Source organism: Apium graveolens, chromosome 5 (assembly GCF_009905375.1).
Source record: "Apium graveolens cultivar Ventura chromosome 5, ASM990537v1, whole genome shotgun sequence".
NCBI lineage: Eukaryota > Viridiplantae > Streptophyta > Magnoliopsida > Apiales > Apiaceae > Apium > Apium graveolens.
Window position 1 is genome coordinate 303,613,804 of NC_133651.1, and position 70,600 is coordinate 303,684,403.

General features: G+C 36.1%; 2 protein-coding genes across 2 annotated transcripts; both read left to right on the forward strand.

Annotated features, from left to right (window-relative positions):
* The first annotated feature begins 32,307 nt into the window (after positions 1-32,307).
* Positions 32,308-36,142, forward strand: LOC141662004 (E3 ubiquitin protein ligase DRIP2-like). Its single transcript, XM_074469050.1, has 8 exons — positions 32,308-32,436; positions 32,608-32,800; positions 33,289-33,388; positions 33,726-34,089; positions 34,339-34,754; positions 34,873-34,923; positions 35,456-35,528; positions 35,699-36,142. Exons 2-8 carry the CDS (start codon positions 32,659-32,661, stop codon positions 35,891-35,893), a joined length of 1,341 nt encoding a protein of 446 aa, XP_074325151.1. The 5' UTR covers positions 32,308-32,436; positions 32,608-32,658; the 3' UTR covers positions 35,894-36,142.
* Positions 36,143-38,715: 2,573 nt separating this feature from the next.
* On the forward strand, positions 38,716-39,539 carry LOC141723959 (uncharacterized). Its single transcript, XM_074525931.1, has 2 exons — positions 38,716-38,908; positions 39,003-39,539. The coding sequence occupies exon 2, from the start codon at positions 39,018-39,020 to the stop codon at positions 39,495-39,497; it is 480 nt and encodes a 159-aa protein (XP_074382032.1). The 5' UTR covers positions 38,716-38,908; positions 39,003-39,017; the 3' UTR covers positions 39,498-39,539.
* The last annotated feature ends 31,061 nt before the right edge of the window (positions 39,540-70,600 follow it).

Here is a 70,600-nt window from a genome sequence, read left to right on the forward strand (position 1 = left end):
TATGAGATTTTAAAAAAACTTTCAACCCCCTCCCCTAAAAAACCTCCCCCTTTCAAAAGGTATAAAATCTAATTTTCATATTTATACTTGTAAAATAATATTTTCTTTACTAAACATCGTACTTCCCCCTATGACAGTTTGACACACATATTCTATCAAATGTCAAAATTCATAAAAAATTCTAATTTAATCCTTCATAATATTTAGGGGAGGTACGAGTTATCTTATAGCATATGATAAGAATATTGTGTTTCAATGTGTTTAAAATATTAATTTGATTATTTGTCACTCTTTTATGATTTATAGCACATACTATTTAAATATTTTTACTTCAAACAGTACGTAATTTGATTATGCAAATTCATATGACAAGTAACAACAATAATCATAAATACTTAGATGTGTTCCATATGCTAAAACACATCGTAAATATATATTGCAATATTAATATTTATGTAGGTATTTGGAATTATTTTTTTATTGCATGTGTGTATCAATATTTGATTATACAACATATTTTTATAGATTTTTTTGAATCTTCTGATTTATGGTTGAGTTGGGATTTCGTCTTTATCTTATTCCCAACCTAATCTTTTATTATAAAAATATTTTTAAATGAAATGTTCTTCCATTATGAATATTTTATTTTCATGCATTCTAACACTGTTTGCTATTATTTTTAAAAATTGGAAGACAGTATTTTAAGTTATCTTACAGTTGTATAATAACTATTAGTGTTAAAAAGTTGTTTTTGTTATTTTTGAAAAAAAATTATTAAATTCTTTGATATTATATAAATATTATAATACAATATATATGATAATTTCAATATATGATATATTAATTTATTTTTTAAAATACGAAGTTAATCATGTCATGTATCATAGTGAAAAAATGTGTAAAGTTCAAGATTTTGCTCAAAAATATTTAAATAAAAATGCAGTATTAACTATATAAGATAATATATAACATATATAATTTCTATGAGAATGATGTTCAAATTTTTTGAATATATATACATTTACCAAGTCGTGTAAAAATCATTTTTAATTTTTTATAAGAACTATTTTTTCCGAGTTATGCATAAAATGATAAATTACGTCTCAGTTATCAACTCATTGACAATTCATCATCATAAAAATTATATGCAAAATTATATCTTAAATAGTCATATTATCTCAAAAGTGATTGACCAACTGGTTAGAAGATGCCTAAATCAGCAATATTAAAAGAAATAGCACAATGATAAATTTGTCATGACATTTTTATTTAAGCAACACTCACACATACATATAATGTGAATAATTTAAAATATATACGGTGATTGACCTAGTGGTATTGAGATGACAATTTAACGTGTAAATTCAAGTTCGAATCCGTTAACACCAATTTTTTAATAAAAAGACTGATATTTAAAAATATGTAAGTTGACTCATATAGGTTACGAATTTATAATATATAATAATACAATATAAAGTATCAAATATAAAAAGAAAAAAGTAATTAAAAATTATTAGTTATAGGACTCTATAAATATAATATCAAATATTTATGTCTTTAAAGATACACAATCACAACAATGGTAAGACCTACGTTCAATTTCCAAGAAAAGTATTTTTTTTTTGTGTTATAATATTGTTTAGATATTTTAAACTGAATAAATTGTGTCATCATTTAAATTGAATAAAATTTCTCGTCAAGGTCTATTATTTTTTGTGTTATAATATCTATATAGTAATTTAGACATTTTAAACTGTATAAATTATGTATAAATTGTCTCACCATTTAAATTGAATAAAATATCTTATTAATTTAAATTGAATAAAATATCTCATCAAGCGGCTGTTATATATATCCTAAATCAATATATTTTAATTCTTAATATATGAACATAACTTAAGAAATTATTTTTGATATATGAACATATAAAGCACTTTTGGTGAATTTTAATATATTATGTATTGCTCATTATCATTTTAAGTTGAGGTAGTTTGTTAGGACACTACTTGGCTCCCATTTATATTCTTGTTTCACTTGTTATAGCACAAATGTTATATAATTTGTACTTCCTTCATATAGGAGTACAAGTCATATAGGAGTACAAGAGAGTTCTTTTTTTAAAGCTATAACAAATGATGTTTGCTTTCCCTGTTATTAGTTTTTAATTATGCTTAATCATAAGAAGTAAAGGCATGATGTTTTATCCCAATAAGATATTTAACATCGTACTGTTGATATTTAACAACCATTTGTTCACTTCACTTTCTGTACATAATTCAATTTCTACTACTTTGTTGTTATTAGTCATGTGTGGGTATTAGTCATGTATTGCAGCTAATACATGTCTTTTATATGCTACTATAAGCTAAAACTCTTTTTAAGTTTAGGTACCTTTTAGTCAATATATTCTTTGGTGGCTGCAATATTTGGCATGAATATTCCATATACTTGGAAAGACGATCATGTTCAAATGGGTAAGTCTAGAAGTTGCAATATGTGCAGAACCTTAACGAAGTTTTTTGATAAGTCAGTATAAATAAAATATTGCTTCTTTTTTTTCACAGGTCGTTAGTGTATCAGGGATCTCTTCAGCTGTAATTTTTCTTCTGATTATATCATATGCCCGCCTCAAAGGTTTAGTCGGATCTTGAACTACACAATCTAGTAGAGGATACAACAGTGAACAGAATTCTAGTAGCAAAATTCCACTCCTAGCTTTCAACAGAATGAAGATACTACTAAAATGTAATTAAATTGGTCAAGTATTAAAAATAGATTACCTAATGAAGGTTCAAGATAAAAGTGAAAAGTTGACATGCAAGAAAGATATTTTTAAATTATTGAAGCTTTTCAAACAGAGTAGCAATTTTGTCTTTGATGACATACCTGAGGTTCACTTTTATATACTATGCCCATTTGAAAATTTTTTAAATAAATAATTTATTCCTTAAACAGAATAAGTCGTGATAAGTTGATAAATATTTATAAGTTATACAAGTGTTTGGATAATTTAACATATAAGTTAGATTTTTTTATTTAAATGAACTAAAATAAATAATTTTTAAATATAATTATCTTAAATCCTATATTTTAAATTAGATTAACATTTAAAAATATATATTTCAAAACTAAAATTGATAAAAAATAAAAAAATGAAAATAAGTTGAGAAAAAATATGTCGTTACTAACATTTAACTTATCAGTTTATAAGTTGTAAATTTAACTTATAAGTTGAACCAACAAATACTCATCAATAAGATGGTGCAGACTTATAAGCCAATAAACTGGCTTATAAGACTTGCCACTATTTGACTTGGTTAAAGTGTTATTATAAAGTATTTATTTTATTGGAAATTGATAGGGAGTAAAATAAACCCTGAATGTGTAATTAATATCGCATTAATTATACCAGAATTGGGCTGACAGTTAAGCCCATTAGAAAGTGCCCAAAACCCTGATATTATTATTATGAAATTAAATAATAAGGGATAAATCAGCTGATAAATAAAGTCCAGATAAGGGCACAATTTCTTGGAGATTGGCCTCCAAGTGCTCTTATAAGATAAGGAATCAGTTTCCTACTTCCTAGGACTCCAAAGTCCATTCTCATTCAGAGACTTGCCCACCAAGTCTCCTAATTCTAGTCCAATTCAAGGACTCCCAACACCTATATAAGGGGTCTCACCCCCACCAAATCAGAACTATATTTTTTGACTTGATCTTTGGCAATCAGCAAGGTACGTAGGACTCTTGTTAAGGCAGATCGAGTCATAAAATACAAGAGCAGTCAAATCAAGTCTCGAAGCTTATGAATACTAGTAATAAATACAGTAGTTAATACACCCTAGTTTTCAATCCATAACATTTGGCGCCGTCTATGGGAAGGCATAACAATAACCATGAAGAGAACACGAAGTGGAAACAGCGCCCCTGAAGGAACATCAGCTGGGACAACTCAAATGATTTCATCAACGGTGGAGATACACCCACACTCGTCCTATGCCTCTACCCAAGGAGGAACCCCGATAGGGGCAACTGAGCCTCAGCCATAAGGGACGAATCCCCCGACTCCTCAAGGGACGAATCCCCAACTTCAGCAGGTACATGCACCTGTGAACTCTCAACCTATTAGGTATGAATATTCAACTATTGTAACCACTAATTCCCCCTATGGGATTCCCCTATATCCCGAAATTGGAGGAAGTGGACATGTTAATCGGAGTGAAGCACGAGGACAGACATCCCCTACATACGAGGTTTGGCTCCTATTCTGGGGGACCAAGAATACTCTGGACCATATACTGAAAGAGACCCGGAATCTTCCGATGACGATGTGGCTCCTAGGAGGAGGAGTGCTGGTAAAGAGCCAATGACTGATGCTAATCAACTCCCCAGAACCACACAAGGGACTAATACCCAGGAAGTACAGGAGAGGATCAGGGCTCATGAGATCCAAAGGCTGAAGCACGATTTGGAAGCGCACCTAAGGCCCCCACTACCCCCAAGGAGGAGAAATCCCCCTCCAGTTATAGACTTGGATGGTCCAATACCAAGAAGGGCTGTTGTCCCAAGGGCTGACCCGGATGATCTTCTGCCCTTAAGAGATCCTGATGATCCAACTCCACCCTTCACTGAAGAGATAATGAATGCCCATATTTCAAGGAAGTTTAAGATGCCCACCATCAAAGCCTATGATGGCACTGGAGATCCCGCAAATCATGTCAAGACATTCTCCAATGCACTATTGTTGTAGCCCATGCATGATGCTATTAAGTGTCGGGTATTTCCTCAAACCCTGTTAGGAATGGCTCAAAGATGGTATAGTCGTTTGCCACCAAATTCGATTGGATCCTTTAGAGACTTGAGACAAGCTTTCATTAAGCAATTCATCAATGGAAGAGTGCATGAGAAAAGTTCAGCATCTCTCATGAGCATTGTGCAAGGAGCAAAAGAGTCCTTGAGAGACTATCTAAATCGTTTCACCAAGGAAGATTTGAAGGTCCCAGACCTTGATGACAAGGTAGCTATGATGGCACTGCAGCAGGGAAGTCGGGATGAGTTCTTCAAGACATCCTTGGCCAAGCGCCCCCCCTAAAAGCATGTTACAGCTCCAAGATAGGGTCGAGAAGTATATCAAAGTAGAGGAAAGTATGAGGAAAACAGTAGTGAATAACGAGCCTGCTGGTGGCAAGAAGCGAAAGACTGATCTAGAATATAATGCTAAGGACAAGTATCCTAGAACTGAGCAAAACACTGATTCAACCCCAAAGAAGGGAGGACTTGGGCAAAATTTCACCGAATATGCTGAACTGAATGCTCCCAGAAGTTAGATCTTAATGGAAATTTAAAGAGATAGGGAATTCCGTTGGCCTAAACACCTAAAAACTGATCCTACTCAGCTAGATAAAAGCAAGTATTATGGATTTCATAAGGACGCTTGTCATGACACCGATGAGTGTAGGCAACTGAAAGATGAAATAGAATTCCTTATTCAAAAGGGAAGGCTAAGCAAGTATACTGGAGATGGAGGAGATATGAGTAATAATGGAAGAAGGAACTTTGATGATTGCAGAAGGGATCAGGATGATCAGGGGCGAAATCCCCAACCAAGGGGACCAGTGATTAACACAATCTTTGGAGGACCATGACCCTGAGGGCCAGTGATAAATAGAATCTTCGGAGGGCAAATTATTGTTGGTTCATCTAAAAATTCAAGGAAAACATACACTAGAGAAGTTATGCATATTGTTGGAGAAGCCCCGAAAAGGGCTAGGACAGGAGTAATAATGACATTTGATGATTCTGACTTGGAGGGAGTGAAATTTCCTCATGATGATCCACTGATCATAACACCGATAATAGGAAACAGCCCAGTGAAGAGAGTTCTTGTAGACAATGGTGCCTCGGTGGACATTTTGCTTCATGATACCTTTATAAGGATGGGTTACAATGATTCTCAATTAACCCCAACTGATATGCCGATATATGGATTTGCTGGAGTGGAATGCCCCGTGGAAGGGATAATTAAGTTACCAATGACCATAGGTCAGGAACCAAGATAGGAAACACAGATGTTAGACTTCGTAGTGGTAAAGGCTGGATCAACTTACAATACAATCATGGGAAGAACGGGAATACATGCTTTCAAGGCAGTCCCTTCTTCTTACCATTCAGTGATGAAGTTTCTCACCCGGAATGGGATTGGAGAAGAGAGAGGAGATCAAAAGATGGCCAGAAGTTGTTATGTGGCCTCTCTTAGGGAAGATGGAGTTGGGGGGCAGGTTCTGCCTATCGAAGATCTGGATATCCGTGAGAACGACGAGAAAAGAGGGAAGCCAGCACAAGATTTGGTTCCAATTCCTTTGGCTCCCGAGGATCTTGAGAAAGTAACCTTCATTGGAGCATTACTAGAGGAGCCTCTTAGAGGGAAGTTGGTGAGCTTTTTATAAGAGAATAGTGATGGATTTGTATGGTCAACAGCTGATATGCCTGGCATAGACCCGGAACTGATCACTCACAAGCTGAACGTGGATCGAAATCGAAAGACTGTGAAGCAAAAGAAAAGAAGTTTTGCTCTGGAGAGGTAGGAAGCTATTAATAAAGAAGTAGAGAAGCTCTTAGAGACTGGTTTCATTGAGGAGATACAGTTTCCGGAATGGTTAGCAAACCCTGTGATGGTAAAGAAGGATAATGGAAAATGGAGAATGTGCGTAAATTTCACCAATCTGAATTACGCATGCCCAAAGGATTGTTTCCCGTTGCCTAGGATAGACACATTGATAGATGTTATTGCTGGTCAGCTGGTCATGAGATGCTGAGTTTCATGGATGGATTCAGTGGATACAATCAGATCAAAATGCAAAAGGATGACATCCCTAAGGTATCATTCATCACTGACTTTGGTGTATTTTGTTATCTTCTTATGGCATTTGGTCTCAAGAATTCAGGAGTTGTCTATCAAAGGTTGGTAAATAAGATTTTCAAGGATCTTATTGGCAAAACTATGGAAGTTCATATTGACGATATGTTAGTCAAGAGTTTGGTAAAGACTGATCATATAACCCATTTGAGGGAAGCCTTTGAGGTGCTAAGATATCATAAAATGATGTTAAATCTTGCAAAGTGTGCTTTCAGAGTAGGATCTGGAAAGTTTTTGAGTCTGATGGTCTCCAAGAGGGGAATCGAGGCCAATCCCGATAAAATAAAAGCTATCCTGGATATAGAACCACCACATTCCATAAAGGACGTTCAGAAACTCACTGGAGGAGTTGTAGTTCTAGGAAGATTCATCTCTAAATATGGAGATAAGTGCTTATCATTCTTCAAATCCATGAAGAAGGTGAAAGATTTCATATGGACTGAGGAAAGTCAGGAAGCGTTTGAGGGATTAAAGAAGTATATGGCTCAAGCCCCAATCTTGGCCAAGCCAGCTTTGAATGAGATTTTGTACCTATATTTGGTTGTTTTAGAGAATGCCTTGAGCGCTGTATTGGTGAAGGAGGAACTTAAAGTCTAGAATCTCATATATTATGTCAATAAGATCCTGCACAGAGCTGAGTTGAATTATTCGACTATTGAAAGGTTTGCTCTAGACCTAGTAATGGCTTCGAGGAAGTTGCGTCCTTACTTTCAAGCTCATAAAATTGAAATGTTAACAAATCAGCCCTTGAGGAACATCATTCACAGCCCCAAATTTAGCGGGAGGCTGATTAAGTGGGCAATAGAATTGGGAGAGTTTGATATTAAGTACAAGCCACGAACGGAAATAAAAGCTCAGGCATTGGCTGACTTTGTGGTGGAATTTACCATACCCAACCAAGAAGTCAGGGGCAGGAAGATACCGAACCTCAAGACACAGAAGGTGATAAAGGAGGCAAAGAAAAGGGCGTTAAAGAGAAGGAATATTGGGTTCTCTATTTTAATAGAGCATTAAAAACAAATTTGAGTGGAGCAGGGCTTATTTTACAAATCCCAGATGGGTTCTTGATTGAATACGCCATGAAGTTAGACTCCCCAACCACAAATAATGAAGTTAAGTACCTCAAGACACAGAAGGTGATAAAGGAGGCAAAGAAAAGGGCGTTAAAGAGGAGGAATATTGGGTTCTCTATTTTGATGGAGCATCAAAAATAAATTCGAGTGGAGCAGGGCTTGTTTTACAAAGCCCAGATGGGTTCTTGATTGAATATGCCATGAAGTTAGACTTCCCAACCACAAATAATGAAGCAGAGTATAAAGCTCGGATAGCTGGCCTCGATCTAGCAGGAATATTGAGGGTTAAGAATTTGAAAGTCTGTAGGGATTCGAAGCTTGTCATATCCCAGGTCAAGGGAGAGTTTGAGGCAAGAGATGAAATTATGGCTAGGTATGTACGCCTAGTGAGGGCTGTGATGACCCAATTCGATGAATGCCATGTTGAGCACATTCCAAGGGAGGAAAATGCTAAGGCAGATGCGTTGTCTAAGTTCACTTCATCAGAGATAGAGAAGAGTTCAGTAAGTGTGTACTTTCGCGTTTTAAAAACACGGAACATTGATGTTAAGATTGTAGCACTTATAGGGATGGGGACATCATGGATAGATCACATTAAGGCCCATTTTCAAACTGGTTGGCTGCCAAATGATGTGACTGAAGCACGAAATTTGACTGTTCGAGCGTTGAGATATTCCTTAATCGATGGAATTATGTATAAAAGATCTTATGTAGTTTCTTATTTGAGATGTCTCAGGCTTGATGAGGCACGTTTGGATCTTGAAGAAGTACACGAAGGAATCTACGTGCAACACTTGGGGGCAGAGCACTGGCACATAAGATAACCCATTTAGGCTTTTATTGGCCAGAAATGATGGCTGATGCCAAAGACTATGTGAAGAAGTGTAAACATTGTCAGAAACATGCACCAGTAGTTCGACAACCTCCTGAGATGCTGACTTCCATCAATTCTCCCATCCCTTTTGCTACATGGGGAATGGATATACTTGGGCCTTTCCCCATGGCCACTGCGCAAAAGAAATTTCCGATTGCAGCTATAGATTATTTTACTAAATGGATTGAAGCTAAATCTTTAGCCAAGATCACAACTAAACAGGTTGCACAATTCCTGTGGGAAAACATTATGTGCAGATATGGAATTTTGCGTATCCTAGTCACCGATAATGGAACACAGTTCAACAATGAAGAGCTTAGAAGGTACTGCGAGGAGGACGAGATTGAGTTATGATTTACCTCTGTAGCTCATCCGCAAGCCAATGGGCAAGCGGAAGTGGCAAATCGTATAATTCTAGATGGTTTAAAGAAGAGGATTGAAAAATCCAGAAGTAATTAGGTGGATGAGGTACTCCTAATACTGTGGGCTTACAGGACTACTTGTAGAGTCATTACTAGAGCAACACCCTTTATGTTGGCATATGGAGCAGAGGCGGTTGTTCCTGTGGAAATATCACACTCGTATCCCAGGATCCAAGCATACAATGCTGAAGAAAATGAGGAAGGACAAAGGCTAGCCCTGGATCTAATTGATGAAGTACAGGATAAGGTACATGCCTAGATAGTGGAATATCAGAAAAAGGCTTCTTTTTACTACAACTTAAGGGTGAAAGAAAGGTTTTTCAAGCAAGGAGACTTGGTTCTGAGGAAGGTGGAAGCTTCTGGTGTAGGGCAGAAGGGAAAAATCACCCCAAATTGGGAAGGGCCATACAAGATCAAAAGTGTTCAAGGACAAGGATCCTACAAGCTGGAGACTATGGAGGGTTTTGAAGTCCCAAGAACCTGGCACGCACAGAACCTGAAAATTTTCTATGTGTAAGATAGATGAGCATGATTCTCACTTGTCAAAATGACAAGTAGGTTGAAAAGCACCTTTAAGCTTTGTTTGCTTAGGATTCCATGTTTTAGTTTTATAAGACTAATCTTTCAAGTTTGAGGTTTATTAAGACTTGTGTAAGGGATAAATCCCGAAAGTTTATGAAATTATAAAATTTCCAAAATATGGCTAAAGTTCCTATGACACACAAGTTATGGTAGAGAAACTAAATGCAATAAGAGCATAAAGTTTGATAAGCAAAAGTATGAATAAAAAGGTACAAAGTTAGATAAATAATATGTAGATAAATAAGCCACGCAGGGCCAATAAAAAACTCTAAGGAGCAGAGGTGCCCTCGGCATCCATGTCTTCATCCCCTTCGCTCTCACTAGATGTCTCAGCAGTGCCAGACTCGGAGGAAGAAGAGCTGTGATTTGCTGTTGTAGGCCTGGAAGACGACACCGGAGGAGGGAGAAGTTGGTCCTAAGGGATGTCATCCGAGACAACTACATGAGTACAAAACATCTGCAGTAGAGTCTCATCATCTGGACACACGTAGTCCGCCGGGTTAATGTCGGGACAAGCCTCGTTCACGGTCCCAAGAGCCGTGTCCCAGCCAGTCCTAAAAAACCCAAGGAACACCGTGTCATCCCTGACCCTCATAGATTGAGTAAACTCCTCTGAGTCCAGATAAGAATCAATCGCTCTATCCTTCTCGGCCTTCAGAGTGATCAGCTCAGCGTTTGCCTCTCCTAGCTCCTCCTCCTTGCACTTCATCTTTCTCTCTAGCGAAGCATACTTCCTCTGCTGCCTCTTGAGGGCATTGTCTGTATTGTCCGAGGCCTTCTTCCACGACTCGGCTTGCCTCATAGCCGCTTGGAAATAAGCGTTAGTGTTAGGTCACACTTTCACTGTAGAGGGGGTGAATACAGTGTTTATTACAATCAAATCAAACTTCAAGAACTTATGTAACAGAAAACAAACTTTATTGAAACAATAAACTCTGTTACAATCTGGAACTGTTATCTCTCAGTGATGAACAAAATATCACGAGAGCTGCTAGGGTTACAGTAAATAATATTCTCGATAATGATAACACTTATAGTGTAAACCCTATGTCTGTGTTTATATACTACACAGTTACAAGATAATCGCTAATTAATATGGAATATAATTCTGCTTCCTAAAATATATCAATCAGATATCTTCTATTCTGAGTATTCCATTCTTCACGGAATTCCTTCTTCATGCATATCTCTTCTTATGTTTATCTTGATCTTCTTAACTTTAATCAGCTACTGTCCTTATCTGATCGTCCTTCAGCACTTAAGTTCCGATATCTATCTCCTGATGACATAAGTACTGATATCCCTTAAGTTCTGACTTCCAGTATAAGTACTGATCAGTTAAGTACTGATTTGTTCTGTTCAAATAAGATCTGAAATCTAAACATAAAATATATTAGCCATGACATTATCAAATATATCTAACAATCTCCCCCAACTTGTAAATTAGCAAAATATACAAGTTTAACAGATATTTGATGATGTCAAAAACATTAAGTACAAATGCATGAGAAATAGACAAGATAACTACAACTTACAGTCCTTAAAGCTTTTACCAATTCAACTTCTGATAACAACTTTGGTCTGTATACACATCAGAATTTAAGTAGTTGTAGATCTTTGACTTGGCTTCATCATTTTCTGATCTCTCTGATGTCAGGAGTTGTTCTGAGATAATTCTTCAAAAAACATTTCTCAGCATATCTGAGTTCATCAATCATTCTCCGTTTGACATCTTTAAGCTCTGCAGTATCTTCACCAGTTTGAAATATTGCAGCTCTGAGATCATTAATCTTTGCTTTTCTCAACTCCCGATCTAGTCTTATGACATAAGCTTTGTTAGACTCTAGATTAAATTCAAGCCCCTTAATACCAAGATATGTTCTGATCTGTGCAATATTAGGCTTCATATCAACAATATCACCATTGTGATTTCTGTACTTTGGAACATATCTGCTGTCAGACTTAACAGAATAAAGCCTTTTCTGTCTCTGAATCTGTTTCTTTAAGTAGTTTGCAGCAGTCTCTGTTATTCTGTCATCCACTTGAAGTAAGAAAAGTACATGCTCCAATTCTTCAAAATACTTCAAAGGAATGGCATTTTGTCTTATATGATAAACCCTACCATCTGTCATGAAATACAACATGATGTATTCTTTCAAGTAGGTATGGTAAACCATCTGTACAGATTCTAGTTGATTCAATCTCTCAGGAGTTGCTCCAATACCTGGTTCACTCAAGGAAGTTGGATCATCGGTAGTGTTGTGTACTCTTCTTTCATCAGCACTTCCCAATCCAGTTTTATCTCTAGCTTCCTTTCCAGTAACTACTCTTGCTTCAAAACCACTTGGAGTAGTCTTCAAAGATTGAGTCTGTTTTGCTTTAGTGAATCCTGGTAAGAGTGTTTTAGATTTATTTTCTGATATCAAGTTAACTTGAGCACTGTCAGAGATTACTTGCTTCTTCTGAATATCAGAACTTACAATTTCTTGACTCTGAACAACTTGAGCCATGTCAGAGGTTGTTTTAAGAACTTTTCTTGAAGTCAGAGCAAGATCATCTTTTCCATCAGTAATTTCTTCTTCCTCAGGAGGTACATAAGGCTTGATAGGTTCACCAACCTTTTCTTTACCCTTGGATCTTGGATCTATCTGTGGTTGTGATCTAGCCAAAGTTTCTTCAGTATGTATCCTTTCTTTGATCACAATGCCTTTAGGTTTTGGAAGTAACTTTTTACCAGAAGCTTCAGATTTAGATGTGACTTTCTCTGATTTAAGTCTGGCTTCTTCTTCCTTTAAACTTTCCAAGTCCATCCCTGGATTTTCTTGAAGAAATAACTGTCTTGACATTTCCTCATCAAGATCTAGAAGTTCATCAGAACTTATCCTTTTACCAGCAGCAGAATTATTCTTTTCCCAGTATCAGAACTTGTTCTGTGACTAGCTTGTCTTGATGTAAACCTTCTACCTTGACTATGACCACTACCCATTCCAGAGTTTCCTTGGTCATCTTTTCCATCATCCTTTCCTTGCAGTGACTTGTTGGTTTTGCATTTGGACTTAATTACCTTCTCCCCCTTTTTGGCATCAGCAGGTAATAAAAGAGAGATAAGTAGTTCCACTGAGGTCTGGATTTCAGTAAGTTGCGATTGCTGAGAAGCTTGATTTGTCAGAATTTGATCAATCTGAGCTTGTTGCTTCTCTTGAGTTTTCTCAATATAAGCAACCCTGTCAATGGTAGGTTGGAAGAACTTTTTCTTATCAATTTTCCAAACTTGTTCCTGTTTGATAAAGTTCTCCTGAATCTTGTGTAGCTCTGCATGAGTGTTGGAATGAAGACCTTGTAGATGTTTAGTACTCAATGCAGTGACTCTAAGCTGGGTTTTAAAATCATCAGAATGTAACATTTCATCAGCTTTAGTCAAGTGCTCAGCAAGATGTAAAGCATTTGGAACACATGAAACTGAGTTCCATTCCTTAGTCCACTCCTGACCTGCAAGAGTTTCACTCCAAGGTACTGGTGCATCCCTGAGAACAAATTCTTTTACCAGTTCAGACTTAGGAAGAGTCAGTGGAGGAGTATGTCCTGAAGGACCTGCTTCATCAGCATCTACAGTTGTAGCAGCCTCACCAGTATCTCCAACATTTGCAGCATCAGAACTTAGAGAATCAGTATCTTCTGATAAGACAACTGTGTGAGTAGCAATGGAGGCTTCAACATCCTCTAATTGCTGATCTGATACGAAGTTCTGATCAACAGCCATATCCTGATGCTCACCTAAAATCTGATCATCAGCATCTTGATGCAGAGAAGGTGTTAGTGATAACTCAGGAGTTTGAACAGCATCAGTAACAGGTGTTGTGGAAGGATTATTTGCTGTTGGAGCTTCTAAGAAAAGTATTTCAGGCACAACCAGGTTCTGAATATCAATTTCAGCACTTGTGCCTGGATCAACAAGAGACATAGAAGGTGAATTAGCCTTGTCAGATACAGGATCCTGAGATGGAGTTGATGGAGAAGAAGTGACTGGAGCAAATTCCTTGTCTTGTGAGATCAGAGATTCCTGATCCCCTTCCTTAGCTGCTTCCTCCTCATCATCTGAAACTGGCCTTTGTGCCCTCTGTTTCTTGTACTTCCTTGTTGATTTGGATTCCTTGGGAGTTTTAGGAACCGTCATATGTCTAAGCCTCTTGAGAAGCCTAGAACCCCCAATTGCAGAATCCTTCTGAGAAGTTGCCTTCTCAGCTTCATTTACCACAGGTTCTGAAGAAGGAATCGGTTTCTCAGAATCTGAGTCATCTCTCAAGGTGATCCTCCTCCTCTTCTGAGATGTTTGAGGAACAGTCTTTGTTCTCTTTGGTTTAGAGGATGTAGGCTTCACAGTAGGTGCTGAAGAAGAAGGTTGAGCAGTCTGTGAAGTGGAGAGATAGGATTTGAGATAAGTTCTGAGGGTAAGTTGAGTAGAATGAGAGGTAGGTACTGAGGTTGATGGATTTTGGTTATGGTGAGTTGGTTGAACATTTGAGTAAACAGATTTGTAAGTAGCAGGATCAGCATTTACCAGAATCTGTTTCACAGACTGAGGAATCTGTAATGGTCTCACCATTGATTTCTTTGTGTCAGCATTTATCAGGTCGTTAAAGTACCTTTTTGCAACCTTAAAAGGTGGGGTTTGAGTGCTGACTAACTGGGGTTCAGCAGTACAATACGTATAAATAAGTTGACAGAATCTAGCAAAATAAACAACATCTCGATCCTCTGTCATCCTATCCCCAATAAAACCAATTATTCCAGTTGCAAAATCAAAATGAGTTTGATGGATAATAGCATACCCGATGTGCTGACTCAGAATTGGGATGGCATCAAAATTTGAACACTTGTTGCCAAAAGCCTTGGTGATGCAATCGAAGAAAAACTCCATTCTCTTCTGATATTAGCCCGTTTCAACTGTCCAAGTTTCGTCAGACTCTTTTCATATCCCAAATCAGTCATTAACCCCCGAAGTTCTGATTCCTCTGGTATAGAGAAGGTACAATCTTCTGGAAGATGTAATGCTCTTCGTACTGTACCAGGAGTGACTACATAGGATGAATCACCCACTTGGAAGATAATACTGGGAGTTCCTCGTTTACCACCATCATCAAAAACTCCAGTCCTCCAGAACCGCAGAACTTGTTGACTTGAAAATAATTCAGGCTGAGTTAAGGCGTACCCAACCTCACTATGTGCAAGAAGATCTTGCACAAAATGCAATCCAGATGGAGCTTCAGAATGATCAAGAATTGCAGCATAGTTGTTTGGAACAAACTTTGCTCCATCAATGATTAAATCCTTTGGTGCCATGTGAAAGAATTGAAGTATGCCTGTTAGGTGTTTGAGATAATGTCTGTATGAAAAACCAACGTGAGAAAGAATGAGAAAGAGAGTAAAAGTAAGAAGAGAGATAAAGGATAAAGAAAATAAAAGATTAAAGAAATCTTCTCTCTGTTGTTCTTATACTCTGAAAAAAAATGTTACCGTTGGACACCTGTCAGACATGCAGTAATAACGGATAGTTACTGGGCTCGAGAAAACAGGAATGATTACTTACCCAGTTGCCTTGTTTCAAGGAAAAACCATTTCAGTTATCAAGAGACACAGTTTTAATTCAAAATTTAAACCGTTAGCACTGATTGAATTAGTTTTCACTGCAACATTAATATTCTGAAAATGAATCATGTTAAAAATGACCGAGATAATTTCGATGAATAAGTGCTGACAAAGAATCAGAACTTAAATAAAGACAAAATTTAAATGGTCATCAGAATATCAAGCAGGATTTAACAACACAAGATAAAATAACTCAGAGACAAAATCTTGAAGTAAAAACAGTTTTCATTAATATATCAAGTCAATACATATATGAAATAGAAATTACATCAATACAAGATTTTCCCTAAGCTTCTAATCCTAACGTCAACAGCTTTAGTCCTAGCTAAGAAGCCTGACAAAGCTGAGGATGAAGAAGAACAGGAAGAAGACGAGATTAAGTCATCTTCCTCTTCCTATCTTCGACAAACAAGATAGCGAGTCGAATGATTCGCTCTTGCTGACGGATAGCTTCCCGCCTTTCCTCCTCCAGGCGCTCCAGATGGCGATGGTAATCCATCTCGAAGAATAGAAGGTGAGCCAGCACCTCCTGTGGGACAGAGTCCCAGATCTCCTCAGGAATGGCTGTTATATGCCACTCCTGCTGCCACTCGGCACAACTGAGCTCCATTGTGAAGGTTTGTGTGTTCAAAAACATGTTGTATCGAACCATTGTGTTTTTGACAGAAGAAGGAGGATAAGTGTGTGAGAAGAATGTGATGGAAAGACTGATGTGAAGTGGTTGCATATATAGGCAAGAGAATGCCAAGAGACGCAAAGATATTTAATGCTGACAGGTAGAATTAATTCTACCTCGTCTCCCTAGACTTGGAAAAAGAATAACAGTCATTGGAAAGAGGAATCATGGTCTAGACCGCACAAGACACAAGAAACAGTGGACTGTTCAAGTACAAAACCATTAATCCTAATCATAGTGACTATTAATCTTCCACTTCAACATATTTGAGTACAAACTGAGACTGTTATCAAATTTTATTCAAAGATAAGCCAAGTAAAGGATTAGACTGAGAAATCAGAACTTAGACCTATACCAGAACTTAACAGTCATCAGAACATAATTTCTTAACTCGAAAAAGGAATGCCCATCTTAGTAAATCCTCATACAAGTTCTGAGTTATGAACGTCAGAACTTAATCATCAGAACGTGTAACTAGAAATTGTCCTCAGAATTTGTGCAAAAATGACACAATGACTGTTTATCTAAAATAACATAGACCACCACAGAAATTTTCATCATTCAGATGGAGTGATTAGTGTGTGCATTAAGCTAAATAATAGACAAAGAGTAAAGTCTGATTCACTTCAGTACATCTTAGAAATAAGTCATAATTAAAATTTTGCTAAAGAGCTGTCATTATCCTGAAACCTACTGATAAATGAGTTCATGCATGAGTCCACCTCAACTGTTTTTGTGCTAATTTTATGCATCTTTAAAATTCTCTTTTACAGTGGCTTCTCAGTGTAAGTGAGTCACGACTGCTTATCAGAATTTATGCTATTATCAGAGTATTTCTCCAGTAATCATAGAGTGTGAAAAGTCACCAAGAAAATATTTTGCTTTTCTAATGCATATTTACTTAATACCAGCAATGCACTTGGGTCATCCCTTCCACATTTTTACTCTAGATCTCAAAGGAGTACCTGATTTTATTCTTTGATCTTTTTGCTTTTTCTTTTGATAAGAGAGGTCTATCAGCACTTAGTGCATTCAGCAGTTTTACTAGTATCAGAACTTAACAGATGAGTAGCATTATTCTAATTTGTGACTTAGTAATAAGATATACAAAGTGAACTTAACTAAGCTCAATTATCAGAATTTGCTAGTGTCATAAGATTTCCACTGAAATAATTACTTCTTCCATGGAATCATTTGTTTATTGAAGACTACTAGGTCAGTATCTAGCACAGTTATCCTCATAGGATTGAATAGTTACTGAAACAGACATATCACTTAGCAGAGTTTAGAAACATATATCAGACAACAGTCAGTACTTAAAGACATTTATCAATTAATGCACAGAATATACAAAGAGATTAATTCTGTAAATACTGATCATAAAGTCTGATAACATAGAACAAGTTTAAGCAGATTTAGAGAAAGAACCTGAAATCATTCCAAGTTCATTTACCAATTTTGTAAAGGTAGCTTCACACAGTGGTTTTGTGAAGATATCTGCTACTTGTTGATCTGTGGGAACAAAATGCAATTCCACTGTACCTTCATCCACATGTTCCCTGATGAAATGGTACCTGATGCTGATGTGCTTTGTCATAGAGTGTTGAACTGGATTACCTGTCATAGCAATAGCACTTTGATTATCACAGTAAATAGGGATTTTGAAATATGTTAACCCATAATCCAGTAACTGATTCTTCATCCAGAGAATCTGTGCACAGCAGCTTCCTGCAGCAATATACTCTGCTTCTGCAGTTGATGTGGAAATTGACTTTTGTTTCTTGCTATACCAAGAAACCAACCTGCCTCCAAGAAATTGGCAGCTACCACTTGTGCTTTTCCTGTCAATTTTGCAACCTGCAAAATCTGCATCTGAGTAACCTATTAATTTAAAATCTGATTCTCTAGGATACCATAATCCTAGATCAGCTGTTCCTTTAAGATACTTAAAGATTCTTTTTACAGCTGTTAAGTGAGGTTCTCTTGGATCTGCTTGAAATCTTGCACAAAGACAGGTAGCAAACATGATATCTGGTCTACTAGCAGTTAGATAGAGAAGTGAGCCAATCATACCTCTGTAATCAGTAATATCTACTGAATTACCAGTATCCTTATCCAGTTTTATTACAGTGGCCATGGGAGTGGATGCACTTGAACAGTCTTGCATTCCAAATTTCTTCAGCAAGTTTCTGGTGTACTTAGATTGACAAATAAAAGTTCCTTCTTCACTCTGTTTGACTTGAAGGCCCAGAAAATAACTGAGTTCTCCCATCATACTCATCTGATATCTTGACTGCATTAGTTTGGCAAACTTTTTGCAAAGTTTGTCATTTGGAGACCCAAAAATAATATCATCAACATAAATCTGAATCAAAAGTAAGTCCTTGCCATGGTTGAGATAGAACAGTGTTTTGTCAATAGTTCCTCTGTTGAATCCACTTTCCAGAAGAAACTGAGCTAAAGTCTCATACCATGCTCTAGGAGCTTGCTTAAGTCCATAAAGTGCTTTATCAAGCCTGTAGACATAATCTGGATATTTGGAATCTACAAAGCCTGGAGGTTGTTCAACATATACTTCCTCTTCCAATTCTCCATTGAGAAAAGCACTTTTCACATCCATTTGAAAGACAGTAAACTTTTTGTGAGCAGCATAAGCCATGAATATCCTTATGGCTTCTAACCTAGCAACTGGAGCAAATGTTTCATCATAGTCAATTCCCTCCTGTTGAGAATATCCTTTTGCAACCAGCCTTGCCTTGTTCCTTACAATTATGCCATCACTTGTCAGTTTTGTTTCTGAATACCCACTTTGTACCAACAACCGATCTATTCTTAGGTCTTGGCACTAAGGTCCAGACTTTGTTTCTTTCAAATTCATTCAACTCTTCCTGCATTGCTTGCACCCAATCAGCATCTTGAAGAGCTTCTTCCACTTTCTTTGGCTCAGACTGAGAGAGAAAAGAATTGTAAAGACATTCATTCGAAGTACCTGTTCTAGTTCTGACACCTGCCTCAGGATTTCCAATTATCAAATCAGGTGTATGTGATTTTGTCCACTTCCTTGCAGATGGAAGATTTTCTCTAGAACTGGATGCTCCCCCATGATTCATGCTGTCTTCGGTTTCATTTTCTGATGCTCCCCCTGAAACTATGCTCTCTGAGTTGGATCCTTCAGCATTTAGATTTTCAGTACTGTCAGTACTTGGCTTATCAGAACTTGACGAATCAGAATTTGAAGAGCCAGATGTATGTTCTGATGCTTCTTGAGATGTGATAATATCTTGAGTATGCTCCCCCTGTATTGGTGCATCTTCCTTTGACGTAGTCACCACAGTTTCAATAACATCAGAGTTTAATCCATCAGAATTTACAGTATCAGGACTTAGACTGTCAGGACTTGAGGTATCAGAATATGAATCTTCATTTTCAAATCTCAGCTGATCATGATCAATGCAATCTTCAAGTCCAGTGATCTTCTTGTCATTAAAAGAGACATTGATAGATTCCATGACCACTTTTGTTCTCAAATTATAGACTCTGAAGGCTTTTGTAGAAAGTGGATATCCAACAAAGATTCCCTCATCAGCTTTTAGATCAAACTTGGATAGCTGTTCAGGATGAGTCTTGAGAACAAAACACTTACATCCAAATACATGAAAGTATTTGAGATTTGGCTTCTTGTTCTTCACCATCTCATATGGTGTTTTTCCATGCTTGTTAATGAGTGTTGCATTTTGAGTAAAACAAGCAGTCTGCACAGCTTCAGCCCAGAAATAGGTTGGAAGCTTTGCTTCTTCAAGCATTGTTCGTGCAGCTTCAATGAGAGTTCTATTCTTCCTTTCAACAACTCCATTTTGCTGTGGAGTTCCAGGAGCAGAAAATTCCTGCTTTATTCCATGATTTTTGCAGAACTCTTCCATTATCAGATTCTTGAATTCAGTGCCATTATCACTCCTCAAAATTTTCACAGAATCTTTGATCAATTTATCCAGATGTTTGACATGATAATCAGGATAGATGCAGTTTCACTTTTTGTGTGCAAGAAATACACCCATGTGTATTTGGTGAACTCATCTACTATGACCAACGCATATTTCTTCTTTGCAATAGACATGACATTCACTGGACCAAATAGATCAACATGAAGTAGATAATAAGGCTCAAGAATTGATGATTCAGTCTTTCTCTTGAACGAAGATTTTCTTTGTTTAGCCTTCTGACATGAGTCACAAAGACCATCAGGAACAAACACTGATTTTGGCAGTCCTCTCACAAGATCTTTCTTGATCAGTTCATTTATCTTGTTGAAGTTTAAATGAGAGAGTTTCTTGTGCCAATTCCAGCTTTCTTCAGTTGAGGCTCTACTCACTAAACAGATTGCAGAACCATCAGAACTTCTTGAAAGCTTAGCTTCATAAATGTTACCACGCCTGAATCCCTTCAGAACAATTTTTTCTTTAGATTTACTAACTATTTCACAATGTTCTGCAAAGAAATCAACATGATAACCTCTGTCACAGATTTGACTTATACTCAGTAAGTTGTGTTTAAGTCCTGAGACCAGAGCTACATCTTTAATGATGACATTCCCAAGATTGATATTGCCATATCCCAAAGTTTTTCCAATGTTGCCATCTCCATAAGAAACACTTGGGCCAGCTTTCTCCACAAAGTCTGATAGCAGGGCCTTATTTCCAGTCATATGTCCTGAACATCCACTGTCCAGAACTAAAATATTTTTCATGTTGCCCTGCAATCAAAAAGACCACTAATTATTAGTTTTAAGGACCCAGACTTGCTTGGATCCTTTGGCCTTTTTAGGTTTGTTAACATTTGCAGCGGATTTAGCATCAGATTTTATGTTAACAGTTTTCTCATCAGAACTTATACTACCAGACTTTGAATCAGAACTTACACTAGAAGGAACAACAGAAACTTTCTTTAAAGAAGGTTTTATTTGATAATAATCATAGTACAAACTATGATATTCCTTACAAGTATAAATGGAATGCCATAAACTACCACAATGAAAACAAGGATTTTGTGGTTTGTATCTAACAGACTGACTCTTAACTCCTGATTTTGAAGATAAGGAGTTAATATTCTTATTTTTCCTGCAAAAAGAAGCCAGATGGTTAGAACTTCCACAGTTATGACACGCTTTCCTAGGAGCATCAGGAACAGATTTATAGTTATTGCTTTTATTCACACCTTCCTTTCCATTCCTGTTTTTCCTAGGTGATTTTACCTTGTTTGCATTCTTAACATCTTTCAGCTTATGCTTAAGCTGCTTCTTTGTCATTAAGCCTATGTTGACTTCAGCTGTCTTTTCCTGTTTTAGTTTGTCAGAAGCTAATTCCTTTTTAACTTCTGATTTCTCATTTTCAGATTTTTCAGTTACAAACTTAACAGGTTTTAACTTCGGCTTTTGCTTATCAACAGGCTTAATTTCTATAGTTCCTTTTTCATTTTTATTTTCTCCATAACCTAAGCCCTCTTTCCAGTTTCCACTGCTTAGCAAATTTTGAGTTGTTTTGCCAGAGTTAGTCCAAGTTCTGATAATCTCTCTCTCCTTTTCTAACTCAGTTTTTAGAGATTCATTCATTTTTAGCACTTCATCCCTAACATAAAAAGCATCATCTCTATCCTGCTGAGTTTGATGGAACATGACTAACTCTTTTTCTAAGAAATCATTTCTTTTCCTAAAAGCAAGATTTTCAGAAGTTAATCTTTCACATGTTAAAGTTTGATCTCTATAACTAACAAACATGGTTTTAAGATATCTTCTCAACTCATTAATATCATCAGTATGAAAAGCATAAGTAGTCTGAGGTACCTTTGTTTCAGCAGCTTCAGAACTGCTCTCAGAACTTGATTTATCAGCATTTGCCATCAATGCATAGTTCTCCTCACTTTCAGAGTCTGAGGTGTCTGTCCAGCTTTTCTGCTTTGTGACAAGAGCTTTGCCTTTGTCACTCTTGGTCTTCTTGCAATCAGGAGATATGTGGCCTTTCTCACCACAATTATAACATTTAACATTAGCGTAATCTCCTCTGTCAGACTTTCCTCCTCTTCCTTCAGATCTTCTGAAATTCTTCTTATCAGAACTTATGCCTTTTCTGGAAAACTTCTTTCCCTTCCTGAACTTCCTGTATGCAATCTTTGTGATTCCTTTCACCATAAGAGCACACAGCTTCATCATCTCCTCATCAGCATCAGTTTCAGGCAAGCTTTCAGAATCTGAGTCATCATCACTCTCAGAACTTGATGACTCAGTATCAGATTTTATGATAAGAGCTTTACCCTTGTCTTTCTTTGAGGAAGGTGGTTTGGGGGATTCCTCTTCAGCCTTGAGAGCAACTGTCCTTGACTTTCCTCCTTTCCTCTTGCTTCTTTGTTCCATCTCAAGTTCATGAGTCTTGAGCATTCCATAGATTTCATCAAGAGTTGTTTCATCAAGATTGTAGTTGTCTCTTATTGTTGTTGCCTTCAAATCCCAACATTCAGGAAGAGCTAACAGGAATTTAAGGTTTGTATCTTCAAGATCATACTCCTTATTTACTAATGACAAGTCATTCAAGAGTTTGACAAATCTATCATATACATCAGTCAATGACTCATTAGTCCTAGAGTCAAAGTGTTCATACTCTTGAGTGAGTATTGTCTTTCTGTTCTTCTTAACTGTTTCAGTTCCTTGACACCTTGTCTCCAGTGCATCCCATATCTCCTTAGCAGTCTTGCAGTTGATTACCCTGTTTGACATTACATTATCAATGGCACTATGCAATAAGTGTCGTACCTTGGCATCCTTAGCAATAGATGCTATATCTTCAGCAGTGTAATCACTCTTTTCCTTTGGTACGGTCATTGCTGCTTCACCTGCAACTACAACAGCGAGCTTGGTAGGTTTGTGAGGCCCTTCCTTGATTCTATCAAGGTATTCTGGATCTGTTGCTTCCAGAAACATGGTCATCCTTACCTTCCATATGGGATATTCAGATGGTCTCAATATGGGAACTCTGATAGTCTCATATCGACTCTGAGTTGATGTCTTTGATGATTCCTCAGTTTTGGTAGGCTTAGTTGGAGTTTCTGTGTCAGACATGATTGTGTTTGGATCTTTAACTGTATGTGTGTTAACAGAAGGCTCTGATACCACTTGTTAGGTCACACTTTCACTGTAGAGGGGGTGAATACAGTGTTTATTACAATCAAATCAAACTTCAAGAACTTATGTAACAGAAAACAAACTTTATTGAAACAATAAACTCTGTTACAATCTGGAACTGTTATCTCTCAGTGATGAACAAAATATCACGAGAGCTGCTAGGGTTACAGTAAATAATATTCTCGATAATGATAACACTTATAGTGTAAACCCTATGTCTGTGTTTATATACTACACAGTTACAAGATAATCGCTAATTGATATGGAATATAATTCTGCTTCCTAAAATATATCAATCAGATATCTTCTATTCCAAGTATTCCATTCTTCACGGAATTCCTTCTTCGTGCATATCTCTTCTTATGTTTATCCTCTCAAAATCTAGGCCCGCCACGATATCAATGAACTCCTTGGGGGTCACAGAGTGGTAGGACCAATCTCATTCATATTTCGTGGATCCAACCACGGTATCCCCCCGACAGAACCCCCAGAGGGGCTGGAAAGCACCAGTGGCAACAGAAGTGGAAGCAGCAGCAGAAGCAGGAGCAGTTGGGATTTCAGTTCCCCCTGAGGAAGTCTCCACCATAGGCTCTTTATGCTTTCTCAAAAAGCTAGGCTCCAAAGCCTTTCCCCGGGTATCCAACCCTGCGAGCCGGGCCTTTTTCATCCTCGCTGTTTCCTCAATAACAGGCAGGTATCTTCATTGATTTCATTAACAGCTGTAAAAACAAAAGAGAAACAAAAATAAGTGGTGTCAATAATACATGAAAGAAAGTAAAAATAAGAAGGGAAGAAAAATACCCTACACGGAAACTGAGGAAAGCCCCACATGGATCAGGGAAAACTCTTCTAATAAAGTCCAGCTGGGAGTTACGCCATTATCCTTTGTGAGCTCATCATAGATGATAGTCTCTTCGGGAGTAAGGTGAATAGATTTAAGGCTACCATCGCTGACCTTCCCGAAGGAAGATCTAAAGAGGGTGTCCCAGTCTTCATTCTCCTACTTAAGCCCGACAAAGCTATCCCTCCAGTGTTGGTTATTATCAGGGATCGAGGCACTGTTAAAAATCTGTTTGCATTTGGGTCTTTGTCTAATATAGACCCAGCCACAGGAATTTTGGGAACTATTGTAACACTGAAATTTTTTCCTAAAGACAACTGATGACAGAGGAAAACTACTTCTAAGACACAATACCATGAAACATAAAATGTTTCTCCAAGCATTAGGGGGAAGCTGACAAGGACTAATTTGTAGGTCTGCTAGTAAGATGGGAATGAACTCATGAAATGGAAACCTAAGCCCAACAGTAAGGGCGTCCGCATAGATGAATAGAGTGTCAGGCTTCCAATGGCATTTGCGATCACCACCTTCAGCAGGAACAATCCTAAGGAGGGACGAACATTGTAAGTGGTGTTAAGCTTGTTAATAACATCTACGTTGTACCACTTATTATAATAATCAAACGAATCTAAATGGGCATTAGATGGGTATTCATCCCCTAGTGTTAATAATGTTTAATAAAGACATATAAGAAGAACGGATTTTGATTTCATTACCTCGTTTGGAAGGAGAAGCGATCTTGTCCGCCCTCTCGGAACTCTTATCCTCCATTGATGGAGGTGAATGATAACTTGAAACTTTGGAAGGAAGAGAAGAAGGCTGGAAAGTTTCTAGAGGAGGAGAAGGAGGAGGGGAGTTTGTGAAATGAGAAAGTTTCTAGAGGAGGAGAAGGAGGAGGAGAGTTTGAGAAATGAGAAATGAGAAATAAGAAGTGTGATTTCTCACTTCACCCTCCCCCCTTATATAGCAATAAATATCCGATAAATGGGTCGGTAAAACAGAAGTTTAACCGACTATAACCAGTCAAAAACCCATTTGGGCCCAAAACCTGGAAGAATCCAGGAGAATTCTGGAAAATAAAATATTGAATTATATAAATAATTCAATGAATGCTGTGAAATTACAAGATCTTCTGGATTTTGGGCTTAAAAGTCCATAAAAGATTGGGCACAGCCCAAAGGATTAAAGTTTGGCCCCATTCCAGAAAAGAATGGGCCCAGCCCAAGGAATAGAATTTTTGGCCCAATTGAAATCCAAGAAATACATCTTAACTTCCTTCGATCAGGAATCTAATTTAATTCTTGGTCGACAAATTCTGCTTGAAAATATGCACGGCCAAGAAAAAAGGACCCTTAATTCGGTCAGAAAATGGAGAAATATCAGGTCTTGACCTAAAAATTCAATCAGAAAATCAGAAAATAAATCCTGACCGAATTTCGGTCAGGATCCTGGTCGAACTATTCTGGTCAAAAATACCCACGATCAGAAATTACAAGACCTTTGTTCGGTCAGAAAAACAGAATCAACGGCAAATCCTGACCGAATTTCGGTCATGAATCCTGATCGAACAACCCTGGTCGAAATAGGCCACGACCCGGAAAAATGGGAGGTTTATTCGGTCAGAATTGAACAACCAGGGGTCAAAATCCTGACCGAAATAGGTCAGGAATCCTGGTCGAACGTTCCTGACCGAAATAACCGTCGCCAAGGACAAAGTGAAGCATTATTCGACCAGGATCCTGGTCGAAATTCTTGTAGAAAAAAAAGAGAAAAGAAAGAAAGGAGAAAAGAAGAAAAAATGGGGGAGAAATAAAAATAGAAATTTCAGGAGAATTCGGAAAAAATAATAAATTCTGAAGAAAATTCCTGAATAATTTAAAGAAATTAGAGAAAATCCTTTATAAATTCCTAGAAATTATGAATATTTTTGGAATTTAAGGGAAATTTTCTATAAATTAAGGAAAAATCCCAGAAATTAAGGAAAAATTCCTGTAAATTAAGGAAAAATCCTAGAATTTAAGGGAAAATTCCTGTAAATTAAGGAAAATCCCAAAAATTAAGGGAAAATTCCTGTAAATTAAGGAAAAATCCCAGAATTTAAGAAAAAATTCTTGTAAATTAAGGAAATCCCAAAAATTAGGGAAAATTCATGTGAAGTTAGAAAAAATAACAGAAAACTCCTAAAAATAGGAATAAGATAAAGAAAATAATGGGATAAATCAGCTAATAAATAAAGTCCAGATAAGGGCACAATTTCTTGGAGATTGGCCTCCAAGAGCTCTTAGAAGATAAGGAATCAATTTATTACTTCTTAGGACTCCAAAGTCCATTCTAATTCAGAGACTTGTCCACCAAGTCTCCTAATTCCAGTCCAATTCAAGGACTCCCAACACCTATATAAGGGGTCTCACCCCCACCAAATCAGAAGTACGTTTTTTGACTTGATCCTTGGCAATCAGCAAGGTACATAGGCATATTGTTAAGGCAGATCGAGTCACAAAACACAAGAGCAGTCAAATCGAACCTCGAAGCTCACGAACCCTAATAATAAATACAATAGTTAATACACCCTAGTTTTCAATCCATAACAGAAATGTAAATATCATTGTTTCTTTTTCTTATACACAAGATTTCAATATATACTTTTTGTATACAGTTTAAAAGTATAAAAATCCATATTAGAAATATGCATTTGCCTTGTTAGAGATAAATGAGTTTCTGTTTAAACTACCAAAACAAGAAGTCTTTTTTTAATAATGGATCACTATGCAGATCAGTCTCGCGTCATTTTCAAGAAAAGATATTATATCACATAGCTTTTAGTGGTATTGTTAGTCGCTAAACACGTGCTAATAATACACACAAGTATACGAGTTCGCAAGTAGTATAGAATCTTTTCTAGTTCGTTCCCACAGAGACTGTATTGGTTAACTAATTAATTCACGCACTTAAGCAATAATGTATGGTTATTATTCAATGCTAAGACGATAACAAATTGAGGTTGTTTATAACTAATAATTATAACTACGAGATTAATATTGACTGAATTAATATATATGACAGATATGGGATTCTAACTTCACTAAATACTTCATTCAATAGCCTTATTATTCTTAACCTTAGCATGCAATGCTGATGACACTAATCAGGCAACACGAAATTGATATACGCCAACTTTCGTTGCACGAGTACCATACTACCAGACACAGAGTCGTGCCTGAGATTTTAAGTGCCCTGTTCAAAATCTAAAAAAGTGCTCTACTAATTTTTTAAAAAAAATTACATGAAATAATAAAATCTAAAGTTTATAAACAAAATATAATAATTAAAATATAAAAATTAATTTATTACATAATCAAAATTAAATAAAAAATAGTTATACATGTAAATTTTATATGTTATACTCTATTTTAGAAATTAAATATTTATGTTAAAAAGATAAGTTTTACATGTGACTTATGATATATTATTTTATAAAAAAGTAAGATATAATATTGATAAACAAAAAATATTCAAATACAAATTAATTTATACATATACTTGTAATTTAGATCTCTTCAACCCATCATTTAATTTATTTTATATTAAATTGACTTGTTTCATAAAATATATACATTAAAATTGGATATTTTAAGATGAATAATATACCTAAAATTTAAATCATTATTTGAATGCATAATAATACATATTGTTACCAATAAAAAATAACTATATATAATTATATTAGTTAACTATAAGCTTTTCATTAAAAGTAGTAGCTTTCCTAGTCAAACTAGAGCATTAATGGTGATTAACAATGCAACTTTCGTTTTTAAATAATTTTTATATAAGTATTTTTAGAATTAATATGACTGATTCAAGATAATAATTTAATATTATTTAAATGTATAATATTTTTTTAATTATTTTTCATTTACAAATTTTTAACATTAAAAAAATTATATTTTTTATTATACATTCTTTTTCCTATTTTAGTAAACATATATATACATAGGTATATAGAAAAAAATGTGCCCCTCATATTTTGAGGGCCCTGTGCGGTGGCACCACTCGCACACCCTCAGGCACGACTCTGACCAGACATCCACAAAAGAGATAGAAGCTGAATAGATACCAATTATATTGAGATCCTATATGTCTATAGAATTTGACAACATAACGCTTTAAACACAAGTTATCTATCTTGATTACACAAGGCAAGTAAGATGGTTAAAATTACCTACGAATCATGCATAACAAATACATGAACCTATGCTAGCATGGCAAGTTCTAAATCCTTAAATTCATTTTTGCTTCATTAAGAATTAACACACTATCTTATAAGTTTACGACGCTCATAAAACGAATATGCACAACCAATACTAGGATATCATACAATCACCACATACTAAGGCATCAAAATAATTTAACTAAAGAAATCCATAAATAAATCCGCCAGAATCCCACGATAACGATTAGCCCATAATCGGACGCATCATCAACGTGGGTTTCGATGAAAACATGATATAACAAACGTAGTCTTTATAACGAATAAATAAAACCAAGTATGAAACAAGAGTAAGGTTCACAAGTAAGAAAACTAGCATCCAAATACAACTTAAAATAAAGATTCACAAGTAAAAACAAGATCTTCTTCGTCTTCGTTGAATCATGCTAATATAGTCTTCTCACGGCTCTCCTTGATATGTCTTTGGCTTGATATATATTGATCTATATATTAAAAATGACCTAAAGATGTATATATAGCAGTCCCATGCGGTGTAGAATTCTTTCTCTCAGAAACCAAGTAGAAACAGGAATCTGTCATCCCGACACAGCGCAGCCGTGCACTTCATCAGCGCGGGCGCGCTGGCTTTCTGTACTTCGGGCGCGGCCGCGCTTTTGATCCGCGCGGCCGCGCTGGGCTTCTGCCAGAATTTATTTTCTTCATTTTTCTTGCAGCTTCGAGCCGGCTTCAACGAGCTTTTATTCCAACACCACCTTGACCCCAAATTAGTACCAAAATAATACTAATTCACCTGATTACCTAGATAATGCCTGAAATGCAAAAACACTCGAAAACACGTTAAAACACTTAACAACTTGAGTACAAATGCATCAATTCAAAGCTTATTAGAGCATAATAAAGTGTCATAAATGTCACTTAACAGGTATATTATTCTATATATTCCTAGGTTTTTTATTATGTGCTAGGGTTAGATCTGACAATATAGATATACAAAATGTGAATATGATACGAAAAGACACGAATAATTAGTGTTTGGGTTCAAAAATTTGGTACACGAACACGAAAAAACATGAATATAATTAGTGTCGGGTTTGGCTTTCCGATATAGGTACACGACACGGAACAACATTATACGGAATAAAGAAATAATTAATTTTTTTAAAATATATAACATACATATATATACACTAAATACCATATATGAAATTTATCTATTCTAAATAACATATATAAAATTGTAAATATTAAAATATATTTTATTATTCCTTGACTACGTGAGTAAGCACTTCACCATTTAATTATTTATGGTATTTTTTAACAATTTATATCTTTTATATATAATCCGTGTAATTTAGTGTATTAAATCAGATAAATACGAATATATTAGTTCCGTATTAGTGTCACCAAATTGGTACACGAATGTAAATTCGGGTTGAGTTCGGGTTTAAGATTTGGTACACGGAACGTTTGTACACGACACGTAAGGTTGGCGGGTCTAGCTAGGGTGTAATGGTCATTGGTTTGTTTTTTATGATAATTGGCGTACCTTTGTATTCAAGCTTCATCCATTTAAAAATTAAATTGACCTAAAATTATAAATTTATGCTTAAATTATGTGTTTCAGGTGCATACAATAGAAAAATAGACAGCTATTATTTATGTTATTATTATTTTACATAGAATAATTATTTTTGTTATAGCATGTAACATTTTAATTGATGGTTCTTATTTTTGTATTCTTTTGTTTACATTTCAATTCATTTTGTTAGAGTAGTATACCTCCAATTTACTCCACTTAACCATAAATTAAATTTATTTTATTATCATTTAATTTACTTTTTGTTCAATTATTATATAGACTTACTTTTTGGCTGGTGCAAAGACACTACACTAAATTCAAATTTTGGATTGTACCTGTTTTTATTATCCTAATCTTTAAAATTATATAACTCATAGAGCATCTCTAACCTAGTATCTCCAACCTAGTGTTAGTTAAAAAAATAGCAGTTCAGCCACAATCACCCACACCACAATCACAATCACAGGTTAGCAAAAAAAAATTAGATATCCTATATTGAGTTGCCTTAGCTATTGCCTTAGCAAAATTATCAGCATATAATTGATGTTTAAACTTAAATCAACATATTAATACATACATATTTATATAATATTTAATACACAAATATCAAAAATTATTATTTTATGTATAATATTTTTAATTTATATAATATTAAGTGTGAAAATATTGTTCTTTTATTAAAAAATTTATTAATTATTTTTAACATACAATATATATATATATATAAATATATAATACTATATATATTATTATTTTTTTATTAATTATATTTTTGCTATATTTATATGTTATTATATTTTCAGTTGTAATAATAATTAAATTTCAATTATATATTTTTCATGTATTTAATTAAGTATTAACTAAATTTGTTTTATTATTTAAAGTTTATATATACATATAAATCTGAAAATAGGAATAAAATAATATTTTAAATATATCTAATGATTATAATTATTCAGTAAAAGTTTAGATAATCCTAATTTGACTAATCATTTTAGTATCATGGTTTGAAGGTTTGCAGATTCTCTTATATGTTTAAACAAAAGTAAATAAATGCCTAAAATATCCAATTTAGAACACTATTAGATTGTGTTAACACTTTAATAATGAATTAGTCATAAATTTATACCTTAATTTGATAAAATTGAATATGGACCTTTTCAATTGTTTGTGTTACATTTATTTTGCTATTTCCTACATTTTTATGTTGCAATTTTACAATTTGTTAATATGATTTATGCATAAATTAATATCACCGTCTAACTAAATAATAAATCTTATTTGACCTCTAAATGGAAAAGACTAAAAAGAATAATTATTATTTTTTTTAAAAAAACTAATTCTAATAGGTCGGTCTTTCACATATTCCTACAAATAAATATAATAAATAAATTCTCTCACAAAAATTATATATATTTACTTAAAAGTGAATAAAACTTCTCCCCTCAATATTTATATTGTAGTTACAAGTATTTAGTGGTGACACTTCATATATAATATCCTTATTAAATTTAACATGTATCCTTTAGATTTTCTTTTTATTAAAAGTACAAACAAATAATTACTTTATTTATTAGGAAGTATAATTACTTTATTTTAAAGTTATCCTCAATTAAATCATCCAATGTTATATACATTAATAAATTTTGTTTAGCAAATTAATATACATTTTATATGAATACATATATGTTGATTACATTTTTACTATTTAAAATGATTACTTTTTAATATATGTTGACGGTGACTTTTGTTTTGTCAATTGGTTTCCTAAAAACATGAATCAAAGTTCATTGTTTTTATATATTATATATTCTAGACTTTATTAAATTTTGTTATATTTTTTCTAATTTTTTTTATTATACAGTTCAAAAATTTATGTCACTGATCAAATTGTACAAATATATATCACCTATCAAATTTATACAGGTATATAACACACGTGTAAATTATATGATGTGTGTATCAACTGTCACCTATGAAATATGTACATCTACATTTAATTGACATTATACTTGATGTTGTATATATATAGACGTAACGTACATATCCCTTATCTCTAAAATAATATTTTAACAATACCACCACCTATCAAATAGTATACACGTATGTATAATTGACACGCTGACGTATTACATATTCTTCGTCTCTGAAATAGTATTTCAACAATACAATTTGACAAGAATAAAAATATACTTTATCTATATACGTTATATATCAAAAACAGTAATTAAATTAAAATACAATAAATTAGGAAAATAAAATTCAGAGAAAAATTTAAATATAACATTGCTAGCTAGAACATAGAGGCCAGAGGTAATGAGAGCAAAAGACATGAGAAGCCATGCTGAGTAAAACACCCCTTCGATATACTTGCATATATAAGCACACCCACATATAGCCCGGTGGATTTGTTGAAAAAAAAACACAGGTATGTACTAGATAATTATTAGTTACTGTTTTTCGAAATAATCTTGATTTTATAAATAACAATGATTTTATTTCATGGTACAATTGTTTTTTATCTTTGTTTAGTTTATTATGTATGTTCTTGATTTTTGGATTGACATGCAAGAGATTGTTTTTGTTGGTACGGGTGTAGAAAAACCACACTGACAGCATTGAAACATTCAAGAATTCTACACGGAATTTTATGAAGATGGCAATGAGAAACAAGGAGATTGGTTTCGAAAGTTCTCGAGCTAACAAGGGAGTTTTGGCTAAACTATTGACATGTGCAATCTGCAACAACATAATCAGTGACCCTGTTAACATCACTGAGTGCCTTCATATATGTGAGTGTTATTTGTTTTATTTGCGTTTATGGAGTGTTTGTGTTTAGTATATGTTAGGTTTTGAATTGTATGCCTGTTACTCAACATGTTTCCAAACCGTGTTTCTGAGTGGGATATATTGGTTATGTTCTGTTTGAGTCTTGAATTGCTTTGTTAACTTTCTATTCAACATGTTTTTCTTGGATTGGAGGGTAATTACTAGTGAATTATTTATGGTTCTTGGATTTTCACGGAGTTTAAATGCTAGTTGATGAAAGCTAACCTGCTGAGTGATGAGGTTGTTATTATTATATAACTTGGGTAAATGGGGACAATTTTGAACTTAATGGAATGAACTACAGTAGAATAGGATTTTAAATACTAGTTTTGATGAAAGCTAACATGGAAATTACAAGATAGTGAATTTTTTGTTTCTTGGTCCTTTTCTGTTGTTCTTGATTGATGCTTATTGTTCTTAACTGTTGTTTTTCACTATGTCTGGTGGACAGTTTGCAACAGATGCATAAGCAAGAAGATTCAAGAAGATGATCTGAACAGCTGCCCTGTATGCAAAGTTTATCTTGGTTGTATGCCAATAGATAAAATAAGGTAAGCGGAAATTTTATCATATTAACCAAAGCTGAAAACTAAGTACAATTTTTCTTTCAATTTAAATGTAACAGATTGAATGTAGATAAGTAGTGCATGTAATTACATGAAGCAGTTTAGGGGGTACTGTATGAAATTTTGTATTCTACGGCTACACACACATGTAATATAGAACATCATTCTATGGATTCATATTATTTTTCATATAGCATGCATAAAAATAAAAAGAGTACTAGAAATGAATTGAGGGAATTTGCCTAAAATAGTGTGACTATGAGGCAGTCAGAGGTCTGATTAAAGTTGTCAATATTTCTTATACATCAAACTATATGTTCAGGCCAGACCACAACTGGAGTGTGATACGAGCAGCGATTTTCCCCTCTCTAGGACAAGAAGAGAAAGAAGATGATGAACTATACAAGGAAAGTGGGATATTAAATGGAGAAGCTAAGCAACCTATCACAATGCCTGCTAAAAGAAAGCAGAGATCTCTCTCTTCTTTGGAGAACAAAGTAAACGCATCTGGTTTAAATTGTACGGGTAGTCAAAGAAAATCCATTGCAAGAAAAGCGTTTTCATCAGAAGGATCAGCTACCTTCATTCAGAACGGACATAAATCAGTGGAAGCACGCTCAGAGGGCAAAAGATTTTCCAAGAATTTAGATAACTGTGCTCCGGATGATAAGCAGGCTGGTCTCCATGTATGTGTATTTGATAATCTCTCTCTCTCTCTCTCTCTCTCCCCCACTTGTGGACTGCGTAATTCTCTTGATTGTAAAAGGATATGCTTAGGTAGAAATTATTACAAAGTTTTTTAGGACTATGAGCTAGTCTATAAATGATCATGTTTTTAACAAATCAGTGGCCATATTGAAATTTGTCCATAGGCCTTAAGTTGATGAACTAATTATGTATATATTTCGATTGTGCATAATTCTTCGGCTGTGAAGTCCTCCAAGAAACATATTACTACAGTAGGCAGAGAGAAAACTCAAAGAATTGACAAAAAAATTGAGCTGGTGAATAATTTGTTGAAACCTCTAGAAGATATAGCAGAAGCAGAAAAAAAGAAAAACAATAAAACTGTTCCAGAGGAGGACATGTCCAGTAGCAAGCTTGTAAACATTTCCAAAACCGAAGCCAGCTCAGAAAAGAAGTTGATAAGCTACAACGCTGATGTCGAAACTCAATCTACTCCACTATCACTTCCGACGCTCACGCCTGTAAGAAAGAATCGTGGTCGGCCCAAAAAGACAGTCGAGCCTCAGGGATTGATTCATGCACAAACCATTGTTGATACTACAAGCAGTCACCATGCTAAGAGAGTAGTTCCGATTTGGATTTCCTTGGTTTCTTCTGTTAATCAGTGAGCTCATACTCTTACTATAATAATGTTCTTCCACAGTAAGCTAAATTTTGTTAGTTCATTAATATATTTCTGTTTTAAAAATATTTGTGTTTGTGCTTATTGTGTATGTTCTTAGGGATGGAGTTGAATCACTACCACAGATTCCTCGTTGCTACTTGATGATAAAGTGAGTTATTAATTGCTATCACTCAGATCCCGTTATTAAATCACAATATAAATGGCTTGACAGTATATTATATCTCCACCATGCGGCTCCTCATTCCTAATACTGTAATACACATATTTAGTACTTCCATTTCAAAGCAAGAATGATTTCTTTACAGTGTGGTAGATAAATAATATTTTACTTTATTATGGTAATTAGTTGCATAATGTATCAACATTATGGTAGTTACTAATTAGTAGATGTCAATTACCTGGCTAATTCTTAGGCACTATGCCGCCTCATTCAGAAGTTTTCTGTCCTGTCAAGTGAAAAATATCAGTCACTAATGTATTGGCAACAATTCTTTGAGGCTTCGGTTTCTTTTGAGCATTGCAATTGTCTAATTGGCATGAAAATGCATGCACACCTGTATGCTGATGAGTTTAGATATGATAGCCTACTCTCTACTTACTATCTTGTGCTTTCTGTTCAATTAGCATCTTGCAAAATCACTAATTCTTGTTTTAACTTTAACGTTATTTTGGTGTCCTAGGAATGATACTCTAACAATTTCATTTATCAAGAAGTACCTTGTGCAGAAACTGGAACTTGAGAGGGAAGACGAGGTAAGTTAAATCATCTTATATTGTACCATGGTTGTACATATTCCCAACATTGTGTAATTAGATCATTGTATGTAGATGTTATATATATGTGTGTGAAGGGATATATGGTTAATGCTGGCACTAAATGTAAATTAGTATTTCTGATTGTTTTCAAAATGTGCCATAAATAGGTGGAGATCAGTTTGTGGGGTATACAGCTTCCTCAAGATTTGGAGCTGCATCAATTAGTTGATATGTGGTCACAGAAAATATCAGATTCAGAAAAGAAAATATCAGATTCAGAAAAGTTGCAAGCAGCGGTGGGAGACTCGGCTGAGGATTTTGTTATGGTTCTTACTTATGGTCGAAAAGATCCGGATCAGTAAGCAAAGCCTAGAGGCCTCTTTAATCAGAGTGAATTTTTGAACTATATGTAGTCTTATACTGGGTTGGTATAATACAAAAGAGAACTTTTAGCCAACTTCCCTTACAGTTCTGGCATGTGTTAGTAGCACATGTCTTAAAAATTACCTTTGACTGATGCACATTTTTTTTTAATTTTGTTTTTCTGTGACAACAAGTTAAATTCGTGTCAGATTGTGCATGTGTGGTAACAGACCTTAAATTTGTCCGCACCTTTGTGAAAGCGTGCACGTCTTAGAGGTAGTGAACATCCTCAGCGAGAGCCAACTAGCCCATTAATTTATCATTTGCTATTCATTTCATGCCTTTGTAACAGCGCTTGCGACTAAGAGGCATTGAGCCTCCACCTCAGCCAGAGCCAACTCATTACCTTTCCTCTTTTGTCTTTGTTCTATGTCCTAGGTGCCCAAAAAAAGATCAGTAAGTAGTTCTGAAACATATTCGGTCATTGAATCATATACTGAAACTTCTATGGTTAGCGTAGAAAAAATCACACTCTGCACTATATAGTTAGCTACATTTAGCTAGATATAATTTTATTACCTGAAACTATGACTGTAACTTGAATGGTTTCTTCTATTAGAGTTTGTTAGTTTCCGGTTTCCACGGCAATCCTTAACTTCAATAGCAATAGTTTCTGTGTTCAAGTGTTCATATCAAATTTATTAATCAAACTTCATAAATGAAGATGGTGTATGCTACCAGAATACATTGTGATAAGTCTCTGATGAGATCTTTTCTTTATTTAATTATCCAACCCCGTTAAATGAGGATGTTATCTTATATTTATAGAAAGTCTCAAATGAGCTTTTTTTTACAAATGGGCCTTCTTGGGTTTTACATTAGAGTTCAATAACTACTAAGACTTTATGGACCCCTTTCTCCCGGTCCAAACTCCAACATTTGTCTCCCTCTTTTTTCTGAGCGGATATCTTTAGATTTGCTTTGCGATATTTTTCTTTTGTTCCCCGTGAATAGGACACTAAGAGAAATAATAAAATGTTATTTAGGTTATTAGTTAGTGCGGGAATAATAAAATAAAATAGAATTAAAAAAATAATAAAGACCACAGTGAGATATTATAATAAAAGGGGTTCGTTTGTTTTCTTATTTGTCTTTATTATTATATATATTTTTATATTTTTTCAAACATATATAATCGTTTTTTTGCTAGCCATTTTGACGATTGATAATTGGACTGTTCGGCTTCACCCTATCTCAACAAAAAGGAATGATGCGCTCTCTTCTTTCTCCACCGTCTGCCACCAACTCTGTAAGTTCTTTCTCCTCCACCTCGTTACCACCGTTTTCTTTATTTCTTTGTTAGGTTTATTTATTATCAGAAACTTAGGTTTGTTGTTATTCCCGTTGTAATGGCTGATGGTAGTTCTTCATCTTCTCGCACCCTTGCCAACCGGAATCCTGAGAAAAGACCCCTCGATGAAGGTGATCAAGAATCTATTTTAAATCTGAATAATTTGGAGATCCCCGACTTGGCCAAATGTGGTTCCTTTGATTTTTTTAGAGGAAGATGAATTATTGAAAGGTATTCCTGATGGTCCGCTTCCCTCGCCTCCTCTGAGTCCTCGTACCCTAGAGTTTAGGAGTAGGGTTGTAGAGGAAAACTTTCGACTAGGTAGGGATGAGTTTGCAGATAAGTCGAGCCTTAACTATCTTCGTTATTACATTACTAAAAATCCGTCGGTGGATAAGTTGAAGGTATATATTGACTTGGAGAATGAGTATCGATATCGTGCCCCGACTGCAGATGAGCGCGTGTGGATGATGCCGAAATTTGGGATGCACGGTATTCCGTTGATTTTATTCCATTTTGGGGTTTCGGTTACCGATGTATCCTCTTTTCCTGGCAATGTATGAGGCTATTGGATGTGGGATAAGTCAGTTAACGCCTAACTCCATTGCCCAACTTAGTGGATTTGTGGCCTTGTGTTGTGACAGGAACATGATCCCCTCGATGAAGCTGTTTTTCTCAATATATGGGGTTCGCTACCATGAGGGTCAGGCTTACTTCCTCCCGACATAAGAGAATGAAAATTGTTAGTGTGAGGTCGTCGAACTCCGGGTATCATGCGAAGTGGTTGTATGTCGGGGGTCCGGATTTGGAGTTTGTGAAGCCCAATAGCAAAGTTAGTCAGGTGTCGATTGATTATTTGAACAATTTGGAGGAATATGATACGTCCTATCTCAACGAGTTTCATGGGTCGATTTCGTTATATACCCATTTACAGTTGTCGGATTCTAAATTTTTGGAGATTTATGATTGTAAGCGGGGATGTCCTTGATAGTTTCTCTTTTGTTTAATATGCACTTGTTTGTTGTGAAAAAATTGCATGTATACTTTATCCCCCCCTTTTTTTGTTTATTATTATTATTTTTTTTGCTTGACCTTTTTTTTATTTTTTGTTTACATCTCAGTAGCTGGAGCTTTTTTGAAGAAGTTTCTAAACAGCGGTATCCGAGAGGAAATGGACAAAGCGATGATGTTGCTTGTCCAGATGGCGTCCCGTGGTGCTGTGGATGTTTCCAAGGTCGGCCCATCGAAGCCTAGGAATTTTGTATCCATCGAGCTTCTCGATGACCAAGGCAATAAAGTGACAGAGGATAAGGGAAGGGTTTTATAGGAGGCTGAGACCGTCAACCCTCGTAAACGTCTCCGTCACGGGGTCGATGGTGAGGAGAATGTTGAGGGTGTTGCTGGTGGAGTTGAGGCGGCAGCTGGGACGGTGAATAAGACCGTTACTTTGGTTTGAAACCATATTTTGCTGACGAACACCGTCGACCCTCGATCTAGGAGGGAGGCTATTAGGGTGGAGATTCAGCCCACCGAGCGTTGGACCGGCAGGGCCACCGTGCCTTTGAGAGCTCTTAAGATATTCAATCTTCCTCAAGACGCAGTTGCTTACGAGGGCCGGCGTCGAGATGAGCTTGTGGACCGATACAAAGATCGAGCTGGTCGGGTATGAATATATTTTTTTGTTTCCATTGCATCAGTTTTACTTTTGCTAGTTGTATTTATTTGTTATTGTTCTTTTGTCTTTCTTGCTTTGACAGTTCCTTGCGGATTTTATGCATATTATGGAAGAGTTTAAAGCTGATAGCGATGGTGAGGTTCGTGCGAAGGTGGAGGCTGAGATAACTACTCTTAAGGGGGAAAAGAAGAAGATTGGGGCCAGTTGTTCTGAGTTGGAAAAGAGATCAGGGGATTTGGCCAGTGCAAACTCTGCGTTATCTAAGAAGATTGGAGAAATGGAGGTTGCAGAGCAATCGTTGACTAATAAAGTTTTCGAGCTCGAGACACGGCTCTGGGAGGTAGAAAAGGAACGCGATGAGGAAAAGACTAAGCGCGAGGGCTTGGATCGTCAGATCGATGGTATGAATGGGTCATACAGGTTGATAGTTGAGGAGAATGAAAGCTTGAAGCTCAAGGTGCAGAAGGGGGTGGAGGACATTACTGAGGCTCTCAGCGACGGTTATGATCGATGCGTCCGCCGGATGACCGAGGCTGGGATCAACGTGGAAGGTCATACCTTTGAGGATTATCTGTGAGACTTGGTAGCTTCGCAGGATGTGGATCGTGAAGGCAGGGAATGCCCCGTGAATTGATGTAATAACTTACTTGCTACTCTTGTTATCCCTGGTTTCTGTGAACTACGTTAGTCGTTTGGATTTGGGATTTTATGTTCTCTTTCTAAGTATTTGCTTGTTTTATTATATCTATGTAGATTTGCAAATGTAGTTTTTCCATCCATGTTTTATTTGATCAAAAATTTTGTTTGTCGTTGGGTAGCGGTATGCAAATAATGTTTTGTTACTACCTTGATTTTGTTTGGCTTACAAACCTGGTAACTTTTCTTTGTTAATTTTGGAGTTAGCCGTTTTATATTATGTTGTGGGAGTTGTTACAATTTTTTCAGGCTTTGAGTCGTCACAATGTTGCATTTTTCATATTTTTCAATTAGATGAGCTATGTGGGAACAGGTTATTAGAATCTTAAATATTTTTTCTTTTTTGTGATCATGATAAGATTGCTTGGTATATTTTGACTTCTCACCTGTGTAAGTCTTCCCTTTACCCTCTGTTTTTTTGAAGAATGAAAGGCATTCCAAATGCTTAAATTGTCATAAATTAAAGGTCCCTCGAGGGGGGTCTCACAACGACCCTCATTGCATCGAGGGTTGGTGTTTGATATGGCAAACATTTCCTTAGAGTTTCAAGTGCTACAAACAGAAACATATTACTGATAATTTTTTTGAGATGAATGCCATTCCAGGCATTTTTAATTGGCCGACCATCAAGATGTGCATGCTCATAAGTCCCCGCGCTAACCACCTTCACGACCCGATATGGGCTCTCCCATGCTGGTTTGAACTTTCCCGATATCGTTGGTTGGGATGCAGCGGAGTCTCGAAGTACGAGATCATCGACTCTAAGGCTCTTGGTTCTGAGGTGTTGTCCTGTAAGACCATAACACATTCGGCAGTTCATCAACCCAACAATGAGGGATTTATTTAATTCTTTTCTTTAGTCCTTGTAAAATGGTTCTATTCATTACTTCTGCAAGGCCATTGGCCTGTGGGTATGCAACTAAGGCCTTGATGTGTTGGATTTTTAGCTCCTCTAGAGCTCTCTCAAACTGAGCTCCCACAAATTGTGTGCCATTATCAGAAACTAAAATTCTTGGGATTCCGAACCGAAATATAACATACTCCATGAAGAACTCAATCATCTCTTTCTCTCTGATCTTAGAAAGGGGCTTCTCCTCGACCCACTTGGTTGTATAATCCACCGCGACCACTATGTACTGGCATTGGTTTTTGGATTTTGGAAAGGGCCCTACGATATCTATCCCCCACTGGAAAAAGGGGCATGGAGCGATTATCGAGTTGAGCTCAGTCGTGGGTCGATGGCTTATATTCCCATGTAGTTGACATGCTTGACACCTTTTAACATACTCCTCACAATCTTTGAGGATTATGGGCCAGTACAGTCCCTGTCTGATGATTTTAAGAGCCAAATTCTTTCCTCCGAGGTGTTCACCGTAGATGCCGGTGTGTACTGTTAGGGCGAAAACACGCGCTAATATTCACGTAAGTATACGCGTTCGCAAGTAATATAGAATATTTTCTAGTTCGTTCCCTCAGAGACTCAGACTAAATTATTGTCTAATTAAACTCACTCACCAATGTATGACTACTTCTCAATGTTAAGATAATAACACTTAAAATTGTTGATTAAATATTAACTATAATTAACTACTTAATTAACCACTTAACTAACACTTCAATTTATCAATAATAAAACACTCATGAGATCACAACTTCATTATTACTTCCTTCTATAGCCATTGTTATTACCTTTAGCATGTGACAGTGATGATATTAATCGAATAACACGAAACTGATAAAAGCCAACTTTCATTGTACTAATACCATTCTACCAAGCATCCACAATTAAGATAGAAGTCAAATAGTCATCAATTATGTTGAGTTCCTATATGTCTACAGAAATAGACAACACAACGATTTAAGCACAAGTTATTCCTTTTTGATTACATAGGGCAAATAAAACTGTTAGAGTTACCCACTAATCATGCACAACGTACATGAACCTATGCTAGCATGACAAGTTCTAAATCTCAAGATCCACCGTCGCTTCACAAGAGATTAACACCCTATCTTATATGTTCGCGACGCACATAAGACGAATACGCACAACCAATACTAGATATCAAGCAATCATCACACACTAAAGTATTAAACAATTAACTAAAGAATTCCATAATAAATCCATTGCAACCCCATGATCACAATTAGCCCATAATAGAACTTATTGCCATCATGGGTTCATATGAAATCATGATAAACAAACACAAGAAAATAATAACTAAACTAATTATATTAAAACAGAGTACGTCACAAGAGTAAATAAGTCAAAGCAAGAAAACTAGCATCCAACGTTACAACGAAACAAGAATCACAAGAAAATATGCTTCCTCTTCGTTGCGGTGTGCTAAATCGGTCTTCTTCCTTATCTCTTTCGCTTCTTGCGTAAAACACAATCTTCTTCTTCTTAATCCTCCCTGTGAAAACGTCTCAAATCTACTTATATAATAGTCCCATAAAACTCAGATTACATAGAAGTTGGAAGCCAAACAGAAGTAGAAGTCTAAAATAATTCAGCAAAATTCCCGACCCTGCGCGGCCGCTCAGCATAGCTGCGCGGGCGCGCAGGCCTCCACTGGAAAAAATCCAAGTTTGCTCCGTTTCTTCGCCGTAATCTGCCCGTTCCTTTCCTCTCGCAATGGTGAACACATGCCAAGGCTTATTCTTGATGATTCCTCCCCCGAAATGCAACTAATACCCTGAAATGCATAAACACTAGAAAAACGCATCAAATACATAAAATACTTGATTTCAAGACACCAATTTAAGCCATTTTAAGACGTTCTAAGTGGTATAAAATGCCACTTATCACACCCCCAAACTTAAATCGATGCTTGCCCTCAAGCGTCACAGACTCAAAAACAAATAAAAATATGCATGAATACAATCTATATAAAAATGCAGCGATCCCCCTTACTACAATTAATCAACCAAATTGCCACATCTCAACGAATGCATTTAGACAACTAAAGATCAATAAACTCATGCAAACGGACATACAGCCAGAAACGTGGTGTGTGCAAATGCTTAACAAATATGCTTCGGAACTAGACCAATTACTATGACTAGATTATCCTCAAGGCAATCCTACGATTATACAAAGAATAAAAATTCCAGGCACAAAGTGATATACAACACTACAAGAACTCTGGAGCTTACTACGGAATCGTGCTTTTTATTTACAACTCAAATGCTTATTTGACCGTGCAATGAGTGAGGTCCACAAAAGACTTATACAATGATATCCATGTAACGAGCGTTAGGTTAGCGGATCCCAGACTCTAAAAGCCTTAGGTCGCTAGGCACAAAGTCCCCTAAGAACTTAATAACTCGAATACCAAAGAGCCCACTCTTGATCAATTATGCCAAATTTTTTTTTTTTTCAATTTCTGAGCAAGTGCGTTTCGCTCCATCTTGCTCAACCCTAGACTACTCGCAACATACGCGAGCCGGCTACTAGCCATTTGACGCCTAGCCACAACTAGCAACAACTTCCATATTTTTTTTCTCCAAAATTTTTCTTTTTCATGTCTTTATCACTAAGAACCTATAATCGAATTCTAAGCATAATAAGTAGATTGACCTTGAAAACAACCAAATCATAACACAATCTAGCCCTTTCGCATTCTCTAAGACTTAGTGGACTTACAATTGTTTCTAGCATGCATATCAACCTACACAACTTAATATCACTTTAATGCTATCACTACACTCACATCAATATCACAATTCAGTCGATAAATCATTGCAAAAGGGATCATGGTAAATGCATGAGCTACATGACATTCATAAAAAAAAACTATATGGCATAAATTATGCAACTATATGAACTAAACTATCATGAATATGCAACTAAATGACACACACACAAAATTCATTAACTACCACCCCCAAACTAAAAATCTTCACTGTCCTCAGTGAAAGTAGTAGAAAGGAACACAGGGTATACCTACTCGGAGTCATCATCATCATCACCCTCAGTGGGTGGAGTATCAGGCGGCGGGTATGCAGAGTCCTCACCAAAAACTGGCCACTGGATATCAGCTCCAAGGCCTCGAAAAGCAGTCCCTAACGCAAGGGTGAGTTCCTGAGCAAACCTGCTCTGTGTCTCATACATGGCATCCATCCGCCGTGAAAGCCTCGTATACTGGACATCAACCATCCCATCACCCTCCTGAGCTCTCGAAGAACCAGCCTCATCACGCCCTGGTCTAGCCATAGTAGCACCTCGTGCTGGACGCCCTCCTGGAAGACGATAACCCAGCCCATGCTCCTCAGGCTCACCACCGGTCCACTCCTGCATCCCATTCAGAGTGCCAGAATCAATCGGAGCGGCTGGCAACTGCAACTGCTCATGAGCCGGCCAGTTCACTCCCACTGCTCGGCATAGCTTCGTAACCGTAGATGCATAAGGGATGTTCATATACTTTGCTCCCCTCAAAAACTTCAGAATTCCTTGGTAGATAAACTCACCAAGGTCCACATAGTACTCCTCATTCAGAATTCCCCACAACAGCTGTGCTCTCTCAACTGTGACCTCGTGTGCATGCGAAGAAGGCAAAATATTAGCACAAATAAATGCATTCCATGTAACGACCGAGGAATTACGCTTGTATTATATTATAATAATAATAAATTATGAGTATTATTATGTGATAAAATGTGTTAAGTCGTTGAACCCTAACTGCTATGTGTTATGTGTTGGTTGTTTTGATCCAAACGTGTTTTGGATATTTATTGAGCGTTCTATCGTCAGTTATATATATTATATCAAAACCTGTACAGCTCAAAACTATGTTTTAAAAGCCCGTATTTCAAACAAAATCATTGGCCCTATTTTGCCAAAAATGCCCTATACCGTATCGCTATTCTGAACCCCTAGACGTTTTACAAATTGACCTTTTTCGCGAAAAACGACTTTTCCGGACCCCTTCGGGTACCAAAAACCCCACAAAAATCACATTTTTATTTTTTTATGATTATGAAATTATCATATATCATTTTTCTTTGTATTTTTGTATTTTCACAATTTTTGGGAATTTTTAGTATTTATTTTGTATTTATTGGATATTTAAAAATTCATTATTAATACCCAAAAATTATAAAAATTGGGGCCAAATATTTTTATTAGGAGTGTAATTAGACCCTTAATTTTATTTAGGGGTATTATTTTCATAAATATAAATACCTGAATTATCATTAATTAAATCAGTTAATTATAATTAAAAATCAGAAAAAGAAAAAGAAAAAGGGGGATTAGGGTTTGGTGAAGAACAGAGCAGCATAATCAAAGTTGATTTTGAAGGTGATTCCGGAGTCCAAATCGTTCATGTAAGTAGTCAAATTGAAGCCCAAGAATCGTAGTTTCTGATTATGTACATGATTTTGTTGTTGGATTACTTGAATTTAATTTTGTTATTTTCGGGTTTATTTCTCAAATTCGGGTTTTGATTTTGGTTAGTTGTTAGAAGATTTTGATGCTGTAGTTGTGTAGATCGTCGTTTTAGCAATCGAACGGCACCGGTTTCGCGTTCGTTGGCTTCGGTTTCGTGCTCGCCGGAGTTTAGACGCCGCCGCCGTGTTCTTCGCTTTTCCGGCCGCGTTTCGACGAGAGGAGGACGAGGGAAGGAGGAGGAAGGTGCTGGGGGGCGTTGTAGATTGAAACCCCAGAAGAATCGTGCCTGAAAAACGGAGTTTCGTCGTGGATTGGCTCGCCGGAAAAATCCCCGCCGGCGTCGGGTTCTGGGTTGCAGGCCTGTTCTTAGCGACCCGAGTCGACCCGGTTTGCAACCCGGAAACGACCCGGGTTTGATCCCCTCAACCCTGAAACCATTTCCAGATTTTTGTTTCTGGGTTTTCTATTATTTAATTTATATTTTATAAATCAGAAAATCATTTTATTAATTCTAATAATTAATTAAAAATTAGTTTTATATTCTGAAAAATAGTATTTATAATTTTTAAATTATTTTATTAAATTATAAATTCGAATTTATTTATTTAATTAATTATTTAATAATTTATCTAATTATTTATTAATTATCTAATTAATTAATAATTGGGTAATTAATTAATAATTAGGTAATTAATTAATAAATAAGAATTAGAAATAATTAAGTGATATGATTAATAATCTAATAATTAGTTAATAATGCGAATAGTAATTCGATAATTAGAATTAGTATTCGAGCGATAGTTATTCGAATAATATTGCGGTAATTATTTATAGCGTATAATTAAATATCGGTAACTAATTGATTAGCGAATCGTACGAGTTTCAATAATAATCTAATAGATCGATAATTATGCGGGAGTTGCGAGTGGCTCGCGCATATACGAGTGATTAATCGTTAAGTTGGTCTATAATTCGAATAATTCGTAGTTATTCGATAAATAGCGTATCGGTTAATTAAGTTGATTGATTATTTGTAAATAATCGATCTAATCGAATAAATATCGATAAGCTATAAATATTATAATAAATTGTGATTAATCCTAATAATTAGGGATTTATTATTTTAAATTATTAAATAAGCAATTATTAATTATTTATTAGTTATTTATTTATTAAATATTTTTAAAAAAAATGATTAATTATTTCGATAATTAATCACATTAGTTTCAATAAATCATAACTTCTTCATTTTAACTCCAAAAATTATAAAAAAATTATTTTTGACTTTGATTTTTCTTAAATAATTATGTAAAAATTATTTTAAGATTTAAAAGGTTGTAATAATTATTTATAATGAATAATAAATTAAATCATCCGTATTTACTTCATAACAATTCAACCGTTAGTCCGATTTGAGTGAAACGAAGACCTCTAGACTCAGAAAAATGAGACGAATCCAATAAAAATGGTTGTAAGTTATAATTTCTTCCGGAAGAGAGTGATCTTGTGATAATTAATAGTTCGTAGGCCCTAATAGGGGTATAACTGAGTTGAATAAATCCCGAAAAATTATAATAAAATCAGATACGACTAGTAATGCAGGTATAAGCCCAGAATGGATTCTAAAAATAATTATAAATCTAGAAATTAATTATGTGTTTTACATGCTACGTGCTTTATGTGATTATGTGAATAGATGTGCTGTATAAATGTATGTATATATATATATATGCGAGTCAGATAGAAACGCATGGGTAGACTGATAAGGTTGCGTGATATCAATTCAAGATACACGTATGTAGTAAATTATCTAAACACCTATCTTTCCATGATTTGTTCAGTGTTAGCAAGGCAGAGCAAGCTAGGGTCAGAAGGCAGTGAGTTAAACCAGGTTAAGTACGCGCAAGGCAAGTTTTTCCCCTATTCTAAATTCAGAATAGTGTTTATATTTCCTTTCTCTCGTATCGATTCTCTTTGATAATCATTGTTCATATACACTGTTACCTACTTATTATCACTTGTTCTATTTCATGTCAATTCTTGATTTACCCAATTTATTGAATTCCCTGTTCATATTTCAATTCTTTTACCCTACATATATTCTGGTATATCCTGGTGTTGGGATATATCAATAGCATACCGATTGTTCCGGATGCTCAGCCTTGGACTGGATGGTTACTATAAAGGCTGGGTTTTTCCCAGACCATTAATGAATAGGCCATAGTTGCCTGAGTACTCCTTATGTTGGTTGGGTCTATGCAGTTGGGTATAGATCCGGACTATATTCTGACTGATCAGCAGGTTATAGTGCATATGTTGGTTCTTGTTTCCAGTCTTGTTCATTTGGCACTCGCCATCATTGGCAAATTACTATTCGATGCAGATACAGATGGTTGTTGCAACCAGCAGCTTATTATTTCTCTCATTTCTCGTTCTCTATACTATATATATATTTTTGCAGGCTTGTTGAGCAATTTTGGCTCATCCCTTTTTATTGTTACTCCTATTGTTTTACAGTTAAAGTAGAGAATGAAACCCATCAGGACCCGCATAGTCAAGAAGCGAGTCAAGCAGCGGGACCCTCTTATACCAAGAGTGTTCCTTCCTATTCCCGAAGAGAGCTTTGAATTGCCAGATCAGGTGTAGCAGGATAAGTAGTAATGTTGGGTTGAATAAAAGTTTTGTGTAGTTTGAATAAAAGATTGCATAGTGAAACTGTAGATAGAATAAAGTTTTGTAATAAAGAGAGTTCTTGAGACAGGTTTTATTTGGTTGGGTTTGTAATAAAGTGTAGTGCATGATTCTTGTTTCCAAACTCAAACCTTAAAAGATCCTGAGTAGTGATAGTTCGGGGTAATTATTATATTTATATTCCGCTTGTGCAGGTATAGTTGGTAATTGTTGTTAATAATGCCCCAAATCTATACCCCGGATTTGGAGGGTGTTAAAGTTGGCATCAGAGCTTAGGATTGACCTTGGAAAACAAGAATGTTAGGGTTAAGATAAGATAGGAAAATAAGATAGGATGAGAGTAAGAGTGTTAGGATTGTTTGTCTATGTGATTAAAAGTTATGAGTTATAGAAGTGTGATTTGATTGTTTTTGTGTTATTATTTTTATGTATATTAGATGGCTTCTTTATCATCATCTACGGAGAGGACCGAGACAGATCCAGTGGATGCACAGGTAGTAGCCCCAGTGTCAGGGCAGATCTTACCTCCATTGCCACCTGAGCCAGCACCAGAGATACCACTTCCCCCGGAGGTACCAGGTTTTGCAGATTATTTTCCATACGTTGAGCCAGAAATACCAGATATTCCACCATTAGAGTTTCCGATGTTTGATATTCCTGATATGGGTGATCTTCCGCAGTGGGAGGATGTAGAGCCTCAGATTCATATGCCACCAGTCGAGATTCCAGAGATGCCACCGATGGAGCCAGAGGCAGAGCCGCCCGTGTATGCGCCTATGGAGCAGCCTGTCTTATTTCCTGCCCCATTAGCTATTTATGCACCTGTTCCAGGAGTTTATCAGTTTCCTCAGCCAGAGTTTATGGATGAGATCGTGGTGGATGGACCATTACCTTCTCGAGGTTCCAGCACTGATCTTCATGAGCATCATACCGTGACTTACCAGCGTTTTCAGGCAGAGAGGGAGGAGAGGATTAGATGGCAGAACCAGTGTAGGGAGATCCTTGGGTCGTATGAGACACAGACGGATGGTCCTGTCAGAGCATTACGACCGGATTATATACTGAGAGAGAGACTACATCATATTCACCGGGTTAGTTCGCAGCAGCTTACTGATTTGAGACAGCAGGATCTTAGTGCGGAGACAGCATATCGCAGAGCATTGGGACTTACCGAGGCAGTGCTAGAGGCAGTGCAGGAGGAGTTGAGCCATGTACCACCAGGATTTTGAGATTAGCAGATCGATGAGTGCTGTATTATGTATATTTTGTAGATAGAGGCAGTATAGTATTGTATGAGTGTAGCTACTGACTCTGACTGATAGTAGTAGCAGTACGACTGTTATATCATAGGTTTTTGTATCAAGCACTGACACCTGTAGCTGGTGTTCTACCTATATATATATGAGATAATCTTTTGCACGTTTTCTTTATTTTATTTCCAGTCATTTAAGCATTTACATTTATTTCAGTACCATTGCATATTTACAAATGTAGTTTTATTCACGATCATGTTGTAAAAAAAAAAAAAAAAATTTAAAACATATCATACTGTTTTATTTATTCAGTTATTTAATAAGTTATTTTATTTCTCGAATCGACTGTTTTAATATATGTTTAATATACTGTTATTAAATAAGATCCATTATTTATTTACCAGAAAAATGGCACCTAAGAGAAAAGCGCAGCCCGACTCATCGAATGGAAACACCGATGGCCAAAACAATAATAAACAGATGGATCAGATGTTTAATCTCATGCAACAGCAGATGTTGATGATGCAACAACAAATGCAGCAGCAGCAACAGCAGTTCCAGCGACAGATGTTACAGCAAGCCGCTCATCCAGGACATCAAATACCACCAGCAGCACCTACGACTACTTTCAAGCAATTTCAGTCGGTGAAGCCACCGGAATTTATGGGTTCCACAGATCCTACAAAAGCGAGAGCTTGGCTGAAAGAGATGGAAAAGGCTTTTTCGTTGGTAAAGGTTGAGGAAGAGCAGAAGACAGATTTCGCTAGCTATTTTCTAAAAGGCGAAGCTAATTACTGGTGGGAATCAAAGAAAGCTTTGGAAGAAGGTGTGGTGACCTGGAACAGATTCACTGATCTTTTCTTGGAGAAATATTTTCCTCGTTTTATGAAGAACCAGATGGAGATCAAGTTCCTGGAGCTGAAACAAGACAACTTATCGGTTGCGGATTATGAAACCAAGTTTACTGAATTGGCAAGGTTTGTTCCAGAGCAGGTGGATACGGACGAAAAGCGGGCCAAGAGATTTCAGCAAGGACTGAAACCATGGATTCGTAGCAGGGTAGCTGTGTTTGAATTGACAACTTATATGGCTGTTGTTCAGAAGGCTATGATTATTGAAGGAGAAAGCGAAGCAGCTCAGAAAGAGAAAGGACCAGGGAATTTTCAGAATCGTTTCAACAAAAGGCCGGGATTTCAAGCTCGGGGAAAAGTAAATTTCAAAAGGCCAGAGCAGAACAATCAGAGGATGGGAAATCGACTTCCAGCCCCAATTCAGCAGAGACTTATCCGACCGCTTATACCTGATTGCAGAACGTGTGGTAGAAAGCATACAGGAGTTTGCAACAAGCTAAATGTTACGTGTTTCAAGTGCAAGCAAAGGGGACACTATTCTGGAGAATGTCCAATGGGAAAGGCAGAAGTTACTTGTTTCCAATGTGAGAGAAAAGGACATATCGCCAAAGACTGCAGAGGAATTGCAATGGCTGCCAGTATTCCAAGAATTTTAGCATTACCTCCACCTCCACTACCACAGCAAAATCAGCCCAGAGCAAGGACTTTCAACATGTCAATGAAGGAAGCGGTACAGAGTCCGAATGTGGTTGCAGGTACACTCCCTGTAAATTCCGTAAATGCTTTGGTATTGATTGATTCAAGAGCTACTAGATCTTTTATTTCTGAAGCTTTTATCTCTAAGATAAATTGTGAGATTCAGTGGTTGGATGAAGTGTTAGTCATAAAATTAGCGAATAATGATCAGGTTGCAGTAGATCGAGTATGTCCGAGCTGTGATATTGAGATAGGGAGATGTCATTTTTCAGTTGATTTGATACCTTTTAGGTTAGGGGAGTTTGATATTATTTTAGGAATGGATTGGCTGTCTAATAATAATGCTCAAATTGATTGTGCGAATAAGAGAGTGAAATTGCAAACTGAAGAAAATGAAACGGTAATATTTAAAGGTGAGAAGCAAAAGCAGAAATTCCTATCAATAATGCAGACGAGAAGATTGCTACGTCAAGGATGTCAAGCTTATTTAACCTATGTACGGGATGTTGATAAGGGAAATTTGAAGATTGAAGATATTCCTGTAGTTTGTGAATTTCTTGATGTTTTTCCGGACGAATTACCAGGACTTCCACCAGATCGAGAAATCGAGTTCACTATTGACTTGACGCCAGGGACTGAACCAATTTCGAAAACTCCATATCGAATGGCACCTGTTGAAATGAGGGAATTAGCAAAGCAGTTGCAAGAACTTCTTGACAAAGGAATTATAAGGCCAAGTGTATCCCCATGGGGTGCGCCAGTATTGTTCGTGAAAAAGAAGGATGGTAGTATACGACTGTGTATTGATTATCGTGAGCTGAACAAGTTAACTATCAAGAATAAATATCCTTTACCTCGCATTGATGATTTATTTGATCAACTAAAAGGAGCAGCATGGTTTTCGAAAATCGACCTACGATCAGGCTATCATCAGTTAAAGATCAAGGCCGAAGATATTCCAAAGACAGCGTTTAGAACAAGGTACGGACACTATGAATTTCTTGTAATGGCTTTTGGATTGACGAATGCACCTGCAGCGTTTATGGATTTGATGAATCGAATATTCAAGAAGTATTTGGATAAGTTTATCATTATATTTATTGATGACATCTTGATCTATTCAAAGACGGAAGAAGAGCATGCAGCTCATTTAAGAACGACATTGGAGATATTACGGAAGGAGCAGCTTTATGTAAAATTTTCCAAATGCGAATTTTGGTTGAAAGAAGTGCAGTTTCTAGGGCACATCATCAGCAGAGAAGGCATTCAAGTTGATCCAGCAAAGATTGAAGCTGTGTTGAATTGGGAAAGACCAAAGACGCCGACAGAGGTTTGATGTTTCTTAGGTTTGGCAGGATATTATCGAAGATTTGTCAAAGATTTTGCGAAGATAGCAACACCGCTGACCAAGTTAACTCGACAAAGTGAAAAGTTCGAATGGAATAGTAAGTGTGAAGAAAGTTTTCAAGAGTTGAAGAATCGGTTGGTGACGGCACCAGTATTAGTACTGCCAGACGAGCAAGGAAATTTTGTTATTTACAGTGACGCTTCATATCGTGGTTTAGGATGTGTGTTGATGCAACATGGTAACGTCATTGCATATGCGTCGAGACAACTTAAACCTCATGAGCAGAAATATCCTACGCATGATCTGGATTTGGCAGCAATTGTATTTGCATTGAAGCTTTGGAGACATTATCTGTACGGTGAAAAATGTGAAATCTACACGGATCACAAAAGTCTGAAGTATATCTTCACGCAAAAGGAACTAAACATGCGACAACGTCGATGGCTGGAATTGATTAAAGATTACGATGTTATAATCAGTTATCATCCAGAAAAAGCAAATGTTGTAGCAGATACGCTAAGCAGAAAAGAAAGATTGAATCGGTTAACTTCATGCGAAGAATTGGCCAAGGAATTCGACAAATTGGAAATCGAAATTTGTATTCCCAATGAATCTGCAGAAACTATCTACGCTATGACTTTCCAACCAGAATTGCTGGAAAAGATTCGCCGTTGTCAAGAAGAAGTGATGAGTCAAGACGATAACTTAACAGGAGAAGAGATTACAACTCAGAAAGATAATGAAGGAATTTTACGTTTTGCGTCAAGAATCTGGATCCCTAACGTGGTAGAATTAAAAGAAGAAATTATGCGAGATGCGCACAATTCGAAGTATTCCATTCATCCAGGAAGCACGAAAATGTATCGCGATTTGAAGGAAAACTTTTGGTGGCCGAATATGAAGAAGGAGATAGCAGAATGGGTGAGTAAATGCTACACATGCCAGTGAGTTAAAGCAGAACACCAACGTCCGAGTGGGTTATTGCAACCATTAGACATTCCAGAATGGAAATGGGAACATCTAGCGATGGATTTTGTGGTAGGACTACCGAGGACTAGGGCAAATCATGATGCGATATGGGTAATCATTGACAGACTTACGAAGTCGGCACATTTTCTACCAATTAATGAAAGATTTTCGCTCGACAAATTAGTGCACATGTATCTCAAAGAAATTGTGATGCGTCATGGAGTACCAGTATCAATTATATCGGATCGAGATCCTCGTTTCAATTCAAGATTTTGGAGACAATTCCAAGAATGTCTAGGAACGAAGTTGAATATGAGTACAGCTTATCATTCGCAAACTGACGGCCAAAGTGAAAGGACAATTCAAACGATTGAAGACATGCTACGAGTTTGTGCGATCGATTTTGAAGGCAGTTGGGATGAACATTTACCCCTAGTGGAATTTTCTTATAATAATAGCTATCACGCCAGTATTGGAATGCCACCGTATGAAGCATTATATGGGAGGAAATGCAGATCACCCGTGCATTGGGATGAAGTTGGAGAACGCAAGATTTTGGGTCCAGAATTAATTCAGCAGACAAAAGAAAAGATTAATCTTATTCGAAAACGAATCGAGGCAGCACAAAACAGACAAAGCAGATATGCAAACCAAGCCAGGAAGGATATGGACTATCAGGAAGGAGAACACGTATTGCTCAAAATATCGCCATGGAAAGGATTGACCAGATTTGGCAATAAAGGGAAATTGAAGCCACGATACGTTGGACCATTTGAGATTTTGAAGAAAATTGGGAAGGTTGCGTACGAGTTAGCTCTACCACCCCATATGCAGCACATTCACTAACGTATTTCATGTATCTATGCTTAAGAGGTATAATCCTGATACAAGGCATGTAATAGAGTATGAACCAGTAGAACTTCAGGCAGATTTGTCATATGTAGAACAGCCAATAAGAATTCTAGATAGGCAAGAGAGGGTATTAAGAAATAAGTCTGTGTCATTAGTGAGAGTTTTATGGAGAAACCCAGTGGTTGAAGAATCAACCTGGGAGCTTGAAAGTGAAATGCTAGAAAAGTATCCTCAGTTATTTGCATAATTAGATTCTGAGGACAGAATCTTGTTAAGGGGGGGAGAATGTAACGACCGAGGAATTACGCTTGTATTATATTATAATAATAATAAATTATGAGTATTATTATGTGATTAAATGTGTTAAGTCGTTGAACCCTAACTGCTATGTGTTATGTGTTGGTTGTTTTGATCCAAACGTGTTTTGGATATTTATTGAGCGTTCTATCGTCAGTTATATATATTATATCAAAACCTGTACAGCTCAAAACTATGTTTTAAAAGCCCGTATTTCAAACAAATTCATTGGCCCTATTTTGCCAAAAAAGCCCTATACCGTATCGCTATTCTGAACCCCTAGACGTTTTACAAATTGACCTTTTTCGCGAAAAACGACTTTTCCGGACCCCTTCGAGTACCAAAAACCCCACAAAAATCACATTTTTATTTTTATATGATTATGAAATTATCATATATCATTTTTCTTTGTATTTTATTTCACAATTTTTGGGAATTTTTAGTATTTATTTTGTATTTATTGGATATTTAAAAATTCATTATTAATACCCAAAAATTATAAAAATTGGGGCCAAATATTTTTATTAGGAGTGTAATTAGACCCTTAATTTTATTTAGGGGTATTATTTTCATAAATATAAATACCTGAATTATCATTAATTAAATCAGTTAATTATAATTAAAAATCAGAAAAATAAAAAGAAAAAGGGGAATTAGGGTTTGGTGAAGAACAGAGCAGCATAATCAAAGTTGATTTTGAAGGTGATTCCGGAGTCCAAATCGTTCATGTAAGTAGTCAAATTGAAGCCCAAGAATCGTAGTTTCTGATTATGTACATGATTTTGTTGTTGGATTACTTGAATTTAATTTTGTTATTTTCGGGTTTATTTCTCAAATTCGGGTTTTGATTTTGGTTAGTTGTTAGAAGATTTTGATGCTGTAGTTATGTAGATCGTCGTTTTAGCAATCGAACGGCACCGGTTTCGCGTTCGTTGGCTTCGGTTTCGTGCTCGCCGGAGTTTAGACGCCGCCGCCGTGTTCTTCGCTTTTCCGGCCGCGTTTCGACGAGAGGAGGACGAGGGAAGGAGGAGGAAGGTGCTGGGGGCGTTGTAGATTGAAACCCCAGAAGAATCGTGCTTGAAAAACGGAGTTTCGTCGTGGATTGGCTCGCCGGAAAAATCCCCGCCGGCGTCGGGTTCTGGGTTGCAGGCCTGTTCTTAGCGACCCGAGTCGACCCAGTTTGCAACCCGGAAACGACCCGGGTTTGATCCCCTCAACCCTGAAACCATTTCCAGATTTTTGTTTCTGGATTTTCTATTATTTAATTTATATTTTATAAATCAGAAAATCATTTTATTAATTCTAATAATTAATTAAAAATTAGTTTTATATTCTGAAAAATAGTATTTATAATTTTTAAATTATTTTATTAAATTATAAATTCGAATTTATTTATTTAATTAATTATTTAATAATTTATCTAATTATTTATTAATTATCTAATTAATTAATAATTGGGTAATTAATTAATAATTAGGTAATTAATTAATAAATAAGAATTAGAAATAATTAAGTGATATGATTAATAATCTAATAATTAGTTAATAATGCGAATAGTAATTCGATAATTAGAATTAGTATTCGAGCGATAGTTATTCGAATAATATTGCGGTAATTATTTATAGCGTATAATTAAATATCGGTAACTAATTGATTAGCGAATCGTACGAGTTTCAATAATAATCTAATAGATCGATAATTATGCGGGAGTTGCGAGTGGCTCGCGCATATACGAGTGATTAATCGTTAAGTTGGTCTATAATTCGAATAATTCGTAGTTATTCTATAAATAGCGTATCGGTTAATTAAGTTGATTGATTATTTGTAAATAATCGATCTAATCGAATAAATATCGATAAGCTATAAATATTATAATAAATTGTGATTAATCCTAATAATTAGGGATTTATTATTTTAAATTATTAAATAAGCAATTATTAATTATTTATTAGTTATTTATTTATTAAATATTTTTTTAAAAAAAAGATTAATTATTTCGATAATTAATCACATAAGTTTCAATAAATCATAACTTCTTCATTTTAACTCCAAAAATTATAAAAAAATTATTTTTGACTTTGATTTTTCTTAAATAATTATGTAAAAATTATTTTAGGATTTAAAAGGTTGTAATAATTATTTATAATGAATAATAAATTAAATCATCCGTATTTACTTCATAACAATTCAACCGTTAGTCCGATTTGAGTGAAACGAAGACCTCTAGACTCAGAAAAATGAGATGAATCCAATAAAAATGGTTGTAAGTTATAATTTCTTCTGAAAAAGAGTGATTTGGTGATAATTGATAGTTCGTAGGTCCCTAGTAGGGGATATAATTGAGCTGAATAAATCCCGAAAAATTATAATAAAATCAGATACGACTAGTAATGCAGGTATAAGCCCAGAATGGATTCTAAAAATAATTATAAATCTAGAAATTAATTATGTGCTTTACGTGCTACGTGCTTTATGTGATTATGTGAATAGATGTGCTGTATAAATTTATGTATATATATATATGCGAGTCAGATAGAAACGCATGGGTAGACTGATAAGGTTGCGTGATATCAATTCAAGATACACCTATGTAGTAAATTATCTAAACACCTATCTTTTCATGATTTGTTCAGTGTTAGCAAGGCAGAGCAAGCTAGGGTCAAAGGCAGTGAGTTAAACCAGGTTAAGTACGCGCAAGGCAAGTTTTTCCCCTATTCTAAATTCAGAATAGTGATTTATATTTCCTTTCTATCGTATCGATTCTCTTTGATAATCATTGTTCATATACACTGTTACCTACTTATTATCACTTGTTCTATTTCATGTCAATTCTTGATTTACCCAATTTATTGAATTCCCTGTTCATATTTCAATTCTTTTACCCTACATATATTCTGGTATATCCTGGTGTTGGGATATATCAATAGCATACCGATTGTTTCCGGATGCTCAGCCTTGGACTGGATGGTTACTATAAAGGCTGGGTTTTTCCCAGACCATTAATGAATAGGCCATAGTTGCCTGAGTACTCCTTATGTTGGTTGGGTCTATGCAGTTGGGTATAGATCCGCACTATATTCTGACTGATCAGCAGGTTATAGTGCATATGTTGGTTCTTGTTTCCAGTCTTGTTCATTTGGCACTCGCCATCATTGGCAAATTACTATTCGATGCAGATACAGATGGTTGTTACAACCAGCAGCTTATTATTTCTCTCATTTCTCGTTCTCTATACTATATATATATATTTTTACAGGCTTGTTGAGCAATTTTGGCTCATCCCTTTTTATTGTTACTCCTATTGTTTTACAGTTAAAGTAGAGAATGAAACCCATCAGGACCCGCATAGTCAAGAAGCGAGTCAAGCAGCGAGACCCTCTTATACCAAGAGTGTTCCTTCCTATTCCCGAAGAGAGCTTTGAATTGCCAGATCAGGTGTAGCAGGATAAGTAGTAATGTTGGGTTGAATAAAAGTTTTGTGTAGTTTGAATAAAAGATTGCGTAGTGAAACTGTAGATAGAATAAAGTTTTGTAATAAAGAGAGTTCTTGAGACATGTTTTATTTAGTTGGGTTTGTAATAAAGTGTAGTGCATGATTCTTATTTCCAAACTCAAACCTTAAAAGATCCTGAGTAGTGATAGTTTGGGGTAATTATTATATTTATATTCCGCTTGTGCAGGTATAGTTGGTAATTGTTGTTAATAATGCCCCAAATCTATACCCCGGATTTGGAGGGTGTTATAATAAGTGTTAACTCATAGAGTTTACTACAAGTATAAATTTTAGACCTATCAATAACTCAGAACTGAGATAATTTAATTTAATAAATTATTTTGGTAAAATAATTTTGACAAAATTATTCTGATTTATTCAAAAAAAATTGGAAATAATTCAGTCCATTCAGGACAAACTGGGTATTTATTTGACATCTCGACAAGTCATTTTCTAGTTCTCGATCAGAGTTAGGAAAATGACATATCGATATGTATATATTCTCTTAATATGACTTCTCGATAAGCAAATTCCAAACGTCCTTTTTTAGTTCTCGACAAGTCATTTACCTTTTACTATAAAACCCAGATATCTCGACATACACCTCTATACGAGATCTCTAAGTGACCTAAGTTTTTCAATTCTCAACCGTTTTCTCTCGTTTCAAACTCTTCCCCTCTTTTTTTCTTACCCACTCAAATTCAGACTATTTCAATGGCATCAAACATAGTTACACATTTCATTCCAAAGGAGAACACCAATTACCTTGCTTTTACTGATGCAAATCAGGCTCCTGATGCTTTCAAAAGTTTTGTGAAGTTTCTTTCTGAAACTTACTTTGCAGGTGCCTTGACAGCAAATCCAGTTTGTACTTGGATATTCTAGTGGATTTTTGGAACACGGCTGTGGCAAGGAATGTGGTGCATGAAAACCAGGGAGGTTCCAACACAGGATGAGCTAGCTGAGTTCATGGACTTCATCAATTATAGTGAAATAGTCAACATGGCTAGCTTTAACAAGAAGTTTCTCAGGAGAGAATGGTCATTCTTGTTTGATTCTATTGTGAGGGCCTTCACATACAGAAAGACAGGGTATGACAACATCTCTAGTGTTGTCCAGAATCTGGTGTTCTCAATGGACCATAATAGACACCTCAATGTAGGTCATCTTATCATGGAGGAGCTAAGCACCAGGCTCATTATGCCTTTGACAGCAAGTGGTAAAGAAATTTCTCTTCCTAGATTTATAATGTCTGCTTTAAATCATAAAGTGCATGACATTCATATGCTTAATGGTATAGATAGGACTAAAATAGGAAATTGTAAGCAAATGTCCAAAGTTTTGTTTGGTTCACTTAATACTAAAAACAAGGTACCTGTAAGTCTTAAACTCACTCCAATTATGATTGAGAGGTTTAGGACTTACCCTTACCCTATACCTGATATGAGATCTAATAGTGAACCTAGTACAGTTGTGGCTCCTCTATCTGTGGAAGTACAAACACAAGACAACCAACAGGGGCCTTCCCAAGCTGAGACCATTCCTTCTTTACCAATAGAAGCTTGGAAGCCAACCACTTCATCCTCTCAAAAGGGTGAAGTGAGTAAAAATAAGAGAAAGCAGGCACCATTAAAAGTAGTTACTGAGAGTGGTGAGGACCAAACTAGAAAAAGAGTCACCCTGGGTCAGAAAAACAAAGAAGGTAAAACAAACTGAGTTGACCACTCAAGCCACCTCTGCACCCTCCCAACATAATGCAGTTGTAAAACAGGGACTTAAACCGACTCTAGAGGCATCCTCTCAACAAGGTGTCTCTATTGAACAAAACATCTACCCTAATGCACCTTGTACGGAGTCTGCACCATCACTTGAACATATTCAAAAGTATGAAAGAAGAAATAAGGATGACACACACAAAGAGAGCACATCTCTTGAAGCTCCCTCATTCATTTAGGGGGAGCTGCCAAAACTCAACTCTAAAATCAAAACTCTAATTTCTCAAATTTCTTCTTCATATAATCAAACTCTTGAATCTGATTCTCAAGAGTTGCCAACATCAAGTGACATGGTTCGAGAAACTGTGTTCACCACCCAAAAACCAAATTTATTTGATGAGAGGCTATATGCTGTAGTAGACCTTGATGACACCAACACAAACACAAGGTCTTCATCAGTTTTCACTGAAGACCCCGTGATAGATACAAATGCACCTTCATGTACAAATCAACCTTCATAGGTTGTAAGGTTTGAGGGTAGTACTCCTAAGGGGGAGATATCTAAATCCTCTCCAATTCAATTGGAGGTTCCTCTTGTGGGAACAAATCCACTCAAAACCCTAGTTGAGATTGCACTCACAGTTGAAGCTAGGAGTTCAATTATCAATGATCTTTCTATGGGGGAGTGCAAGTACATCACTTTCATGTGACAGTGTTTTGAAAGAAACACAAGGGTTTGAGACTAGAGTACGTGACAGTAACCTGGTTAACTCCCCTCCAATTCTAATGGAGGTTCCCACCAGAAGTGAGGAACAACAAACCGTCACAACCACATATCACCCTGTGAGTCAAACTTTGATATCTGTCACCGGCAGTTCTACTGAAACTCTACCCTCCACCTTACAACCCGCAGATATTCCTTCATTATCCAATCCTTCATAACAACCATCTCATCCAATCCAACAATGGCTACACAATGGTCAATCACAACCCAGCATTATGGATGATCTTCTAATTGATCAAATTTCAGGTCTTGCTAATATCTCATAATATCTACTCATTTCAGACATGATAAATCAAGATTATCAGGCAATTCTGCTCACTTATAATTAAGATGTTGAGAAATAAAAGCAGAAGATTGTGAATGAAGCTGAGCAGGATGGCAATATGGATGCTTGGATGTCTAAAGACTTCACATCGGAAATGGATCAGGTCTTGGCAAGATTCAGGGAAGAATATGTTATAATTTTGGGGAGTAATGCCAAGGTCCTGACTCCACAAGAAGTGTATGATATATTCAATGAAATCTACAAGGCTCAAATCAAAGTTTTTCACCTATTTGCTAAAGCACTAGAACCGAATTTGACTGGTCATCAAAACAAGATCAGAAAGATGGTAAGGGATAAGATGGGTGAAATTATTCCTTCACAAGTTAAGATCCATCCAAGATTCCAACATTTTGCTAATCAAATGGCAAGATTTGATCTGATTACAGTGGATTCCAGTGTCAAAAGTCTAAGGCAATTTTTTGTGGCTCTGTATGAAGTGGTTCAACAACACATTACCAACTCCAATGAAACTAGACTCAAGTTGAATTAGCTCCATCAAAGCAGATATGAGCCTTTAACACTTTTAATGAAAGGCATAAATGAAACAGTGCAAGAAACCTTTGGAACCTCTCTACCTTCAAGTTCTCAACAACCCCTCTCAACATCAACAAACTTGCAAATCTAGGCTCTTCAATCTCAGGTTTCTTCCCTACAGTCAGCCAATCAGTCTTTAACAAATCAAGTCTCCCAACTCACATCCATGGTTCAAAGTTGTAATATCCCGTAATTTTTTTTAGAATTCGATTAATAAAAGAATAATAGAATAAAAAAGATTAAAATTAGATAAGGACTAGGATTTAAAATTGAATTAGACTAAAGGGCCTAAAATTTGGATCCAATTCTAATATGGATAACTTGTAGGTTAAGATATGGGGTTTTGTATCGTTATAAATACACCATATTCGTATTCCTCGTTTTTTATATAAAAATTCGTAGGGCTCTTCTCAGTAACAATCAGCAGTCTTCTAAAATTCGTAGAAAATTCATCGTAAGTCGGAATTCAGTGATTCTGGACTTTTCGGAGAGGTCTTTTCGTTATCTTCAACTTTCGTGTTTCGTGTTTTCCAATATAACGTCGTTTAGTAGGTCAAAAAGGCTAAATTCAGATCTGGTCAGATTTTGAGGTAAGTTTTCGATCAATCTTGCTAGTATTTTCAAAATTGTGTGTTGTGCGTTTATATTTGATTATCAAAACTTGGGCTAAGTGATCATATATTTGATATTATTATGTGATATAGAATATGTATCGATGTGTATATGTGATGTCTAGACGATAATTTGAGATCTTTGATTTGTGCCATGGTTTGTGAAAATATCGAATAAGAACTTAGGACCGCAGTCACCGGATTGTAGTGACAGTTTTCAGAAAATTTAGGACCGTTATCACCGGGTTGTAGTGGTCTTGGCATGAGTTATTGATTTTGGAATTATTGTTGTCTATGTGCCATGTGTATTGTGTGTATCGAATAAGAATAAGAATAAGAAAGTGTATCAAAAGTGTTTGTTTCGTATATCGTATCGTATAGATTATCGTATTTTGTTATATGTGTGTGTGTTACTTGGCCTACTAGTTGGATCGATTGGTCTCTTGCTGGGCTGTATAGCTCATTCTTACAATTTCAGGTTTCGCCTAAGAGTTCGAGTTGGATAGCATTGGAGTTCGAGGATCTTAGTATGGGAGTAGATTGACCTTTGGGCTTCCGCTTTTAGCTGCGCTTTTGTAATTGTCATCTTCGTAATAGAATTTCGTAATAGTAAATTGTATTTTTTTTTAGTTTTGATTTAGAATTAATAGTCCGGAAGTGTGGATCGTTACAGTTGGTATCAGAGCAGGCTGTTCTTCGGAGTGTATTAGGTATGGGACTAGTACATTCCCTAGGATTCGATCTTGTGAACCATAGTTTGACCTTTGGTAGATCAGGGGGTAGATGTGTCTCGAACTTTAGGATTGTTGTGAATTTGGGGACCAAATTCTTTTTAAGGAGGGAAGTATGTAATATCCCGTAATTTTTTTTAGAATTCGATTAATAAAAGAATAATAGAATAAAAAAGATTAAAATTAGATAAGGACTAGGATTTAAAATTGAATTAGACTAAAGGGCCTAAAATTTGGATCCAATTCTAATATGGATAACTTGTAGGTTAAGATATGGGGTTTTGTATCGTTATAAATACACCATATTCGTATTCCTCGTTTTTTATATAAAAATTCGTAGGGCTCTTCTCAGTAACAATCAGCAGTCTTCTAAAATTCGTAGAAAATTCATCGTAAGTCGGAATTCAGTGATTCTGGACTTTTCGGAGAGGTCTTTTCGTTATCTTCAACTTTCGTGTTTCGTGTTTTCCAATATAACGTCGTTTAGTAGGTCAAAAAGGCTAAATTCAGATCTGGTCAGATTTTGAGGTAAGTTTTCGATCAATCTTGCTAGTATTTTCAAAATTGTGTGTTGTGCGTTTATATTTGATTATCAAAACTTGGGCTAAGTGATCATATATTTGATATTATTATGTGATATAGAATATGTATCGATGTGTATATGTGATGTCTAGACGATAATTTGAGATCTTTGATTTGTGCCATGGTTTGTGAAAATATCGAATAAGAACTTAGGACCGCAGTCACCGGATTGTAGTGACAGTTTTCAGAAAATTTAGGACCGTTATCACCGGGTTGTAGTGGTCTTGGCATGAGTTATTGATTTTGGAATTATTGTTGTCTATGTGCCATGTGTATTGTGTGTATCGAATAAGAATAAGAATAAGAAAGTGTATCAAAAGTGTTTGTTTCGTATATCGTATCGTATAGATTATCGTATTTTGTTATATGTGTGTGTGTTACTTGGCCTACTAGTTGGATCGATTGGTCTCTTGCTGGGCTGTATAGCTCATTCTTACAATTTCAGGTTTCGCCTAAGAGTTCGAGTTGGATAGCATTGGAGTTCGAGGATCTTAGTATGGGAGTAGATTGACCTTTGGGCTTCCGCTTTTAGCTGCGCTTTTGTAATTGTCATCTTCGTAATAGAATTTCGTAATAGTAAATTGTATTTTTTTTTAGTTTTGATTTAGAATTAATAGTCCGGAAGTGTGGATCGTTACAAAAGTCAGTAGGCTGATATTCAAACCTTGATGGACTCCCACAAGCATCTATAAATACAGAATTATGTGTCTTTGAGGGCCATCATGGGTGCACTCAACATTCCCCTGCCTGCACTTCCAAAAGCTGTGAGGCCTGCAATCCCTACACCTCTTATCACACATGCTAACAAGACTAAGGGGAGATATAGGCTAGGTTATTAAGATCATCTATCCAAACTATTCAAGCTACTAACAAAGGCAAATAACAATAAATTATTATTGAATTGGAGAGGCTTATCAAAGCAGCCGAGGGACCTAGTTTGAGCAGGGAATTTGATGAATTGCTCAAGGCTCTCAAGGCTTCTCTAAACAATAATTTCTTTACATACAAGAAGGCCTTGGACAAGACAATAAACTCTATAAGGGTGATCTTAGTGACAAGGGATAATTTTCAAGAAAGAAGGATTGTGGTCAACATAGATGACTCAGGGGTAGACAGGTGTATGCAGGTGTCCCTTAACTATCTCATAACTAGAAGGGCATATGAGTTGGACATTAGGATAAATAAAGTCCACAGAGTGATTCAAGAAGCCACTCTCTTGCTAACTAAATTGAAGAAAGCTCAAGTAGCCGCTTTTCCAGAAGCATACTTACAACCAAGCAAGGGAGTGGCATACATCTGTTCTACCACCAAACATTGAAAACACTTCCAAATTCCTAAGGAATGTGTCATGGCAAACAAAAAGCTCATTATGACCTTGGAGGCTGATTTAAGGACTAAACAATACAAGACTGTTGAGGATGAATAAATGATTAAGATATTGGGGAGATATCTGAGGAATCCTGAAGCTAATTAGCCTAAAACTCAAATCAATAAGGATGACTTGGATGATGATGAGCAGAAGTAAGATGATCAAAAACCTTCTGGCTCAAATCCAAGTCAATCCTCTAAGGAAACTAGCACCAAAGAAGGAGATAAGAAAAGAGATGCAAAGAAGAAAGGAAATGATGAGAAGAAAGGTGAAGAGAGGAGAAGGAAGAAGAAGGAGGATGGTTTAGACACACTAAAAATACCCTACAAATCCAAATCAATCAAACTCAAACCCCTAAGCCAACAAACTCAAACACTCGACCACCTCTAACCTCTAAGCCAAAATTCTTGTACAATACACTACTAACACCATACTGAAAATACCAATCACCTCAAGCCAAACTTCTCTAAAGAAAATCTCAAACCTACCTTCTTTTAAGCCACCAACCAAAACTCATTACAAATCTGTTGGAAGAAAACCAAAGAAACTGCAAGTTACTGAGAGGGCCATCTGGAATTATTTCAATCAAAATGATTTTCTAGCTCTGAACTGGTGCATCACAGATGAAGACTTCTTTCAACAATTAGTTGATGAAATGGTCAAAGTTTGGGTTGTATCATTGAGCAAAGTAAGAATCTACTATCAAGATGGATCCTACACCTTACTTGGCAGAAATTTAATGGATATATTTTCAACCACAGAGATAAAGAGGGTAATCAGCTTATTAAAGGATAAGGATACTGGAACAATGGCATGGAGGTTTGTATTGGCTGTATGGTTAGTAGTAAGGGAAGAAAGAAGAGCAAAAGAAAATGCTGAAAGAGAAGAGAGGGAAAGGAAATATATTGAAGAGATAGAAATGTTTGAGCAAAGATCTGAAGAATTAAAGGCAAGGGGGATGAGCAGAATTACCAAGGATGGACATTTTATGAACATCAAGGTTGGCAGATTCTCAAGAATTAGAGTTAGTTACTTGAATAATTATTCATTAGATGAATGGCTCAAGCTTGTAAAAGCTCTAAGAGGGACACAAATCATAGAGGAACTAAAAGTGCTTGTAAAATTAAAGGACCTCATTAGACAGGAAACATGCTATGAGAAATTTGTGTGATAAAAGTATCTTTCAAAACTCATGTAATCACTTAATGTATAAAAAGTTGTACTTCGGTCAATTTTGTATGTAATGTTTTATTCTTCATTGTAACTTGGGGTTAGTCTTGTTACCAGGCATGAATTTGTGATAAGCAATCTTCTCACAAATTGGGGGAGATTGTTGTGCAAGATATGCCTGTACTATAACAAGACTAAGTCAAACTGACAACCCTAAGAATTAGTTGTATGATAATCTAAATTTGTATTTTGTATTGTATTACTTGAGTCTGTAAAAATGTCAAAGATTAGACTGGAGTATTTTTCTGTAAACAGTCTCAAGTCTAAGAATAAACTCTAGAAGAAGATCAAGAAGATCATGCCTCAGAGAAATTGTGAAGAAGCTTAAAGTTGAATAAATCTGTTTTGAGAAAAATATTCTAAGTCAAGTTATCTACAAGTCACAGATCAAGTCATATAGAGAAGTCATTCGAAAACTCCAGAATGACTTATCGAGAAGTCCAAAATAGCTTATAGAGAAGTCTAAGAGATCTCAGAGATCTCTAATGAGAAATTGACTTCTCGATATCTCCAATATTCATATCTTCATTTATCTTGTCGATATCTCTTAGTTCTCTATATGCAGAAGTGACTTGTCGATATCTCCAATCTTCATATATTCATTTGACTTCTCGATATCTCTGAGACTTCTCTTTAAGCCATTTTGGACTTCTCGATAAGTCATTCTGGAGTTCTCGAATGACTTCTCTATATGACTTGATCTATGACTTGTATATATCTTGACTTAGAACATTTTTCCTAAAACAGATTAATTCAACTCCAAGCTTCTTCACCTCTTTTCTGAGGCATGATCTTGTTGATCTTCTTCCAGTGTTTATTCTTAGGATTGAGCCAGAAGGTTTTTGCTCATCATGCTTTTGCTCATCATCATCCTTGTCATCTTTCAATTTGAATTGTGAGTTTGGCAACATGGTATCAGCATTTTGAAGATATCTTCCCAAAATTCTGATCATTTCCTCATTTTCAATTTTCTTGTTCTTCTTGGACTTTAGATCAGTTTCAAGGGTCATTATCAGTCTCAAATTTACTCTCACATAATTCTTTGGAACTGTGAAGAACTTGCACTTTTTGGTTGTTAAACAAATGTAGGCCACCCCCTTGCTTGGATAGAAATAGGCTTCAGGAAAAGCAGCTATCTGAGCCTTCTTGAGTTCATTTAGTAGTTGGGTGTCCTCTGGGATTACTGTATTAACTCTGTCAATAATTACATCCAGCTCAGACGTTCTCATGGTTTGAATATTTGAGAGAGACAAATGTAGACATTTGTCCAAGCCATAATCATTCACATTTGCAATTATTTTTTCTCTAGAAAGTTTTGAACTTTGACAATCGCAACTCTGAGAAAATTGATGTTGTTGGATACGGCTCTTTTGTAGGTAATGTAGTTGTTGTGAAGAGACACCTTTAAGAATGTTAACAGCTCATTGAACTCCTTGTCCTAACAGGGTCCTTCTGCAACCTTTTGTAGTCTATCTTTTCCAACATCTTTAGATATTTGAGCTTGCGAAGAGCTTTGACCAATTTAAGTTGATGTCAATTTTTCAGCCTCTTTAGATTTACCAGCTTCCTTGGATTTTTGAATCCTAGCTTCTATCTCCCCCTTAGTCTTGTTGGCAGGCAGGAGTGGTGGATTTGGAATTTCTGGCCTCACAGCTTCAGGAAGAGCAGGTAAAGGAACATTCAATGGCACCCATGATAGCTCCCAAGAAACCGAATTCTGCATTTGGAGATGTTTGTGGGAGTCTACCAGGGTCATGATGTCATTTTGTTAACTCTACACTAGAGAAGTGAGAACATTAACCTGAACTGTGAGTGAGTCATTTGAGGCTTGGAGAGTTAAAACTTGCTATTGTAGAGATTGAATCTGGAGATTTTTTGATATGAACGGAGGTTGTTGAGAACTTGAAGATATAGGAGCACCAAAAGTAGCTTGTATAGATTCCTTGACGCCTTCCGTTAACAGATCTGAAGGTGTATACCTAGGCTGATGCTGTTGATCCAGTTTGAGCCTTGTCTCATTATACTAGTGATGTTATTTTGGACAACTTCATGGAGAGCAACAAAGGATTGTTTGAGATTTTAATGTTTTGCGCCATAGTAGTCATATCAAATCTGGCCATTTGATCAGTAAATTTTGAAACTTGTTCTTGATATCAACTTGACTTGGCACAAGTTCATCCATCTTGTCCTTTACCAACCTCCTTATTCTATCTTGATGGATGTCTAGAGGCTATTGAAGTGCTTTACTCATGAGATGAAAAGCTTTAAGTTGAGCTTTGTAGACTTCTGTCACAGCATCATAGACTTCATGTGGAGTGAGTTCTTTGGCATTGTTTCCCAGTATTGTGATATATTCTTCTCTAAACCTTGCCAAGACCTCATCGATGCTCAAGCTAAAGTCCTTCTCTAGACAAGCATCCGCATTACCATACTACTCAGCTTCATTCACAATCTTCTGCTGCTACTCTTCAACTTCTATTTGGTAAGACAACAAGATTGCTTGATAGTCCTGATTGGACATGTCTATGGTAAGAAGCTGTTGTGTGATGTTAGCAAGGCCAGAAAGTTGATCAACCAAGAGATCATTCATTGTAATGGGTTGAGTTTGAGCATCTTGAAGCCATTGAGAGATAAGGTGTGATGATTTTGAGAAGGATTTGATGTAGAAGGAATGTCTGTGGGGTTTGAGGTTCAGTAAAATTACCTATAATAGAGGTCACAGTTTGACTCATAGTTGGAACTGTGGTTATGACAGTGTGTTGTTCACCACTTGTGGGAACCTCCAATTGAATTGGAGGGGATTTGACCAGGTTACTGTCATGTGTGATGGCCTCAAACCCTTGCTCTTTTACAAAGAGCAAGAACTTGATTGTTCCTGACTTGCCTCCCCTATAATAGGCTCATTGGCAATTAGACTCCTAGCTTCAAATTGTTAAGGCAATTTCAGCTAGGGTTTGAGGGGAGTTGTTCCTATATGAAGAACCTCCAATTAAATTGGAGAGGATTAGATAGCTCCCCCTCAAAAGTACTACCCTCAAACCTATCAATCTGTGAAGATTGTTTAGCACATGAAGGTGCTTGAGTAGATACCATAGGGTCTTCAGTAAAAATTGATGAAACCCATGTGTTTGTGTTTGTGTCATCAAGGTCTACCCCAGAGTGTAGCCTCTCACCAACTAGATCTGGTCCTGGGTGGTGAGCATAGTTTCATGAACCATGTCATTTGATTTTAGCAACACTTGAGATTCAGATTCAAGTGTTTTGATTGTATGAAAAGAAATTTTAGATATAAGATTAGTAATTTAAGGATTGAGTGTTGGCAGCTCCCCCTGAATAGATGAGGGAGCTTCAAAAGATGTGCTCTGTGTATGTGTGTGTATCATCCTTATTCCTTCTTTCATACACTTGAATATGTTCAATTATGGGTGTAGACTCTTTACAGGGTACAATAGGGATAGTGCTCTTTTCAATAGAGACATCATGTTGAGAGGATTCCCCTAGAGTCTGTTTCATGCCCTCTTTTGCAACTATATCCTCTTGAGAGGATGCAGAGGTAGCTTGTGTGGTCAACTCAATTTGTTTTGCCTTCTTTGGTTTCTTGCCCAAGGTTGACTCTGGTTCCATTTGATTCTCACCACTCTGATTTATCATAGTCAAAGATGCCTGCTTTCTCTTCTTTTCACTTACTTCACCCTTTTGAGAGAATGGAGTGGTTGGTTTCCTAGCTTCTATTGGTAAAGAAAGAGGGGTCTCAGTTTGGGAAGGCCCCTGTTGGTTTTCCTGTGTTTATTCTTCCACAGGTACAAGAGCCATTACCGCACTAGATATAATTGTAGACCTCATATCAGGCATAGAGTAAGTCTTGAATCTCTCCAACATAAATTAAGTGATTCTAAGACTTACAAGTACCCTGTTCTTTGTAATGAGTGAACCAAATAGAACTTTGGACACTTGTTTACAGTTTCCTATTTTAGTTCTATTTATACCATTAGGCATATGAATGCCATGCACTTTATGATTTAAAGCAGACATTATAAATCTAGGAAGAAAGATTTCCTTACCTCTTGATGTCAAAGGCATTATGAGTCTAGTGTTGAGCTCCTCCATTATCAGGTGTCCTATATTGAGGTGTCTGTTGTGAGCCATAAAGAATACTAGTTTCTGAACAACACTTGAGATGTTGTCATATCTTGTCCTCCTATAAATGAATTCCCTCACAACTGAATCAAAGAGAAAAGACCATTCCCTCCTCAAGTACTTCTTGTTCAGGCTTTCCAGGTTGATTCTGTCACTGTAGTTGATGAAGTCCATGAATTCAGCCAATTCTTCTTGAATAGGAACCTCCACCAAATTTTCAGTAGGAATCCCCAAGGCCACATTCACATCATTTTCAGAGAACTCCACCTGTTGGCCTTGAATGGAGCAGTTAACCACCATGAAAGTAGTTTGGTTCTCATGCACCACTGTCCTTACCACAGTTATGTTCGAGAAATCCCTAAGAACATCCAAGTACAATATTAGATTTGCAGTTAGAGCACCTGCAAAGTATGTTTCAGAAAGAAACTTCACAAAGCTCTTGAAGTTATCATGAGCTTGACTTGCATCTGTAAATGCAAGATAGTTGGTTCCTTCTTTGGGGATAAAAGGTGTAACTGTGTTTGATGCCATTTGAAGTATTTAAATTTGAGTGGGTAAGAAAAATTAGAGAGAAAAAGCTTGAAATGAGAGAAAACGGTTTGGATTTAGAAAAATTAGGTCACTTAAAGATCTCGAAGACGTAAAAGGTGTATGTCGAGATGTCCAGGTATTTATAGTAAAAGGTAAATGACTTATCGAGAACTAAAAATAAACATTTGAGATTTGCTTATCAAAAAGTCATATTGAGAGAGAATAGATACATATCGATATGTCATTTTCCCGATTCTTATCGAGAACTAGAAAATGACTTATCAAGATGTCAAACAAATACCCAGTTTGTCCTGAATGGACTGATTTTTTCCAATTTTTATTTGAATAAATAAAAATAAAATCAGAAGGATTTTATCAAAAGTATTTTACCAAAATAATTTATTAAACTAAATCATCTCAGTTCTAAGTTATTGATAAGTCTAAGATTTATACTTGCTAGTCCCTTAACAATGTAGCAAGAATTACAGAAGGGGGGTTGAATGGAATTCTTGAACCTTTTTCTTGAAATAAAAATGTTCAACTCGATTATTGATATATTTGTTTTGATTAGCACAATGCGGAATATAAACTTG

Coding starts and splice junctions, on each gene's coding strand:
- LOC141662004 (XM_074469050.1), top strand. CDS start 32,659: ATGAAGATGGCAATGAGAAACAAGGAGATTGGTTTCGAAAGTTCTCGA. Junction 32,801..33,288: donor CACTGAGTGCCTTCATATAT/GTGAGTGTTATT, acceptor TCTGGTGGACAG/TTTGCAACAGATGCATAAGC. Junction 34,755..34,872: donor TTGGTTTCTTCTGTTAATCA/GTGAGCTCATAC, acceptor GTATGTTCTTAG/GGATGGAGTTGAATCACTAC.
- LOC141723959 (XM_074525931.1), top strand. CDS start 39,018: ATGCATATTATGGAAGAGTTTAAAGCTGATAGCGATGGTGAGGTTCGT.